At 40.2% G+C, this 53,997-nt stretch overlaps 2 protein-coding genes across 4 annotated transcripts; both read left to right on the top strand.

The window, feature by feature from the left end:
• The first annotated feature begins 289 nt into the window (after nt 1-289).
• Nucleotides 290-23,895, top strand: CASP7 (caspase 7). 3 transcript variants are annotated; one of them, XM_050305437.1, is made up of 7 exons: nt 290-342; nt 1,607-1,707; nt 18,314-18,462; nt 19,306-19,434; nt 19,934-20,109; nt 21,590-21,728; nt 22,263-23,895. In XM_050305437.1, exons 2-7 carry the CDS (start codon nt 1,607-1,609, stop codon nt 22,484-22,486), a joined length of 918 nt encoding a protein of 305 aa, XP_050161394.1. In that variant the 5' UTR covers nt 290-342; the 3' UTR covers nt 22,487-23,895. The 3 variants fall into 3 exon arrangements, with proteins under 3 accessions (XP_050161394.1, XP_050161396.1, XP_050161395.1); XM_050305439.1 differs by having other exon boundaries at nt 296-342; nt 18,314-18,417; XM_050305438.1 differs by lacking the exon at nt 290-342 and adding an exon at nt 699-715.
• A 3,849-nt stretch (nt 23,896-27,744) lies between these two features.
• On the top strand, nt 27,745-42,582 carry PLEKHS1 (pleckstrin homology domain containing S1). The gene is made up of 13 exons (XM_050340885.1): nt 27,745-27,793; nt 28,920-29,011; nt 29,117-29,223; nt 30,528-30,662; nt 31,956-32,031; nt 32,725-32,832; nt 33,498-33,593; nt 37,086-37,199; nt 38,216-38,331; nt 39,627-39,836; nt 40,073-40,174; nt 41,590-41,725; nt 42,514-42,582. The coding sequence occupies exons 1-13, from the start codon at nt 27,763-27,765 to the stop codon at nt 42,580-42,582; spliced, it is 1,392 nt and encodes a 463-aa protein (XP_050196842.1). The 5' UTR covers nt 27,745-27,762.
• Nucleotides 42,583-53,997: the final 11,415 nt, after the last annotated feature.

Genomic DNA, 53,997 nt, shown 5'->3' with positions numbered 1-53,997 from the left:
TCTTTCTCGGGGGTGTGACGGGGCACAGTTATTAAAGAAGTGGTAATTTCGGTTTCGCTGTGATGTGGCCGTCATTACCCGGGAAAAGAGGACGGCCAGGGGGACACGCCCGAGACCCTCTGCCACAGGGACGGGGATAGGGATACTGACAGCGACAGGGAAAGTGACAGGGGAAAGTGAAAGGGACAGAAGCAGGGGCAAGAACAGGGGTAGGGACAGGCCGGCGGAGCTCGCCCCGCCCCGGTGCCGGCCCCGGGGGCACCACCCGCCTCTTTCGCTTTAGGTTTCGCTTTAGGTTTCGCTTTCGCTCCTGCTCCTGCCTCGCCGGACCCCATCGCCAAGGCAAGACCCATCCCCGACCCCCTTCCAGCCGCCGCCCCTTCCGTCTCCCCCCCTGCCCCTCTCCCCTGCGCCTCCGGCCCGGCGCTGTTTCCCACTCGCATTCCCGGTGGTGGATCCGCTTCCCCGGGGCAGCCCCCGCGCTCCTCCTTTCTCGCTGCCCCTCCCGCGGCCTGCGCGCTCCTCGCTTCCCGCTTTTTAACGAGGCGGTTTGGAAGCGTATTTGTTGGTCAAAGCCGAATCTAGACCCCCAGCTTTTGGGAGCTGCTGTTACTCCCAAACCTCAGCCTCCCGGCCGGGGTGGTGCTGGCAGCCCTGGGGTCACTGGTGGCCCCTGAGCTGCTGCTGCTGCAAGGTGTCCGGCGTGGGTTTCAAGGTGGCTTTAAACTTGTGGTCTTCTCAGTAAATGGATGATAAAAGCAAGTTTATTCAGTCTAGATATGGGGAAGGGGTAGGAAGCACTCTCTGGAGCCAAACTTGGACAAGATGGCTCAGCGCATCCTGCTGGGAGCGAAGGTGGGAATCCTGCGCTCCCAGCTGCCCTGAACTACTCTACCTGCACTGAGCTGGTGCAGAGCATTGTACTATCAGAAAAAAATGACTCCTTCTGGTAGTTTTCAGCTGGTTTAGTGATATAGATTGAATTAAAACCATCCCTGGAAGATAACACAGGGTTTTTTCACTTATGCACATTTGACTGTATATGCAAATGAAAACACGAGAGCTCTCTGGGTGATTTAGTCCTGGATAGAATTGCAGATACAAATATTTTAATGTTAGTTGCCCTTGCTTTCATCCCAATTACTTCTTTGCAGACCATGAAAAATTTTCTGGGAATTGTTCATAAGATCTGGGCAATGCTCTGTAGGCTTTGGACATGGCGTGATTGTTGGGACTGTCCTGTGCAGAGCCAGGAGTTGAACTGTGATGATCCTAGTGGGTCCCTTCCAACTCCAAATATTCTATGATTTTATTCTATGATTCTATTCTATGATTCTGTGATCTTTCACCCTAAAATTAATTTTAGTTCTGCTCTAATCTACATTTTCGAGAGTGGTATTTGACAAGTTGTTTTGGTAACTGCCACAAAACAATACTAATGGCTGACCATGAGCAACACCATCTCAATTCAGGGCCAGAAATCTGTAGACAATCTTACTTGATGGAATATTAGAAAGCATATAACTGACTAACAACCTCACATGTGTCTGATTTAATGGAAGTATTTCACTGAGAGACACTTACACTCTTGCACTTTTATTTGTAGATGTCGGAAGATCAGCACAGTGACCACTCTACTCAAGAGGAAGGTGAAGATGTAGTTGATGCAAGGCCAGACAGAAGTAGCAGATTCTCACTTTTTGGAAAGTAAGTTACTACTTTTATTCCTGTTCTTGTTGTTGTGTCAGCTGTCATGGTACTCTTCTAATGATAGAAACATAGAAAGGATTGACTTGGTGTTCAGTTTACCATGTCCCCAATGTCTTAGATGGTCTGGATAAGGAGAGGGTTCATCTTGTATGGATTTAATGTATCTGGTCTGTACCTTAAAGCATTTCCCTATAGTATGTTCCTATAGGGAGACCTATAATATCTCCAGTAAGTTTTATTTGGCAGTCAAGAGACCACTAAGTTCATTTAGCATCAATTATAGTCCTTCATCTTAAACATCGCCCTTTGGTGGAGCTGGGAATTAAATAAGCCATTAATTTTACTGCATTCAGCTCAGCTAATCTCCAGCATCACTAGAATCCCCTACTGACTATTTAAGTTAGTTTAAAGCCTGGATGTGCCATCTAGGTTGTAGCACAAAGAAGCCTCCCCAAGTCTAGAGATGTAACCCCTTACAGAATACATGAAAAGCCTTTCATTTTAAAGCGTAGTGGTCTCACTGAAGCATAAGCTTTAATTAAATCAATAGGAAGCAAGAACTATTTACTGCTTGCTGTAGTCCTGAAAACATGAGATAAATGTGATTGAAAATGCAGAAGATGAGATATGAGCATGCAAAGTTTATAAATCCTATTGAATGTCAGCAAAAGGCTACCTCACACTGGATTTAGTCAGATTTTGTAAGAGGTGTCTAATGCAAAGGCTAATGTATTTAGAGAAAAGTTTTGATTTTTTTTTTTTACTGTTGGACATTTACATTCAAGTGAATGGTGTAATTCAGAGAAAGTGCATGGAAAATATACTTTTATTTTTGCTCTCTGAGTTTAGTAGGGGTAGCAAATCTGTGAGAGAAGTGAAGATGCTTTGGTCTAGGAAGACTTTTGATATGCTGTTAAGAATATTATTGTACTTTTTCTGTCTTATTATCCCTCAAATATGTTTTATGATGTGTATGTGTCTTACTAATTTTTAAAAAATAGACAAATGTAGCATTTGTTTCTAAATCTTGCCAAAGATTTTCCAAAGCTTTCTTTTAAACTTTATAAAGTGTGTGGTTTAATATTTGAATTGGTCTTCTTTATAAGAGGTGGTATGCTAATACTATTATTATTAAATTATTCAACTCAAAGTTAATAATTCCCAAAGGATAGGCAATAGTCAGCATTTCTCTCATATTTTTCTATAAGAAATTTTTCAAATAATTTGTCTGTTCATCAGTTTGAGGCATTCATCTTTTGGGAACTCCTTGAAGATGCAATTTGAAACATTTTTCTTCAGAAGTAAAAAATTGCTCAGATTAAGTATGAGGTAATTGATAAGTTTCAACTTGGATTTTGTAGGAAAAAATAAGTCCAAGAAATCTAACAGAGTTTCTTGAAGAAGGTGATGATTGCCTAAACAGTAATGAGATGCTTGACAATGAAGGTCTTAAAAATCCAAGCACATTGGCAAGGTCTTTGTCTTATAAAAACTAAAACTCTTTGGCCTGAAGAAAGATAAGGAGAACAATGTGGGAGAATAAAGGAAGATGGGATATGATCTAAAATTATGACTGTAATGAAGGGGAAAGGGAAGAGAGAATGATCATTCTTTGTGCCTCACAGGAAATCAAGGGGACATCCAATGAACAGTTCATGCAATAGGGTTTAAACAACTGGTAAGATGTAATTTTCACATAGTGCAGAATGTCATTGTAGAACTTAGAGTCATGGCATATGCAGATGTCAAGATTTTAGATAAGTTCAGAAGAGAGTAGATGTATTTGTGGAAGAAAAGTCCAGTGGGAATATCAATTTTAAAATTTTTGGTGCAAGATGTTCCTAAATCAAGTTTCTGTGAGAGTAGGTTCTGTACCTAATTTCTTTTCTTTCTTCAAACTCTTATTAATCAGTACCAAATACTAGGATAGATGTACTTTTACTTGAACCAGTGTGTCTCTGTGTCTTGATTGACAAAAGTTCATTTGGGCGACATGAACCTGTAAAATAAAATGTCTAGAAAGGCTCAGAGAGACTACAATTTTGTTGTCCCCTTTTTTTTTTTTTTGTTTTAGCAACCCATTGTTTACCAGCTGTTCAGTACTTCCATTGAAATTCTGCATTGCATTACGTTTGTATTGCTTAAAATATATAAGTCCTGTAAGAAAACAAGTTACTCAGTGTTGTTAAATAAGCACGTCAATGTTAATTTGAGAGAACAGAGTGGTGAGAAACTGAATTCAAAGCTATGCAGACAGACCAGCTGTTTCCAGTAGCTTCACAGCTTCAGTTTGCCACTCTCTGGCTGTGAGTGGAGATCTATCTTATAGGAGCAATAAATAGAAATTAATTAAAATCTTACTCACTACAGTACATCTTTCTGAGAAGTCTGTGAACCACCTTTACCACAGAGGCCATAAGGCTCAGAACATGCCAGGGGAGGCAGGTTCTTCTGGCTGCTCAACAGTTTAGGGGAATTATCTTCTGTGTATTCCCTTCTCTTTGAAAAAGTGCTAATACTTAGTTAATGTCGGAGAGGAAAAACTGTTTGGTGGGAAAAAGAGGTGGAAAAAGTTTTGGATTAACATCTGCCAGCGGTGTTTGGTGCAGGGTTTCTTTGGCCACTAGATGGCAGGAAGGTATCAATTTTCTTTACTGCAAAAAGGGAACAAAAATTAGGATGCATTGCGGTTGAGCAAAAAAATTATGTTTCAGAAAGCAAAAATAGCAGGTTAAAAGTTTAAAAAACTGTTAAACAAAGATTAAACTGAGGATTTAAAAACTGTATTTTATTTTTTTTATGCATTAGTTAGGGACTAATGGAATTGTTCCCATAGAAATTTTTGTTTTCTGTGCTGTGTGTGGTCCTGTCAGACTTTCAAGGCTTCACAAATAGTCTCACTTCTTCACAGGGTGATTTAATATCTTCCACTTAGTATCTTTTGAGTTTTATTGGGCAACCCTGTTAGGGAGATTGATAGCAGCAAACCTACTTTAGCATCCAGGAAACATAATGTAACGTGAAATGGAATAAAATTGCAGTTCCACTGTGCTAAGTAGAGCTAAGGTTTCTTTTAATCCTAATCGAAGTTGGTTTTTTTTTTTAAAAAGCTGCATATGAGAATTCCCGAGGCTTGTTAGACTTGAACTTGCACTGTCAATAATCCCAACTCTTCATGAGCTTCATTGACAAAACATAGTGCAGAAGAGTATGGGTGTGAGTAGTATCAAGGTACCAGTTTTTTTCTAATTTAATTGCATAGAACCATTTGTCCTCTGGTTACTTTTACCTACTCCAGCCCTACTGTCTTTTGCTACAGTCAATATTCCCCTTCTCCGCTGGAAACAGAAAACATAATTTAAACATATATTTTAGAAGTCTTAATTGTAACTTATTTAGTTACGACTGAAGCTGTGAGGTTTTGTAATGCCCTTAAAGGAGGCACGTGAAATACTACAAGAAAATCCCACTGAGGATTTGGAGAGGCTTGTTACACGGCCCTGTAGTCACCAAGAGCACTTCAGCTGTTCAACAATGCAGGCTTTTCGTTTTGCCTAATTTGAAATTCTCCTGGAAACGTCAGTGTGCATCTTTCCTTCTGTAGCTCAGCGGCTGTGATTGTTATATTGTTATGTTATCTAACAGGTTTGTAGACTAGTATTTAGATGAAAAAGATATATGGATATATGGATATGTAGGTTTTCTTTTCATGTGTCCAGTGTTTATTTGGGTCACAGGGCACCAAAGTGGGGAAGCACAGATGTTACTGAAGCTGTTTTAACTTCATGGCACTTGTCTCAGTATAGCCATATTTCTTAAAACAAGTAGCCTCATCCTTCAAAGAATAAATATTCATTTTTGAGATTCAACCTCAGCTGAACCTCAGCTTTGGAGTTGTAACAGGTGTGGAAAGTTGTCTTTGTTTCAGCTCTGCTCTGCTGTTGTTCCTCGCTCTTATGGGGAGCTATTTTCCATCTACTTTGATTACTATCAGCCTATTTTTATATGATTTATAAAAGAAACTGCTTTGCAGGTAGAACTTTACAAAGCACAGTTTCAGAGTGCTGCAGATCCATGTTTTCCAGAGTTGCCCATTTTTGATTTTTTGGACCATTTGAAAACCGTGGGCCTGATCTGTGGTGGGTTTATCCTGACTGGACACCAGGTACCCACCAAAGCCACTTCATCACTCCCCACCTCAGTTGAACAGGGGGGAGAAAATACAGTAAAAGAAAGACTCGTGGGTCAAAATAAGGACAGGGGGAGACCACTCAGCAATTACCATCTGGGGCAAAACAGACTTGACTTGGGAAATTGGTTTAATTTATTACCAGTCAGATCAGAGTAGGGTAATAAGAAATAAACCCAACACACCGATTTTACAAATTAGTTCCTTGTTTTATAGAAAAAGTGCTACTGCTAGCACTGTCTGAGTATGAAGAAACTGTATTGGCCTCCACTACATGAATATCAGCTGTTCCTGCCTTAAAATTAGTGTGTTCAAATATAGATCATTCCTTGAATCATAGCTCATATTTTTTATTGTAACTTTCACAGTTTTAAAATTAAAAATGCAGTTCTGTTATGGGTTTTTTTGGTGTCAGAATATTACAGATCTCTCAAAGTAAATATTGCTTAGAAAAGTATCTCTTTTATCCTCAGATAGACTCAAAATAGCAAGTTACTTTAAAACAAATAACATCTAATAAATCATTATCTGAAGTTATGCTCTGGGCTGCAACTCATATGTCTGAACTGACCTCCTATTTCAGCCTCATGATTCCTTTATGGCTCTAAGAAAATCACTCTGTGCCTTAGCCTGTCCTGTAAAAGGGATCTTTCCTTTTATTATCATAACTCCAAAATCTATCATAATATAATTTTAATTTTGTTTGGAGTTTGTTGGTTCTGTCTAGCAAAAGCTAAATATCTGTATTTTATGCTCACCCCAAAGCACTGAACATAAAATTTCAGAAGCAATCTATAGCCTGTTCCTGCAAAGACAGTAAAGAGATTGTAACATGGAATAAGGGATGTTTCATTTTCCTTACTCTCTTTTAAGTCAAAAGGTGGGGTTTTTTTGGTTTTGTTAATGCAATGTTAGGTTTGGAATTCAACTTCTGGGAACACTGTGGGAGTATTTAACAATGAGTGGAAATTGTGGTCAGTACTTGTACTTTCCCTTGGACACTTACTGGATGTACCATGTAGAAAATGCCCAAGTACCTTGAAATAGTATCTAGAATAAATTATAAGAAACCATTAATCCACAGTCAACATTTGTTTCTAGTCTCCTTAGAGATTTTATATTGTGAAGAACAGCAAACACTGGGTTATCCAGGGACAGTATCTGCAGCATTCACAGTCAAGTATCCAAATTACTTTTTAATGTAGTAATTTGTTTCCTTCAGTACAACAAACTCTGGGCTGTATCACACAACGTTTGGAGGACAGCTATTATGTAGTGTCACGTTTAAGCTTTCAAAACAATCCAAACAAATTTAAGCCAAATTTATAATAAGCCAAGACTGTTTAAGGGTAAATATTTAGGAAGTAGTTCTATGAATTAAACTACATAGAGGTTTTGTAAACTATGCAGGTTAATTTGCATTATTTTCTTAGAAATATTCATTGAGTAAATATTGCAGTAAGGGTGGATCAGAAGGAAGAAGGACGTATCACAAAGGGAAGTCTGCTGTCCCATCTCCATCTCGAAATCTGCTCTATTTTCCTCTACTCTTATTTAGGAGCAGGGACAGAATCAGGGCGATGGGAGCATGTTTTCCGCTTGTCAGCAAAGGTAGCTCAGGCCTGCATGACCTCAGCCTGCAGGGTGATGGCTACAGGGGTTTGAATAGCCCCACAGAACAGTCCAGCGTGACCCACTGCTGACACAGGCGAATCTTTGGGCCTGAGCACACAGAGCACCCTGTTTCACTCTGCAATGTAACCCTGAGCATGGTGGGCTCCTAGCAGTAGCAAAGAACATTAGACTTGCTCTGGAGGACAAGCTGAAGCTGTTTTCAGATGCAGTGTGGAGTACCATTTGATGATGAGCCAAGGTACTGTAGAATGTTATTCCTCTTCTTCCTTCTCTGCCACCTGTTTGGAAATCTTCTGAATTGATACCCTAAAAGAGTTTAGTTTCAGTGCTTATAGCAAGCTAATATTAACTCCAGTGGCATTTTGCAACTGATAATCCTTTCCAGAGTGTTCTCTGAGAAAGAATGTTTGAAGAGCTTGGTTCATTTTGAGTCATTTTCCGAGCAATCCATGTATACCTGTTAACTGCTCTTAGTACCTATGATAGGTAAGAGAAGCTGCTTGTTTGTGTTTTTTTTTGCATGTTGTTGTCAGTTGCCTATGTACATTATACTGCCTAAGGTATGATCATGCAAGATTTTAGTTTCTAGAACACCCATGTACATGCAGGTTTTCTAGAAATGAGCAGAAAGCCTTTCAGTAAGCAAAATTCTTTATTTGTAAAAAATTATCTTTTGAATGTTATTTGACTGTTGTGTTGGATACAACATTGTGAGGCCTACACAGCAGATATCATGCAGCTAATTGGGAAGCTGAATCTGGATTACAAGGTGATGTTTAGAACTTAATCTGTTTTACAGGCATTACACCACAAAATTGTCATGTAGGTTCTGAGTGATCCTTAAAATATGAAGTACACAAAGAGTAGGGCACTGCTACCTTTTCCTTTTTTTTTTTTTATTTTTAAACTTTTGTCTCTTTTTGACTGTTGTGAATTGTGGACAATATTAGGCATAAGTCTGTGTTGAAATGTTTTGTACAAACTGCAGCTGGCTTAGTCCCAGTGAACATAGTCTGCTTCATTTGTATATAATTAATAAAATTGCAGCCATGGTTTTGATTTGAATTATATTAAGGCCATCACTAGCACATAATTACAAGGAGAGGAAGACATATTTAGGTGCAACTATCAGAACTCCAAAAGATATTTACAAAGTATGCCAGAAGTCATGGTTTGAGCCTTGTTCTTTCAAACAGCTCGATTCATGTTTTCATTACACGATGAATTTTCAGTTGTCCTGGACTGAGTTTCTCTGAGTTTTCCAGTTTCTTAGAGAAGATTCCCCCTCCTAAATGGAGATGGGCCTGAAACTAAAATGGGACAAAAAAGCTACAAGAGAGTCTGAAAAATACCTTCTAATGAGGGATTTAAAATGTATTTAGTTTCTCTAACTAAACTTGAAAGATAATTTGCTTGTACTGTACAAATATATAGTGTGCTATATGAAGACATAAGTGATGGAAGAGCAGAAGACAGGAGGCCCTTTTTCTAAGCAAAGAATTCATAAATGAATCCATAAATAGATCTTTCAAAAAAAAGATTGGGTATAAATGTAAAAGATATTCTGCACATTAAACAGAAGCTGCAGGTTTGTAGAAACTACTGAATTTTTGTTTGTGGCTTGCTTTGGAAGGGATCAAATGAGAAGTGTGCTCACACTCAGGTGAGTCAGTTACTGCAATTAGCACTAGTACTGCAGCTCTCTAGTGGGTTTTGTTCACAGCTGAGACTGTTGCAGATGTATGTCTTTGTGGTAGGGGAGGCCTTGTTGGGATTCAAGCTAATACACTTCAGGTTTTGGTTTCAAAGGAATGTACAAATAGCTATTGCTGTAGTTCAGCTGAGTAGCTGCAATGTGGTGAGCTATGGTAGCTTACCTGTTAAGCCAAGGTCCCAGAGACCTTTGGGGCTGTAAGATACTTTGGAGAAATGCCATATTCTGTGAACTGCTGCCCTATCACTCTTGCAGTTGATGTTAAATAATCATGTGCAGGCACTAGCAGTTTTCTCTCCTCAGGGAAGTTAATGTGCAGGAAGCAAAGACAGGAATTTGTTTCTGGACTGAGATCCACTGTAAATCTCTACAGTAGACAATAAGAATTTCTTTTTTTCACAGATTTTTTTTCCAGGAGGCATGTGTCAGTAAGCTAACTCAAATACTGGACATAAACCTTGTACAGGTGTACAAAATAGTGTGTACAGAATCACAGAATGGGAAAGGTTGGAAAGGACCACAGTGGGTGATCTGGTCCAACATCTTTGCTCAGACAGAGTTATCCTAGAGCACATTGCACAGGATTGTGTCCAGACAGTTCTTGAATATCTCCAGTGAGGGAGACTCCACAACCTCTCTGGGAAACTGTTCTTGTTTACAGTCACCCACACAGTACAGCAGTTCTTCCTCATACTCAAGTGGAACTTCCTGTGCATCAATTTCTGCCCATTGCCTCTTGTCCTATTGCTGGGCACCACTGACCAGAGCCTGGTCCATCCTCTGACCCCTCCCTGCTGATACTGACAGACATTGTTGAGGTCCCCTCTAAGTCATCTCTTCTTGAAACTGAACAAGCCCACCTTTCCCAGCCTTTCCTCATAAGAGAGATGCTCCAGTCCCTTAGTCATCTTTGCCACACTCTGCTAGACCCACTTCAGTAGCTCCATGTCTCTCCTGTACTGAGGAACCAGAACTGGACACACCACTCCAGATGTGGCCTCACTAGGGCAGAGTAGAGGGGCAGGATCACCTCCCTGAGCTGCTGGCAATGTTCTTCCTATTGCACCCCAGGACACCATTGGCCTTCTTGGCCACAAGGACACACTGCTGGCTTAGGGACAGCTTGTTGTCCACCTGGAACCCCACATCCTTTCAGGTCACCCCCAGCCTGTGCTGGTCCATGAGGTTATTCTGACCCAGGTGCTGGACTCTTTTTTTTTGAGTTTCATACAGTTCTTCTCTGCCCATCTCTCCAACCTGTCAGGGTCCTTCTTAAAGGCTGCACAGCTCTCTGGAGTACCAGCCACTCCTCCCAGGAAAGTATTGGCCCCTATTTTCCCACTGGAAAGAAGCCATACTATCTTTATTTGCTTTGTAAAATAAGGTATTTTAGGCTCCATTTTGTAATGGGAAAACTAAGACCCAGAGACATGGAGTTACTTTCCCAATGGTACTCAAGAACAGAAGCACAATTTACACTCAGTTCTCCATCCAGAGCACGATCAGTTGGGTCATAGTGGATAACAGAACATATCCCCCCTATTTTGAGCATTTTGGTTTGTTTAATGCTTTTCACAAATTTAACTGGGCAAAGCATAGCTAGCATATAGCCTTAATAAATATATTTTATTTTGTGTTCTACTGTTGAAGGTGATATAGCATGTTACAGGAAACTTAGGGAAATGCCAGGATTTTTTAAAATAAATTAAAATGTTTTATTTTGCAGATATTCTGTGAAGTCTGTAACTGGTACTACTGCATATGTCATAACAAGAACAAAAGTAGGTTTTTAATATGATGCAGTTTTATTGGACAAATGAACTCAGTGCAGTCTTGGGCAAAGGATTTATTAATGATAGCTTAGGTCCATCCCATCTCTATTATTATCTTTGTAAGTTCAAGGAAATAATCTCATGGTTTAATTAACTCCTTTCTTTCAAGACTGCTACATCAATATTTTCTGTTCAAAATTACTGTGTTTACAGTTATTAGAAGAGCCTAGGACATGGGTTTCCAAAGGAACAAGAGGTGCTGCCCTAGTAGCTTCCTAGCTTCAGGTTCATTCAAGCAAAAGGCTTTCTTTCAAAAAGAAACTAAAGGGTGAATACTTCTTAGGGCCCTGTTTTTGAGGACATGTACAGACAGTCATTGTTTTATTGCCTGACTAGTCCTGTTGCTTTTAGTAGGTCTGCTCCCAGGAGGAAAGTGGAGTGTGTTCATCAGGTGTTGTGGTGTTCCAGCACACTGGCTGTTTCCCTTTATTCTGCCCTTTCCCAAAACTAACTTTCAAAGTTTAGGAATTTCACCAGAAAAGCATATAAATATGCAAGGGCTGCACAGACTTTATATGTCATTGATAAATATGAGCTTCAGACTCCAGTATTACCAGTTTAGCATGTTTCACTGTAATTTTAAATTTCTTTAGCAGGCAAAACAAGGCTAAGAGAGGGAACAGAAATCTAGGACCACTTGGTTGGTTTTTGTGTTTTAATGTTCTGTGTGTGTGTGTATTGTACTGTTTATGTTTATGTGCTATTCTAAATCACAGCTGTCAGTTTTCATGCCTTTTGTGTGAGACATCTGCTTGCCATAGTAAGCAAAAATAGGTGAAGTCGTATTTAGATTTTACTGAGGAATTTTTATGTTCAGTTTTGTACAACCACCTCTCTCTTCTAAATGGAGACTTTCTGTTGCATTGAAATAGTCACATTGATTTAATATTAAAATTTTTTTAAACTTTCTTTTGACATCTATCTGAAATATATTTTAGAAAAAGCCTTCTAAGGACTGGTTATTTTGTTGGTACTCATCTATCAAATTCAATAGTCACTTGCTAATAGTTTTCAGTAGGGAAATTGAAAGTATGCAATACTCACTTGAACTACCTCCTACATAATTAGTGTAGTCTCTTTTTCCTGGGGAGACTTTTGTTTCAGCTATTGAGCTGTTTTTCAGAGGAGTCTGTGTTAAAGTGTTATCTGTCTGAAAAGAGATGGAAATTGCACCTGTCATATGAGTCTATTCAGGAGAAAAGGTTTGTGAGGCCACAGCATGTGACAGATTGGAAACAGAACTGAGGTCTCTGAAATGCCAGTGTCTTTTGCAGTGGCTCCTCAGTGTTTACCATAACCTTCCTTTGGTGTTCCAGCATGTTGCCTTCTCAGTGTGTGACCCAGGATCACACCTTCAAATGCACTGTAACACAGTTTTGGTATTTGGTCTAGACCTTGTGGTTTAGTCTTTATGCCATATAATTTATGCCTTCTGGTTTTTAATAGTAAAGGAATATTCATTTTTATAAAAGACAGTTCAAGTAGTGACACATTCTTCTTGTCCAGAAATGTTGCTGCTGCCACCCTGATGCAATATTAATAAGAAAAGGCACCAGGATAATCTATTATTTGCTTGCAGCTCTAAATCTGCATGACACTACCAAAACAGATCTGACAAAGAACAAAGAGTCTGCCTTAAAGAACTTAAGATCTAAAAAGCTCTAGTCAGGTTTAACAAGTGTCTTCTGTTTGTTATTGCCAATAGGTTTCAAGATTAAAAAAAAAAAATCAAGGAGGGAGACTGTAGAGTAATTAGGGGTATACTAAATACAGTGAAATTAGACTAGATAAAAGTATTAAATCTGGATAAAAGTATTAAAGCTGGTGGTTTGGAGAAAAGGTTATGTAGAAGTAAGACATACTAATGCATGATCATGGGAAGGCATCAGACATACAAATAGACCACTAATTGTTGAGGCTAAGATAGAAACAAAATGTTGAATATATTGAAATATTGAAAATATTTGTCTGATTTATTAATTCTGTTTACTGTTTTGTTTGGGGTTTTTTTTGAAGAATAGCTTTAAATTGGTCTCCAGCACACTAATTTTTACTTCACGTAATTTAGTGGTGCTTTGTGAATTCAAACACATTCCTCTTTACATTTTCATTGGTTTTTGTCTATCTTTTAGCTATCTATTTAAGTAAATAAGTCCAATCCAGGATTTTCCCCCAGCAAACAGCACTTGTGATGAGCAGTAGTCACACACATAATTTATACTCTGTGTGCAACACTGGAAGGAGTGGGCTTTTTTAGACAGAAAGAGCAGCTTAGAGCCACACAAACTGCATAAAAATAAATCAGCAATACAGGATATGTAAGTTTCTTCAGAGATCTTAAAACTAATGTATTGTCCCGTACACTTACTCCACAATATTGTAACTAAATGAGGAATTTGTTTAAATGAAGCCTGTAAAGAGGTCCCCAAATGTAAAAATCACAAGAGAAACATCTCAGTCGTTTGTAACAGAGTAAAGAGCATTGCAGTTTTAAGATACCTTGCATCCCACAGCAAGAAGTGTATGAAAGTGCTGGTGGATGTTGATGGATTACCTGAGAATATTTGTCCTGTGCACTTTATCACTGTACCACCGTGTACAGTGTAATCTTGCCTGGACTCACCAGAAGGGCTGGCAGTGTGACACAAACTGGAATAGAACTATTCTCCAATGCCAAAAAGCATTTGGACTCCAGAAGGGATCCTGAAATTATGAGTTTTGCAAAGACACTATATTTTTAAAGGCAAATTTTCTTTTTAAAAGGAACCTGTTATCAGTCATTCAAAAATTATATATGATGGCACGTTGTATTAAGGACAGAGTAAAAACTATCATGATGTTCTGAGATATTCCTTATCAAATAAAGCCCAAATTTACTGAACTGCATAGAGCAGAGTAAGACAGGGTTCTCTTCTTTTGTGTCTGTGTACTTGAAATAAAAATGAATGGAATCAGCACAGCCTTTTCCACCCATCTCTGAATGTCAACTTCCCTGAAGTGAATAATGTCATAACTATAGAATTTATCTGCTTTTTTTGTTTTATGTTATCTGCTTACATTTTTCAGTACAGCAACAAAAGTCCCTAACTTTCCTGGGAGAGAAGGGTTTCAAAGCCTGGATATCCCTCTGTAGTATCATTTTTAGAGTTCACTTTGATTAACACATTAACTTCCTCTTAGAAAAACCAAACAGAAGAAAACAAAACAAAACAAAACAAAAACAAACAAACAAAAAAAACCCACCACCAAAACAAACAGGAAAGTCCTCCCATTCTGTGATTTGGCAGTACTGATTTTGAAATTTGTCTTTGTTCATCTAATCCTCTACCTGAAAGGCTATTTAGGTGACTGTTCTTTTTCAGGTAGAGCTGTTTCTTCTGTGTGCTAAGTGTCACATTGCTTTTAAGGCCAAGCAGCTCATGTTTTTAGAAGAACTCCGTTGTCTGTCTGTTATTATCATCCTCTTTTTAATCATTGTTAATGTTGAGGTTAATTGAATGAATTGGTGTAGCAGTATCTACCCTGGAGATTGCACTCTTTTCCTAATGTTTCCCTTTTTTCCACTCTTCTCTTGAGAACTTTCCCTACATTATGCTGGTACTCTTCCAAGGGGAGTCCATGCAGTTACAGCAAACCAGAATTGCAGGAAGGTGCCAGTAGAAGGGAAGCCAAGGGAGAGAAAATCTCATCTGCTAAGACACACTGCTTTATTTTATGGGTTTTTTTTCCTAAATAATCTTTAGGTATAGTTAAATGTTATCAGTGGTATTTTTATCCTTAAATCTTGAATCATAATGAAATCAGAATTTACCCAAAGTATATGAAAAAAGAAAATTTGTTGTGATAGATAGAAGTCCTGTAGCCAATCAAGTCCACTGTAGGTGCAAGTGATGTATCTTCATGGACTGTAACAGAATTTCATCCACTCATAGTGATAAGAAATTTGACTGTATTTAAAAGTTCAATAGCAAAATGATAAAATGGTATGGATAACTTTAGTTTCATATTTGAAAAGTGAGAAGTTGATAATAATAATAATTTTCATAGGGTTGACACTGATTGAGTCTAGACTTGATGAAATCACATTCCCAGGCATACTGTTGTCAAGCCTAAGGCATGGATTTAGAGACACTGTAAGCTCTATGAGAGTGCCAGAGTGGAGTTTTGCTTTTGCTGAACTCCTGACTGAAGGGGGAGGATGAGAAATATGTGAGAGCACTGATAGGAAAAATATTTTTGTCTAAGGGAAGGATGAATGACCACTAGCGGAGTGAGGACTTATGGCACAGTTGCCATTAGGAGCTGAAGAATGAGTTAACAGACATGAAATTCAAATTTTTATTTCCCAAAAGAGGGAAATTAAAGACACTGGATGTCAAAGAAGCAGAATGAAATAAAACTGAAGGCACATAGTTTAAGACATTTTATAACAGCACATAACTAAACTATGGAAACCTTTTCAGAAAATACAGTAATTAGAAAGCTTAGTAAGAACAACAGCAGCAAACATTTATATTAACAGGTGTCTAGTTCAGAGTTTAGAAAATAAAGGCTTTAGGCTTTCAGTCATAAGCCAGCCTGTCACTGACAGAGCATTTCCCTCAAGGACTCATTATTTACAAGGTCTGATTTAGCTTATTGAAACCAAAGAGGTGGACATTATACAGTCAGTTTATTCCAGTCAGGCAATTCCCATATTGCATTATGTTGGCACAGGAAACAGAATCTTCAAAAGAGAATTTCTGTCTGGATTGGAGGCCCGGGATAAGTACGCTCCACAACCTTTGCTTCCTTATTCATTCAGTTTGGACTGATACCAAAAGATTTCTGGAACTTTTTGTTGTCTGCCAGTAAAGGAATGATAGGCATAACCCTACAAAGCATGCTGTGGTTTTTTAGTATCTCATTAACCTGTTCAGCTTGGGAGGAATCATTAGAACAAAGCCACGGTAGCCTCTGTAAAGGAATGGGGAAATGATACTTGTGTGCACTCCTGTGCTGCCAAGGCTTGTCTGTGACATTGGAGTCTGACCAGCACAGAGCTTCTGGCGTGCCTTTGAGAATACCTGCAGCAGTGGCTACATCCCTTAAACTCACGAGTGTTTCTGCATGAATGAGCACAAACTATTGAACTCAGAAGTGGAGTGGTTTCAGAGAAGTTGTGTGACTGTTATTACGCCACTTAACCCCAGCTGTTGTTCTCAGTGAGGCTTTTTGTGGGGTAATGTGGCTGCCTGATTTCTGGACTAGAATTAGATTACTTCCAGCATTTTAGGAGAGCAGACAGTGCAAACATGATGCCATACTGCTCATGTGGATCTGTCCCGAGTGTTCACAGCTGTTCACGGGTTGGAGATAAACAGAAATGTGTGTACAATCCCCTTGAAAATATCCTTTTGTGTTTTTACAACCACTTTTAGTCATACAGCTTTTTCAGGAAATCAATGAAGCCGGATAAATCGGTAGAAACTTGAATTTGTGGACTGAGGAAATGCCTCTTCATTGACCTGAGTGCTTGTTTGTTGTTTTGAAATTTCTTTTCCTCTCTTTGCCAGAGTGCTGTCTGATGATGAGGGGCTTGGGGAATTTTAGGTTAAAATAAGAATCCAAGATCTCCTTGAAAGCCAGATGTAATATTAGCATCATACAACTCTGAATAATTCTTTAAAATGGGTAAAATCTTTTCTTAAGGCAAAGCATATTTAATTATTGCTCCCAGAGCCCTCAAGAAGCAGTATCCAAGGAGAATACCAATACTTGCAATTTATGAGAAAAAAAAACATGTTTCCAGAGTATCAGACAAAATCCTCAAGTAGGTATGATTCAATATCTTGTTTCGTAGTCTCTCAGAGAAGTCTAGAAGAGGAGATGATGTTAGGATGGTCACATGTAAAAAGAGTGCCAGGTGCAGCTATTTAATTTGGCCCTGTATAACAGAACATGACAACACTCAAGCATAAGAAGAAGCTGTTTTAAAATTGAATTGCAGTACCATTTATACATGATGAATCATTTAAAGAAGGATTGTTATAGATTCCAATTATTCTTGTTGATTAGTAATAAAAAAATACACTTAAAGCTAAAAGACAGCCATTGTTAAATCAGGCAGGTAAGAAAATAGATTACCTAATCAACATTTAATTGATTCACAGCAATCTCATGTCTGTAGGCTATTACTGAAGCAAAGAGCTTAGTAACTCTTTAGAAAAATGTCAGTTAGAAGAGTGAAAGTACCTAAATTAATTAAAATTATGGAAAAAATCTAATTTTGTTAAAACCAACTGCATTATACTGTTCTTTGAGCTGTGAAAGTAGGTTGTATTTTCCTCTCAGACATCAGCAATAAATACTATTGGAAGCAGTATACTGGACAAAATAAGAGAGATGCCAGTAACTTCTGCTGCCCTTTTCTGAGCATTCTTTCTAACTAGGCTTGCTCCAATTCTTGCTTATAGTTCTGAGTTGAATCAGACCCTTTGCATCCCTTTCTGATCTCTTTCTAATCCAATCTTAAGACTCCCATACACAGCACAAAAGTCAGAACACAGTCATATAACCAGAGAATATTTATTAACATAACCCATTAATATAATCCATTTCGGTTTGGGCTGGTTTTTCATGGGTTTTATTTGAAGTCAATTCCAGGTATTGATGATTACATTAAAATGTGCTTAGGTTTTGCATGAGTTCAGAATGCTATTTGGCAAACTAAATTAACACATTTATAGCCTCACTTGCTCACACTTATAGCCTTTATCAGTAGAAACTACCTACTGCTTGATCTTAATCTTGAGAATTTAGGGATGATGGTGACTGGGTAAACAAATCTCACCATACCTTTGAGTAAATGGCATATCTTTATGTGCTTGGAATAGTTGGTACGGGAAATCTGTTTGTCCCTTCATTAATTACTTACACTAAAAGTAAAATATGTCCAGAAACAGTTTGAAAAAGGTCTGACTTCATGTTCAGGCCATTTGTTTTATCTGTGGGTCACGATCTGCATATCCTGCTCTTGGCTGTAGTCCACTCTAGAGTTTTTTTACCTCATCAGAATCCAACCACACAGAGTAATCACTTCATGGAAATCACAAGATCTTTATGCCTTGAAGGAAGAAAACAAACATTAGAGAAGGGAAAACACTGGGTAGGGCTGCACGAATGGTTTGAATTACGATAAATAGGCCATGCATGTGACTGGTCACTAACAATAATTTCATTTGGTTCACCTAGAAAAAGGAAGAATGGAGAAGAAGAGCAGCCAAAGCTCTCCCTCAGTAATCAATACCGAATTGTTACACCCACATTCCAGTATAATATGGACTACAAGAAAGTTGGTAAATGCATTATTATAAACAACAAAAATTTTGAGGACAAAACAGGTAATGTTCTTTTTTTGAAGATACTCATTAAAAAGCATAATCAATATGCATTTTAGTTTTAGGACATGGAATTTTAATTAATGTATTTATCCTTTCTGATAAATAGTTGATCCTAAAACTTTTCCTGCTCTTTAAAGCTTACATTAGAGCAGCTCTTTTCAACTTCCTTGCAGTATATGTTTCAAAGACCATGTCTCCTTGCTCTACCAACTTCAAACTAAACTTTTTCCCAGAGTTTAAGACTGTATTGTTAAAATTTGAACTTTGGCATCTGCAACCCGTGTTATAAATTCTCTGTCCCTGAGCTACAGCTATGAACTACAAAAGCTAATAGCTGTAGCTGTGCTCTGTTCACCCTCCTGCATTTGACTTTTCAGACCACATGTGGTTTCAAAGTGGACAGATGCTTGTGTCATAATCAACTTTATAGGATTGTTCCCATACACTTGGCAAACACACTGATTTGTTTTCTGCAAAGATTGTGTATCAGTTCTTTTTATTGGGTATCAAAGGGACTCTTTTCAGCAGTTTTTCTGTGGGGTGCTGTATACCTGCATTACCCTGCATAACCAAAAGGAGATGAATCATCCACAGAGGTCTATGTTGCAAGGTGCTGGAGTCATGCCAGCGTTTTTCAGGATAAGATACATGTTTGCACTGAACGTGGCATTATTTTTAAAATCTCGCAATTTGTTCTCGTTGCTGTGAGAGGATTGTTTTAAAAACATGTCACCGTGACATTGTTTAGGTTTACCTATTATAAACCTAAAAATGTACCTTGAACACGTGAATTATTTTAAGTTGTGTAATGTGCAGTCAACCCTATTCTTTGTTTTCCGGCAGGAATGGGTACACGCAATGGCACTGATAAAGATGCTGGAGACCTGGCCAAGAGTTTTAAAAACTTAGGTTTTGAGGTTCATACGTACAATGACCGAAGCCGGGATGATATGGAGAAATTACTGAAGCAAGGTAAAAATTTAGAATCATGGAACAACTTAGAGTGGAAAAGACCTCTGGAAGTCCCTGAATCTACTGCCTGCTCAAAGAAGGTTACAGGAGAACAAACAGGTTGCTTAAGCCCCACACATACAATTTTCTGTATAGGATTTGATTTCTGAAGGGATTAGGCTTCATTCCCTACCTCTTCCTCCAGCATCAATTCAGAAATGCACAGTGTTCTTGTGAAGCACCTGTCCTGGGTGTTAGGTGAAGAGCCTTGTCACATTAGATTATGAATCCAGCCTGTTGATTCCAGTGGGCTAGACTCAGAGTCAAGTGAAGGATTGTATCCTTGTATTCAAAGTACTCATCACATTGTAAAAACTGGGTTGTGTCATCTTTGTCCACTCCTTCCCCCTCCTTCCAGTAGAGGCCCAATGTATATTTAGTCTCAAAAAAATGTGTTTGCTAAATATAATTGTCATTTGAAATGTTGCTGCCTTTTGACTAAGAAGTATTTGATTTGTAGCTGCTGAGGAGAATCACAGTGATGCCGCTTGTTTTGCCTGTATCCTTCTGAGCCATGGGGAAGAAGGACTCATCTATGGCACAGATGGACCCATGGCTATCAAGAGTTTGACTGCGCTGTTCAGAGGAGACAAGTGTAAAAGCCTTATAGGCAAACCCAAATTATTCTTCATTCAGGTAATAGCCCTAAGGTAAATATAGTATCCTACTGCTGCAGTGGGGAAAACATGCTCTGTTGGTTGTCTGCTCTAGAAGAGCCCTGTAGGTTAATTTACTGAATGTTGCTGGAGGTGTTGGGAAAAAAATGTGTTGAGAGAAGTGGCTTGGGTGACTTGTATTGTTTGTTTTTAAAAGGTAGTTTATATACAAGATTCACGGATGTAAAGAACATTATCTCTGTAATTTTGTACAGGGTTTCTCTTGGTAATACACGACCTTCAAAGCAGAAAGATAAACTCCTCTTGTGCAGAGAGGGCTAAGGACAACACATGATTATCAATAGCAATAGTACTGTCCAAGTCTCTTTGAATTACAGTTGCCTGAATTCTACTAAAAGAAATATTTTTCCCTTCCTCAGTAGCCTAAAAATTTATATTGCATTTTTAAATTATCATATAATAATTGCATATTAGTTAAATCTGTACAGACCTCTGTTTCAAACTATTAACTGACATACCACAGGGATGAGGTCTCTTTTTTATCATAGTATAATATATGTGTGGGAATTGCAGCAGATGTGGTTTTCCCTAAGCTGTTCCATCAATTAATCCTCAACCTCAAAGTGAAAACTGCGTCTGTTTTAGATTCTTCATACTACTAAAATGATGTTTCTTTTAATTATAAGTTTGGAATTATTATTTCATAGCCTTTGAAATTATCTTAATAAAGGCAACCAACCCTGTTACATAAGCCAGTCAGACTGTTATTCTTTTGCAAGAGCTGTCAGTCAAAGCTACTGATCAAGAGCTGAAACTTAACAACCTGGACTGCTGTCCCAGTGTGACCTTTAGCTAAACCCATGATTAAGAGAAAATTAAGAATAAAAAAAAAATAAAAAGGAAAAATATTAAAAACGCAATATACTTGAAATGAGTGGTCAAACACTAGATCTAGTTGCCCACACTGTAGAGCCTGTAGAGATACTCCAAACACAACTGTACATGCACTTGGACAGCTGTAGCTGTCCCTGGTTGAGAAGGGGGGATGGCACTAGATGATCTCAGGGTGTGATTTTGTGAAATGCAGTGCTTCATCAGTGCATGTCAGGAACCAATGACAATGTGTAATCCACTGTGAAGAAAATGGCCAAAGACCCACTCCACAAGGCATTATGTAATAATTGAGTTCTGAGAATGACTCCAGACTAGTAAAATTAATCATGGATAAAATAAACTAATGCTGCCTTGGCACTTTGACAAACAACTGAGCCTCAACACCTTTACCTCCCTTTACTGTATGGGATATATATTTTTAAATGGTTAAGCCAGTAACTTTATCACTGAACAATTAGTTATCGCCCAGAATTGCATTTCTGCTTCTGATACATGCAAAGTACTGCTTAAAACTGAATCTATTAAAGATATTGATGAATACTTATTGTTATAAGACCTTTTTTTCTCCTTATTGGACAAATTCTATTTTTCTTCTCTGCTTTCAGGCATGCAGAGGCTCTGAATTCGATGAAGGTATACAAACTGACTCTGGACCTGCAAATGACACTCTGGAAACAGATGCCAACCCAAGATACAAAATCCCAGTAGAAGCTGATTTCCTGTTTGCGTATTCCACTGTGCCAGGTAAAGAAAAGAGGGTCAGGGTGGAGATGGAAGCCACTCATCCATACTGATTGGATTGTAGATGGACCCTCATTGATGACACATTGTACACTGATGGACAAAACACAAAGGTCCAGTGTGTTGTGCCCACCCCTTCTACACTGGCTGCGTAGGAAATGGGAGATTACAGATGGCAAAGGCAATGCTGTTTGCTCGGAATCCTGCCCGTCCATGTCCCAGTTCAGTAACTACATTGAACATGTGATGAAGGCAGGAAGAGGAGCTGTTACAGCACAAAACTTATTGTCAGAGAGGAATGCTGTGAAGTCTTACTTCTCACAGGTTTCCAAATGACAAAACGTAGAAAGGTACTTTAGTAGTGTGAGATTTGGAGAGTTAATCCACATTGTTCTCAACCCTAATGAAGTAGGGTATGTGACACAAGTGATAAGAGTTAAGCTTTCTATGTATGCATTTTTAATCTTTGCCCAGAATCTTTCACACAAAAGAGCAAACATAATCCCATGTACTTTCTCTACTTGTCTTTCCTGTAAGGTTATTACTCCTGGAGAAACCCCGGAAGAGGCTCCTGGTTTGTGCAGTCTTTGTGCTCTGTGCTAAATGAGCATGGAAAACAACTTGAGATCATGCAGATCCTCACTCGGGTCAACTATGTGGTTGCCACCAATTTTGAATCCCAGTCGGATGATCCACGCTTTAGTGAGAAGAAGCAGATTCCCTGCGTGGTCTCCATGCTCACGAAGGAACTTTACTTCTGAAAGTGCATTTTAACGCAGCCAGCGATGGAAGATCGGGATATGGTGTTGGGTGGAGATTTGATTATAAACAGGAGTAAACACATTTTTAATGACAGAAATGTAATAACACTAGATTTTTATATTATATAAGCTCAAGTCTCTGGTGGATGGACAATATGCAATATTTTAAAGAAGTAAATGCTGGGGGACAGCCTGACAGATATTAGAAAGAATATGGTTGACTGCACATTACACAACTCAAAAGTTCTGTATCTTGACTTCCCTTAGTGTGGCTGTCATGATTTATAGCTACTGAACAAGTTGTGAGAATCACCTTCCTGACTCATAAAGGTTTTTCCCAGAAAGCAGATTGTAAATTAAGAATAAAACAAAAATTCATGAGACTCCTTCTTTTTACTGCTAGCTCATGGAACCATAACCTCTTCAGAAATTTCCAAAGATCATCAAATTATGGGTATGTCCAGTGGCAGTTTGTAGCTATTTAAAAAGGTGTTTCTTAGTCTAATATATTCATTTCCTTTTAATGAACATTAGTAATGAAGGCTAATGGTTCCTCTGTGCTTAACCTGGAAGTCAGTTTACTTAGTTGTCACTCTAGCATAAGATGAATATATAAAATAATCAATATTTATAAATTATTTACCTGAACAATATGGAAATGTAACAAATAGAAAAATCAAATTCAAAATGCTTGTAAAAGATTGGCAAACTTCAACTGGATGATGCCTTATTAAAGTGCCATTATAAAGATTTTTGCCTTGCAAATGACAGTTGACTGACTGAATGATCTGAAACAGTGGTATTGCAATTTTTCTGCTCACAGAAAGGAGAATGTCTGCTTTTGGATTCAGAATTTTTGAACCATCAGAAGGTTAATGACAAGGCTTTGTTGTAAAACATTAAAATTTAATGTTGAAATGATAGAATTATATGTTCCAGTAACAAATGTATGTTTAGATTTAACTTCTATTTGTGAGGAGTTTTGCCAAAACTGTGAATGCTTACTTGAATCAGAAACCAGAAGTGCCTTCTTAGTTACTGTATGGTCTTGATTTTGTGTTTCAGAGTTATGTTGGTGATGTTTATATTCCTACTTTTTATATGCTCTTTATAGTTAGTAGCTAGCTCGCAAAAGTGAATTTAATGATTTGGTTAAACTGATAAATGATGAGTTGTTCACTCCTTTCCCAGTTAATGTACTCTATACTCTTTTGCAATCCTCTAAGAAAATAAGTGCCTACTATTAAGCCCAAGTTACCAAATTGTTAAGTTTGTTTTCTTACAGATACTGTGACATAGTGAGACATATATTTTTTTCATAAGTCAAATTTACAGTTGTTTAAATTAAATAAATGGTTGTTTTATGAACATACTGAGCATGACATCAATAAAGGCCTTTTTTAAAAAAATTTCCTGTGAATATCTGCATGTTTGTCACTCAGTCTGGTGAAGTGAAAACCAACCAAACTACATCGCAGTACCTTTCTCATTCAGGAATGCAGGTGGTCTCTGGCATCTTTTCAAGAGGAGGTTTAGGGTCAGTTGAAAGTTAGAAAAGTAACTTGGCACTGGGTGACGTAGCTTGGGCAGGCCAAACCCTCTTTTAGGATAAACCGAAGTTACTGAAAATATTTTAATAGAAATACCCTGCTCTACCAGTGATCTACCATCATGCCCTTTATACAGTAAATTGTACAGTGGTGTAGCAGTGGATATGAAAATATTCCTCCCATCACTATTGGCAGATAGCTCCATCTTAAACTATTTTGTAGCATTAGCAATATTCGTGGTTTGCCATGAGAAATGAGCCCAGTCAACATTTTGGTATTGGTTACTTCTCTGAAAGCTCTTTCATGTCTTCATTAGTGTTTATTTGCTTAAGGTTTAGCCTGGTTTTAAACTTCTGTTAACAATATTCCGCTGTTTCTAAAACTATCCTTTCATTCAGATACATTGTAGCTCTGAAGCCAGAGAGCCTTGGGAACCATAAAGGAGCGAGTAGGGTCTCTGAAACAGGTCAGTTTAACTTTTTTTATAATGTCAATATGTAACAGCATAACAGGTAAGGAACACACGTTTCCTCTTGTGCGGCGCTTTTTCTTAGAGGTTCCTTCAGAATGGTGTTTTATTTTTAAAAAGCTTTAACAAATTTATCTTAGCTTGGAAGCATTGGGGAGATACAAAAATTACTAAAAATAGTCCCTGGTCAAGCCTACAAGGAACTGCTGAGGAAGAATCAGAGTCAACAAAAGTGAGTTTCCTCTATGAGTAAGAAAACTATTTTCCTTACTGGACTTGTCTAAAAGAAAAAGAAGAAGAAAAAAAAAAAAAAAAAGATGGGCAGCACGAGCCTATGTCGTCTTTTGTTATTCATTTACCAGGATGGACTCTAAATGAGGGCAGCTCGGGACTTTCCAACTAATAGGAGAAAAAGTAGCTGTCTGTATAAGAAAACAGTCAAAGTAGGAATGTTATTTGAAGCTCTTCAGTGCTCTAACGTGGCAGGCCAACAAGGCACTCTCAGTGTTTGCAAGAGCTCTCCTGGCAGACCAAAGGTTTCCTGGAAAAAGCTGATGGTGTGGCACAGAGGAGCACAGCAATTCTACCTGCTGGCTGACAACAAAAGGAAGAAATGGAGGCTGTATCTTAACCTTCGGGCTAGTTCTATGATATGAGGTATACAAACATCAGCATAAAATACACAAAGAGGCTGCTGGAGAGGAAAGCAGTTTGGAAAGAACTTAGAGTAGTAGTGAAAGAAAAATGCATTCCCTTGTGTCAGGACTAGTGTCTCTGCTAGATGGAACATTACTTTAGATCAAGAAAACATTAATATTATTTAAGAAGAAAATTTCCTACTGACAGACATCACCTCTGACTGGAGATGTTTACATGCTGAGGGCTGTGCCAGCCCAAGAACCTGAAGGAACCCATCCAGAATGGCTCTTTCACTCCAGGAGGCCAGGAAGCTGAATACTAACTTAAAAGCTGTAGGGCATTTTAGCTTTTTTTCCTGATCAAATTTAGGACTATTTTCTATCTAAGAACAATTCCCTTTACATCTGCAGGATTAGCCAAATGTTTTACTCTATAAAACCACTGTCATTAATGATATGCTGAGTGTTTCTGGAGAGATTCCGCAAAAATTGGTTTATTATAACCAAAACTTACACTGACACTACAATGAAATAGATTGCCATGATACAGGCAGCATAGGAAATCTTGCTTCACTATTGTATGATTGAGAAAATGCCATTCTTTAAATCGAAGTTGGCTACACTTGATGGTGCTTTTATGATTTTTCAGAGTTCTTAATTGTTACTTTATCTTCCAGTCATAGGTGGATATTATACTTTAGACACAGCTGAGGGGAAACGAAGGGACTGTTCAGAAAGCTGTACCAACAGAAACAAGCTGTCTGCAGGGTTTTTTCTCTATAGGAGACATTTATCACTGCCTCAAATGTTTGTATTTTTCATTGCTTCTAAGTGAATAATAATCTTCTGGTTTTCCCCTCTCCAGAACAGTCTAATTTGCTTCCCAGGCAGAAATAGGCATTTCCTTGTGGGTCATATTTCAGGATGTTTGTATTTCTACATGGACTATAAGAAGGCAGTCACAATGCAGGGCAAGGACAAACCATGTTTTGCTGCAGGAGGTGATACAGGGAATCTGGATATACTTAAAGGTGTATTTCCCTAAAACCTTCACCATGAAGTCATTTTGCCTGTAAGTATTAACATTGGTTGTTTACCTGATCTCGGTATCATATTTTTGAAGTTTTATAATAGCTTACATCTTAAAAATGTAAAGTGTTTTATTTGCGTGTTTTGACTGAAGTGTCTCATTGCATTTCAAAAGGTTTGAAGCAATCAAATCTCTTAATGCCAGGCATACAAAAATCTGAGGGTGTATAATCGTGGAATTGGCATTATCTATTTTGAATTAGATATAACCTATTTAAAATGTTCCTTTCTGTTGAAAAGACGATTAAATGTAGCAGTTAAAAACTTTTCCCCCAGAAATGCAGAGGGAGACAGCACAACTGTAACCTCATGGGTGTTTGTCTTCCCACCTGCAAATCTTGACTTCTACTGACATCCAGAGGAGACTTTTATCCTGTCATAGGTTCTTGGAACACTGTTTTGTAATGGTTGCATCATTTTCCAGTCGAGGTGACTCTGTCAGTCACATTGAACAGAATAATACATTGTTTTTCATTGCAACCCCAGGCGTGTGCCTCTACTATTGGTACCAGCAAACTGACTTTGTGTGTAGTCATTTTTAGTTTTGGAAATTGCTTTTTTGAGGTTTTTGTGTGTGTGGTTTGGTTTGGTTTGGGTTGGGTTTTTTTGTTGGTGGTGGTGGTGGTGGTTTTTTGGTTTTTGGGGTGGGGTTTTTTTTGGCATTAGATAAAAACCCCAGAAGTAAATTTTTATAACAGTTTATCAGAGCCTTTGTACAATAAATCTTTCTCCCAGAAATGCAAAAATTGCTTAAGTTTCCCTAAAAAAAAACCTCCAAAAGTACAGGCAGAAATGTTCTGCTGAGACCTCCAATGGACCTAAGTTTTCAGAGGGCCATTCTCATTTGCAGCCAGGAACAGGAGGTGTGGAAGTCTATAGCTTTAGTTATGTGTCAGAGGTAAAATTCTGTGTGTAACCCACCCCATTTCTGAGCACCAGTCCTGACAGTACCATGTTTACTTTTGGCACCATGGGGTAAATCACTGAAGAAACAGAAGCAAAGGAAAGCACTTAAATCTCTCAGTCCAGCCAGGGAGCTCAGCAAGAACTGGAGAACAGCACTTGCAATCCTTCACTGGCAAAGCAGTGTCAGAATCATATGTGGATGCAGTATTCCTAGGTTACAGGTGTTGTGTCTAGTGCAAAAGAAAGGGCAAAAATGAAGTTCAGGTGGCAGGTCTCACCATTTCTAGGCAAATGATCTCTTTGACCTATATAAATGTATATTTATTGTTTGTAATTTTATTATTGCATTATAATAAATATATTTTGGCGTATCATGTATAATTTAATCTATAGCAAAATATTTTGTGTAATAACTGTTATAATTATACATATGGCTTATTAGATATCTTCCTATATTTATTTTATTAGATCATCAGTATGAAAATTAACACTTGCAAGATATTTGCTATTTTCTCAGCAGCAACTCTGTGTGCAGTGAAATACGGCTCAACAGCAAGCAAAGTGAAAGGAATTAGCTTCAGTATTTTTGTTCTTTTTACTATCTGGGTGGAAGAAATCATCAGGATGGCTGCTACAAATAAAAGAAATTCTGCAGGTACAAAATTTCGTTTACTAAGTATTGTCAGTAGTAAAGTTGAATTAGGTTTCAATCCATTCTTATCAGTGTATGATACCATTCTCTTTGCCCTCCAGCTGTCTCAAGGATTTTGTGGCAAACAGTAGGTGAAAAACAGAGGGAAATAGCATACTAAGAAATTTTGAGATCTCATCTAGACTTACACTGTGTGATCATTCTGCCCCTCTACTTCCTTCCTTAAAGGAACTGTCCTACCTACAGTATTTCCCTTTATAGCAGAATTTTTCTTGTCCTTGACAAGAAAAGACATTGAACTTACATTTGTTAAAACTGTTAAAATCCTTAAAAATTAACTAAGAACTGGAAGGTACAGTCAGTATGTCCAAGGCACTGGTGATGAAGCCTTGCTTCCGCTTATGACCACAAAGTTCGTTCATGTTAAATTTCCCAAAAGTTATGTATATTGTCTACTGTTCTTTACTAGAAGATCCAAACTGAGGTTGCCTGTGTTCCTTTCAGGCACTGGTTTCTTAAAAAAGTCTTAACATACCGTACATGGTTTACAAGTTAAAAAACCGAATGAGATTGCCACTGCTTTTGTTGTGTTCAAGTGCATTCTGATCAGAAATCCACCAGTGATTAAAAAATGTGAATCTTAAACTATTGCTGGTCACAAAGTATGAAGGATCACGAACAAATACATTTAAGTATTGTCCCCACAAGGTTTTAGCTGATGATCTATCCTTAGCTGACTGAATACCATCTATGAACTGCATTAGGAGTGTGTTTACTGCCTTTCAGATCGCTAATTATAAAGCTAAATAAGACCAGACTCCAAAAGTTAAATAAGACCACTGAAAGAAGACAGAGGCTCATGATGTTTTCTGAGCCCTCTACATTTTCACTATCATTTGCTTACAGTTTGGGTCAGTTGTAGCCATAAAATTAATAACAGGGAAACAGGTCCTGGCCCTGTATTTTATAGCCTTGATTTGTGTTTCTCTTCTCTAATTGTAATATGGTTTATGACTATTTAAGCACAGAAACCCAGCCCTCATCAACAATTTCCGGTTCAAGCAGGTCTTTGTAAGAGATTAATTGGCAACAAATTAAGTAATGGTGCTGTTCATTTCTTTTTGATTAGGGAGAATTCAAAATACATTTTGCCCTGAAGGTGAAGTCTGCAAGCACGGGTTCCTCATCAAGTCACCACCTCTTCAACTTTTCAGCTCACAGGTATACCAGCACAGATTAGTCATATTTCAGCAATCCTTCAACAAGCAGCTGTTATATCTGCTATCCTGAATTTTAACGAGAGACAAATTACTTTCTCTTTGGCAGAATTCCTGGAAAAGGCGTCTTTTCGTCCTGTCCAAATCCAGCAAGGGGAATTATATACTGAAGTATCTAAAAGGCCAGCATGTGAAAGGCTCCATAGCTGTTGATCAGTATGTAACTCAAATGCGTCACCTTTTTCATTTTAAGTCATGTATCAATGCTCTTCAATGGCCACTGATTGTACAGACACTTTTTCCTGACTTAGGTTCCTGATTCAAATCTTGCTAAAGCCCAGAAAAGAGTCCTGTGGGCTTTTGTAGGCTTTGGGTGCAGCTTACAGTGTGTAGGAGTAAAAATCCTCAATTGCTTTATTAAAATTTAATGCATTTATGTGAAGGATCATGGCAATCTGCAAACCAGACATCTTGGCTCCGTGACCCCAAAGGCTGCATTCCTGTAGCAGAAGATATTTTATTTCCTGTGAGGACAGTGCTATGCATTCATTCACATGTGAATAAGGATTGGCTATGCCCCTCTTACCTGTGTCACACAGCCTTTCCCTACTTACAGCTTCACAAAGGTGCTTTGCAGGTTGTGCAGAGGTCTCCTGACTTTCACTTGGCCCTTTGGGCTGGTGCTGGTGCCCCACTGCCTCTTACTCTACCAAGAAATCGCTCTGCTTGGCTCGTTTGGGTTGGTCATTTCATTCCTCCCAGCACAGTGCCTGCTGCAGCAAGACTGGGTGTCACTGGCTTTGTCCTAGCACCCTTTACCATGTCACAGGTGGTGTGAGATCCTTGGAAGGGAAACAGAAAATGTAAAGATTTTACCCATCAGACCTGGACTTCAATACCCTAGGTTCCTGGAATTGTTTAGCATGGAGGTCACTGAACCACACTGCTGTTGTGCTTCTTCCATTAAATGGATTTACTTTGTGAAGCTTTCAAAAATATTGCAGCTTGCTCGGTGGTATGTGGTTACATTATTACCATCATTATTGCTGTTATTATTTTTATTAACATCTTGGAAGTTAATGGAAGTAATGCTTCAAGTATCCATTAAGAGTACTTCTGTTCCTTTTCCCCTCCATTAAAACACTATTAATATACAATTAGTTTCAAATCAAATGTATTGTTTTATAGTGGTTAAAAAACTTCCTCATGAAATTTTTCTTACTATCATTCTTTTTCAAGGTTTCATGTTAGACCAACAGCCTGTTTTTCCATAAATGAGGATTTTTTTTTTTTTTTTTGCTTGGAAGTTTTCTTCATTGAAAGGGTCATCTGTTTTGAATACTTGTGCTTATTTTCTTGAGATTTTTTTCTGTGGAAAGATGTTTATCTTTTCTCATGCAGATATCATACTGTGCTGTGCTCACAGTAAAATATGCATGTACACACATAGATGTGTGTGTGTGTATTTGTACATATGTATGTATATCTATATAGGATTCTTCATATGCTTATCTTAACAGAATCATAAGTATTGAAGTTGGCATAAGAAATTTTGAAATTATGGAAACAGTGAGGAAGATGTTTAAATGCCTTCCTGAGCAGGTGATGTCCATCAGTACTGGGAACAGATGTTACTACCTCATTGGGAACAGCAGGTAGGCATTGCAAGATGTGCAGATGCAATATGACATTACAGTTAAGCCAATGGAACAGTAAGCTGCTACCCCGAGGCACAGCCACTCCCTTCCCTTCCTGTATCTCAGCTGTGGATGGCACAGCTCTGGGATGAAATGATTCAGCTGTTTGATCCAATAGAAAACAGCTCTTTTCTGTGTAATTTCCCCCCTCCCACTGTGGCTGACTTCATTCTTTGCTGGTTCAGACAGGTGAGCTAAACCTTCCCCGCAGCCGCACTGTTACATCCAGCATGTGACAGTAGTGGGAACACAGGGCTGGGAGTGGGGATGGCAGTGGGGGTACATCAGTGTGGCAGTGCCATTTCAAACTGTACCAGTTAAAGGTAAGAAAGAGCATAGAGACCTTTGTCTTCTCACCCAGCATCTCCTGGGACTTGGAAAAGCTTCTGCTCCTTATAGATAAATCACAGGAAATAATATTGCCTGAAAAGTAGGTTATTAATCAAGGCAAGCAGATTGAAGGCAAAAGTTCTCCCGAGGGAAAACACATCCCAGAAGTACTTTTTGCAGCAGGGTGGCATGTTCCCTGCTTTCCCAGGCTGCAGTTCAGTTCTCAGCAGGGGCAGAAACTGCTTCTGTCGAGGTGATGAGCCAAAGCTCAGTTAGGCGAGGGAGGATGTTTGTCACACTGCTCCCGTGCTGCTGGTTCTCAGCTTCTCCTCTTCAGTTTCCCAGTCACGAGTGTGTCAGGGGTTGTTTTTTTTGCCTTTATGCAGAAGAGCAGCTGATGTGTGAAATTCTGATAAGCACAGAAGAAAAACACATACCTGAGTGCTACTTGAGCGTGCCACCCAACGCCTTCCCCCAAGGCTCTGCTCTCACACCCCATGCTCAGTGGGAAGCATTCCAGAATTAATCCAACTAAATACACTGCAAGCATGAAACAGGGCTCCAGGGGTCCTTCCATGGCATGTTTCTCATCCTCCTTGCCCAAAAGCATTCCCAAGCCTTGTTAGCCCTCTTTGTGGCAAGACACAGCAGAGCAGCCTCACACACAGTAAAGAAAGCAGGAGGCACCATCCCACCTCTCCATGTCTCTTGACAGCCCTCTTGCAAAACTTTTAGTTCCCAGCCTTGGGCTGCACCTCTCTGAGGTCAAACTTTGCCATCTGGCTATGACCACCTGAGCAGTCTCTCTTAAAAGAAAGGTGCAGTTATTTTTAGCCCCACAGGAAGAAGTGTGGAGACAAATGGATTTTCCTTGTGTGTTGCCTGTCAGTAAGTTTTCATTTCTTATGTTCCAACCTACAGGCAGGAAACGGAGGACTGGGTGACTCTGATATCTTCAGTCTGCAGGGCGGACAAACAAGGTGGATGCTGCCCTCAGGTGACATTTTACTGTACTTGATTTTAGAAAAAAAAAAAAAAAAGGATATTTCTATTTTCATTAGAAAACTGCGAAGGAATTTTCCTGATCTTTGCCCTGCAACTTGGCTCTGGCCTTCATTATTCAGAAATTCATTTTTCATATAAATCCTGTACCCTGGCTTTTGTGCATTAAGTAGGCATTGCACAGTCTGTCTGCACTGGGATTGATTTTACGTTGAAGGAATCCCTCTGAAGAGTAAGCCCTATGGAAATTAGGAGATGATTGATATTACACTTCAATGAACCACACCTTTAATGCATCAGAATGAAAACTTGTGTGTTATCATTACCATGTGTATTTTTGTTATATTTACATGTTTTACATGTTTTTACAAACCAAACCACATCTAGTCAGCCAGTGTTATGAACGTGCTGGAACCCTTGTTGGTTCAAGCTCAGGCCCAAGTTTCTGAACCTTTTCAGCCAGCCAGGCCTATCAGTTCAGACTCGGTACAAAGCTACTTACAGCCCTGCAGCTTCCAGTCAGCTCAAAGTGCTGGAAGGGCAAATTTCTGTCTCCCTGAAAAATACAATGTAGACAACCTCTCCGAGCCCTTAGAAGTAAAATGCCTGCTAGTGGAATGTATTGGTGCGTTGTAGACCACACCCATCAGGTGCCTGTTTTCTTAGGCTGCTGTTGCCTTATTTCTAGAACAAGGATCTTCCAAATCCAGAAGTCAGAAGCCGGCCCTCCTCTTTGCCACTGTTCTTAAATTCCGTAGATATGACCAGTTTCACGGAAAGGCAAAGCTGCCAGAAGGTAAACAGATTAGCCATCCTTAATAATAAGTCTGTGCCTAGGGATGATTGTGAAATTTCATTTGTATAGTTGCTTTTTAACATCAAAAGTTCTTCAGATCTTCTGCAATGAATACCTGGGTGGTCTGTTCTGCTCTCTGGTGGGGGTTCCTGAGTAGGACCTGGGTGATAACATCAGAGGGTCCCCATAAAGGAAATATTTTTGAGTAATATCTGTATGCAAGTAAAGGCAATAAGAAATTATACTCATTCGTTGTCTAAACTGACTGGCAAAGATTCCTGGGTGTGAAGTAAGCCTCTAAAGATTTGCTTTGACATACCTTGTCATGGCATGTGATGATTGTCTTGGCAGCTTCTAGCCACACGCCTCCTGTTTTGTAATTGTGCTTTTCTTTGTCTCTCTCATTCCAGGCTTAGAGGGGAGTTCAGGTCCAGTTCCTCTGTGCCTTACAGATTTTCCCCTCAGTATTAAAATAGAAAGGAAGGAAAGTACTGCTGCTGTCCCCCAGCAATTGCAGTCCCCATCCCCTGGTAACAGCCAAGGAATTTTTGGGTTTCTGTAGTCACAAAGCTGTGTGTAAATGGCCTGGTTAGAGGAAGATGAATGTGGGTGAAGCACCTCCACTGTGTCTTTATGAGGAATCAACTTTTTTCTTTGCTATTCAGGAGAATGGTTGCTCAGAAGACAAGAACAGGCCTTATTCAGATCCTGGCCCTCATCAGGCTCAGTGTGACTCACCAAGAGGAGTGTTTCCATGCCTGGTGAGCAGAAAAAAAACCAAACAGTTCTTGCCTTGTTCAGTCTGCAGAAGTGACTATTGGCTTTTATCTCTCCTGGGTGTCTGTGGCTTTAGATTATCCATCTGCTTTCCCAGCACATTAAGTTGGTTTTCACTATGAAAGTTGCCCAGATATTTAGTCTCTTTTCTTGTTTAGCACTGAAAACAATCTTCTAAGAACTTGCTTGAAATACCCTGTTTGTTTTTGGAGGCAGATCCTCAGAGTTTCTGTGCAGCAACTGCAACTTATGGCAGCTCTCACAAACTTGATGAAGAAAACTCAGAAGTTGCACTGATGGAGGATTTGACTCTCCCATCACATTTCTCAGCTGTGCCACAGTTGTTCCTAAATGGTTTATTTCTTCAGCCTTTGCCAGTAGCAACTGAGTCAATGTCACTGAACTAGAAAACAAGGGCTTGCTAAATTGAGGCACACCTCAGAACTGACCTTCTGTCAGCATAAATATGACTTCAAGTAATTTCACTTCCATATTTGGCGGGAATGATTTGGAAAGATAAAATATGAATGTTATCATGCATTATTGGCTAAATGTTCTGACCTGTGTTCCCTGAACAAGCGCCTGCAGCAGTTTTCCTCTGCTGTGTTATTACTGCCTTTGCAGCAGAGTCAAGAGGACAGAAGGCACAACCAAGACTTATCACACCAGTTTGCAGTTTAAACCCATCTTTATTGACAGTTTATGCACTGGACTATGATCTGGAGTAGCTGAGATACAGGGCAAAGACTCTGTTCTGTTACCATAGCTAACAGGGTGGTAAATCACGCTGCAATCACCATCCTTGTATATAGGCTGACAGCAATATGTATGAGATAATACAGCTAAATATAGTGCAAAGAAGTGAAAATAGCTGAAACTACATTGGCATGCCATGGCAGTCAGCATAGCTTAGATGATGCACAGTACTTTATAAAGCTGCAGGAAGTCAATTGTGATTCTGAGCTCTGAAATGCATTGAGTTAACCCTTGGTCTGATTTTAACTAGTTCTGCTCCAGGAGCATACCAAGGGTCTCTTGTGTCTCTTTCTTATGCATGCCTTTTCTGTCTTATTCATTAATTCTTCTCATACTTACGATGCCTCAGAGAGCATGTATTACTTGCAGCTGTTCTGAGTAAGACAGACTGACCATGAGGGTTAAAAGAAGGAATTTGGATTTTACCTTTCTAGCCCACACAGAGGGAATAGCAGGAAGCTCATATTTCTGTTTTGGCATGTGTGAAAATAAATAACCTTGTTGTATAGAGAACAAGAAACAAAAATGTTTGCTCATTTGATAAAAATATTTCACTTGCCTCATAAGTTTAGCATCTGCTAACATCTCCAGACCTATTCTCTGCTCAGTGACATCTAGACAACTGACTTCCTGATTAATCCCTTGTATTTACTTCCTTTTAGAAGAATGACTTCCCATTCCAAACATCTGATGAGTTTTGCTTTTTATCAGTGGTTCCCTCATGCAGGCCCAGATCTTGAGAACTTTGTTCAGTAGTTGTTACTCATGCAAATGGGCCTCTCCACATCAGTGAGTCTAGTCATGCTGGCAGGGACCCTGGAGAGGTCTGGGGACCTGGCTGCTTTCCAACCCACACTTTGAAGCTAACAAACCACATCTGACTCAGCAATTCGTCATCAGCTATTTTGATACGCAGCTTTCAATATCTAAAATACATCAAAATAAAGAGCCCTGACTTACATCACCCTGTACCTAGGCACCCTTGTGGGGATCTGTTACACACACCTGATTTTTTGAAAGAGAGGTTCCTCTGTCTAAGGGCAATACATAACTTTCCCTAAGGAGCTTGTAACAATTACTCAGTTGTTCTCCAGGTATCATTTCCAACCTGTGCTACAGCCAATTTTCTCCACAGTCTACTGTCTCTCTAACATAAATCCATACTATGGTTCAATAGACATTTAAAGGATTTGTCTAGCTGTTCAGTTGAGAAAAACTGTACACTGAGGCTGACTGCACTTCCCTGCTGGTAAGACACCTGGAGGAACAGAGATGTTGACAAGCTGCTTTAGGGAAGCACAGGACTGCTGCAGTGTATCCTTCTCCTTCCCATTGTCCCTATAATCTGTGATGGTGCCAAGGAGAAACACTACGCAGTTGGCAAAAGATAGCCATTGTCAGTGGCTGAAAGCTCGGTTTGGAAAGGTGATGAGTGCTGTCTGCTCCTTGAGATTTCTTAGGAACTGGAGAATCTCAAGACTTAATAACATCATTTTCTCTTCTCCTTCTCCCCAAATGTTTACTTGTTTGATTGATCCAAAGCCCCTAAAAAGACACTAGGAAACTCATTCACGACTTCAGATCATGACCACAGAGCCAGTCTTGTTTCTGCTGTGGTTTTGTTCTGCACTTCTTGAAGGACCATCTGCAGGTTTGTTCTGACTCCTACTGCCTGAGTTGCTTTTAATGTCATTCCTACCAACAAGGAAAAAATACATTAATCATCCTTAATTTATATTCAATGCCAGTTTCTTCTCTTTACATGTAAGAAAGTAATTAGTTTAATTTACTTTTCCTTGAAAACAGTAATATATTCATGGCATATTTAGCAATTATTAAAATGATCACCATGGAAACCACAGATGTAAGTGTAGAGATAAAAAACAGTTGCATCACAAACATGGCATAGAGAATTGCATTGGGAGGCAGCTAAATACTAATTACCATACTCTTCACTGTAGTGAAGTCAACAAGGAGACATAAAAATAAAAAATTTATCTTTGTGACTTAGAATGGTAAACTTGATGGAGGGACTAACTTCACCTTGACTTACCAAATTGCCTCAAACTTAATGTTTCAGCTATTTATGAAGACAGAATATCACTCAGGATACAAAGGGTTCAGTGTCAGATCTCCAGTCTTTTGGGTATCTTCTTGTTCTTAGAGAAGTATGAGATAATAGATTTCTCATTAGTCAGAGAAATCCCAGATTCATTCTTTACTTGATAGCAGTTGAAAGCTGCTTACAAAGGACAAGTATGTCCCAATCCACTCCTAGATTTCCTACAGATTTTTTTTCCTAGTGTAAGGACTTGAGAACTGAATTGCAAATAGAAAATCTTTTCCATACAAGTGACCCTAAATTCATCCAGATTTATACGTGAAGTGTTTAACCCACTTCATTTTTAAACAAAATTACAGGCTGTGATCTTGCAATCAGTTGCAACTGCCTGGTTACCACAAATCCATCTCTGAGAAGTACTGATATCAGTGACCAGTTTTGCCTGTGTGCATTGAATTTCAAAAATACAGGAAGGAGCACAAATATAGAAACCTTGTTTCTAAAACAGGCTGTCTCTGAGCATATCTTACTTCAAGGAGAAACATTCTTCCCATGTTTTCTGTGAATATGTGCTGATTCTAGTACTTCTCCATGTAAATGGAAAAATACATGTTATTCTGTACGACTGATCCTGTTAAATACAAAACCATTCTTTTAGCAGGATAAAATTCTGGGAAGAAGTGAGGAAAATCTGCTGCCATCAGATACAGATGAAAACATCAACAAGGATGAAGAAGATTATTACCAAACTCCCAGCAATATTTTAGCACAGGTAGTTTATCAGTTGTGAGTTCTGCTGGTTTGTTAACAGCTCTGAGGACACAGGAGACATTTAATGAGCCAAAGAGGAACTGATAGGAGGAATCCCTTGTACCTTGCAAAAGGAATACATAGATAAAGCAGTAGGTAATAGAGCTTTCATTTATACAAGAAAAAATACACTAGACTCATTCAAAGGATCTTTCTGGTAGAAAGTGGCATTTTGACAAAAACATTGCTGATTTTGTTGAAAGTCCCCAAATTGATTGTTTCGTTGTAAATAGCTTTTGACTATTGTATAACAGGGTGGAGTTTTTTTCTGAAAGTGAAAACTTCATTTAGAGAATGTAACAGTACATTAGTTTTATGTATTTTAAAATGTAATTCTGTCGAAGCATCAGTAAGCTGCATAAAATGAAGCGGTACTTTAAAAAAACACTGTGGTACATTTTGGTATCTACATTTCACTGTGAAACAAGGCAGCAGGAGAAATCGTTCTGGTAATTTTAAACAAATTTTGACACCTAATTTGGGAGGCTAATTCCTCTAGGTTTCCCATTAACTTAATGGTCAGGAGATGCTAAGTGATCAGTTTTCTGCAGAAGTCACAGAGTCTCTCCCAAGACTGTACATCTGACTGAAAAACATTACTAATATGATTTTGTTGTGTAACCTAAGTGCTCTAAGTTAAGCACCCCCAAAGTAAAAGTATCTTTTTTCAGCCTGTTTAGATTAAAATGCCACTTTTTTTTTTTTTTTTTTTTTTGTGGGGTGTGTGTGTAGTACTTTAGAATATAGCTGGTTATATTCCAGTTTGACAGTGTTAATAATAACAGCATTAACTTGTAACTTTCAAATACCTTTCTAGCTCCCAGTTTCTGGTAACTGACTTATTTGGGGAAAGCCAATCTATATTAACCAATGTGTTTAAACAGCATGAGCACTAAACAAAATACGGAAATTAAGATTTTTTTTTCCGTAGGCAGAGCAATGATATTAACATCTTATACTGTTACATGTTTCTGACAGTGCGCTGCTGAAGTATCAAAGCCTGACCTTACAGCTGGAACTGATGTCCCTGTGCAAGAGAAACCAGTGCAAAACAACCCAGTAAAGGAGAACATTTATATGTCAATGAAATCACTGTAAGTAACAACTTCATTAAGGTTTGCAAATTAAGTGACACTGTAGGACAGATAGAGCTGACATCTGTGGCATTTAGATAACAAGGTCTAGAGGCTGCATCTTGTTTGAATGAGTCCTTGTTTGGTCTTGGTTCAGATAGTTCAGAACTCAGAGGAGTACTGGAGTCAGATTCAAACTCATCAACGTGAAATTTAAGCTCCCATTACAGACTCATGCAGTTAGACAGGCTCTCACTGTAGGATGCAGCACTCTTTGTTGACTCATACTTTTTCTAAGTTTTCCTGACACAACAGTCCACCACTTTACTGAGACACTGCAGCCAAGTTCCAACATCCTTTCAAGACAGGTACTCTCCAAGCAGGCAGCATTATCTAGTGGTTAAAAGAGAAAGGTAGATGGGGCATTAGCTCCTTACTTTTCCATTAAGAAGTTATGTGAGTTCGTTCATCTCCTTCCTCACATTAGCCCATTGAAAGAAGGGATTTGATGCTGTGTATTTTGAAACTACAGTGTTTGGCACATCACTAAAGAAGACCTGAATTTTGTGTCACAGTTTTAGTGTCACAAGGAAACTTTACAACCTCCACAAAACAGCACTGAATACCAAAGAGAAGTGTGCCTGCACAGTAAGGCCACACCTCCTGAGCCAGGGACTGGTCAGTAGCTGTTGGCTATGGCCTGCCATCTAAAGACAGTCAGGTCTTATGCCACATACTGGGAGGAAATTGGAAATGCAGACCCACTAACCAGTTTATTCCAATAGATTTATTCAAGTTCATCTGTGTCTTTGGGAGCCCCTGGAGGGAATTACTACAAAATTATGTTATCTGAGTTAAAATATACCAAGAACAGCTTTTGCTACTATCCCCAGTCTTGTTTGGGGAATGGTGTGAAGTCAGCTCCAGGCATTATAAGCCTCATCAAATAAAGCTAAAATGAGTTCAAGCATGTCTGAGTTATTGTATCTCCCAGGGCACGGCTTTACATCCCTGCAGAACCCACTATGGCCAAGGATAACAATCTGTACTCAGTTTCTTTGTCAAGTCATGCTGTTAGCTGGGATGTTTTCGGGCTTAATAAAGAGCTTTTGCATACTGGCAAGGTTTATTTTGAGATTTATGGTCCATTTTTAGAAGGACTGTTTATTTTACTTTGCTTTAATTTTGTCCACTGGATATTCTACAAGAACTTGTTATTCTTTGCTTTACTGATGGCTGTTTGATCCAGCTTCAAACACCACAGGAGTGCCTGGAATGGTCAAACCACTTAATTTTTTACCATCATTTCTCTTCAGTAAGCTGCTGGATGAGAGGTGCCAGCTCATGTGCAGACGTGATGGGCTCCCATCTCCTCCCAAATACCAGGACAGCAGTGCACATCCAAGAGACTTGGAAGCAAACAGAGACATGAAATTCACAGAAAGCAGCACCAGCCTGCAGCCAACCCTGCAGAGAAGGCAGAATTCATTACCACTTTCAGTGGTTCAGTTGTCTATACTGCTCAGGTAAGTGTCTTCTCCATTTTGTTGCGGAGAACACAGACGTGTTCATGGGTTTCAGCTGAGGTGCTGGTAGAGAGTGTGAAGCCTGTCAGCATTCAAGAGGCATCTGGATGATGCTCTTAGTCATATCATTTAATTTTATGTAGTCTGCAAGGAGTAGGGAGTTGAACTCAATAATCCTTATGGGTCCCACTTGAGATATTTTATAATTCTATGGTCTCTGATGTCTTCTCTCACAGTCAAGTTACAGATGAGACCCAACTGCAGAAGCTGGACATCTTTGTACCCCTGGCTGATATTAACAGTTACCTAAAGCTTACTGAAGCAGCAGGACGGATATGGTGAGTCTGAATGTCTTGTGACAGTGCCTGTCAGATCTGAATAAGTGACAGTCAGGTACAGAAGTGTACAAGTATAGACATCCATTTACAGGTCTGGCACTGCAGAACAGGGCAAGGTTAGTGCATGATGGTACTTGAGTGATTCCTTTCTGCTCTCTCTGACTCATCCTGTACCTGAGTTTCTATTTCACCTGCTGTTGAAGAGGGTGCTACGGAATCAAGACCCCTTATCTTGCTGTGTAATAATTAGTGATGAAGTCCCACCACAAAAGCTGTTCTTCTAATGCTGGTGGGAAATCACTTCATTACTGCTAGTTAGTTTTACCTTTGAACCACAATGATGCTGTGTCTCAGAGATAAAGTGAGGGGATATAGTTGAGGTAGGGTAAAGACGGCCTCAAGCTGACTCGAGTTGGATGTGAGCACAGAATTATCTCTGAAATAATCCCAGCAGTGGTTCAGTGCTAGGAAAGAGGGCTAGGCAGAAATGTTATGGGCTAGAGCATGTGCATCCTCTTAGTAGGCTCACTGAAAATTAATGCTCTCCCTAGATTTTCTCTATCAGTGACTAGGATAAAGAGGATGGAGTAGAGAAAATGCTCAGTGCATATTCCTGTCCTTCCTGTTCATCTTTCACTGACACACAGCACTGAGAAGGCTTCTTTTGCTGCTGCTCTCATATTCACACCAGTCAAGTGTACTGTGTGCATAGCAAGTCACTTCATTTCAGTCACTGTCAGCGAAAAGAAAAAAATACCATTGCAAAAGTGTCTGGAAATAACCTCAATAACTGAACTTACATTTAAATCTACAGAGCCTTCTGAGTGGAAATTCATGTTTAAAGAGCTAGGAGCTTGTTCTGGAAGGGAACAGAGCACCATGTCTGACTGTCAGGTCAGCTAATCCTAAATAGCTTGTCATCAAGGACAGCCTGTCAGAAACCAGCAGGCAAGAGATACTGGAGTTTCCATAAGGGTCCCATCTGGACAGCAGTGGATCTCTGATCCTTGCAGTTATACCATAGCTAAAGCAGACAATAATAGTTTTAATTTTATTCTCTTGTGATGACTCCAGAAATCATATCAGTCAAACATCAGGCTGTAACATCTACAGCAAGTCTGGGCCTCTGCTTTTGGACTGGAATCCCCAGCTTTGGTGACCTTGCTAGGACCAGTCTCCCTTGTTAACATGCTGCAATGTCAGTGTCAAGTGCTCTTTCAGGAGGATGCCCTTTGGATGGATGAAGCAGCTCAGTTTCAGCTAGAACCAGATCAAAAAGTTGCAAAGTCATTCCACCTGCATGTTATTTCCAGAGGGCAGTACCATAAATGCAATCCTGTTCAGCTATTGCCATCTGTGAGCAGTGACTGGATATCCTGAATGTTTCCTTTCTTGCTGCCCTCCACATACCACAGCATTTCACACTGGACTGGTCCCCACAGACTGGGATGTTTGTTTAACCACGGAGATCATGTAGTGGCTGTGAATGATCTGCAACCCCAGGGTGTGGAAGAGGCTTACTTCTTCATCAGCAGGTCCACAAGAAAGGAGGTATGTTTGACTAACCTGAAGGTGATGATAGTCAAATGTATCAAGCCAAACGAGACAGCAACTTCATTTTTGTATTTCAAGAGGCTCTGTTCAAACCAGTTTACTTTGGTTTAAGTTTGGCATGAATAACTTCAGTACCAAACAGCTCCTCAGCATCATTCTGATGTGGCATCTCTTATTCTTGGGAATGCAAGTCAGCACACTGGTGTTGGAGGACATGTTCTAGAAGAGTTTGAGCAAACCCAAGAGATTCTACTGGGCAACCATAAATAAGAGTTACACAGTACTTTTTAGCCAAGGCCTAGGAATTGCACACTTTGGGAAATAAACAATTGCCTCCAGTGGATGTATAGTTGCTTATAGTGGTTTTGGGTGTTGAGGGCAGAGCCTTAGACTCCTACCTCCTATTGCTTATCAAGTGCTATGCATCTCCTTGTATGATATCGTGTTTTTTGAATGAAGTGGGAGATTTCCAAGAGGTTCCTTAACTCCACTGTGATCTACCACTACATGTGTTTCTGACAGGTGGACTCCTGTTTCAGTATGCAGGTTCATGACCCAGACCTGAACACGTTCATATTTGAATTTTGCTGAGAAGGTTGAGGTTATCAGATGCTGTTGCCATATAAGGAAAAAAAAAGCCAATCTCAGCAAGGAAAAAAATACTCATCTCTCTTGCTAGGAAATATCTATTCCACTAGTTAAAATACAAGTCAGCTACACAGATGCACAAATGTTGATCTGATTAAACAAGCTACAGAAACATCCCTTATTTTTTCTTTTTTAAGGTGAAACTTACTGTGTGTAGGATTCCACATTCAGATACCTTCCATGCTAAAGGCTGCTCATGTTCCTGAAAAAAAAGACCTCAGTGATTAAGTAAGTACCAAAGGTACTTACTGTCATGCTGGAGGGCAGGCTGGTAAATAGAGTGTTGTGTAGTGATTCAGTGGGGCCTCCTTTCGTGTTATGCCACTCTTATGTTACAATCACACAAATACATTCAAGAGATCACAGGAAAAAGAGCTGGTTAGAGAAAGGAATGTGTCTGGAGCACCTTTGGGTTCCAAACTGGCATCCAAAATAAGCTCTAAGTGAAAAATGAATTAATGTGATTTGGAAGAAAGAAGGGCTGGCCTGCTCATTGAAAGTGTTGCTGGTAAGACAGCTGGGAAAACCAGAGAGAGAAATCATGTATCCAAAGGGATGTGCTCTCAGCCCAGTGCAAACAGAGTTCAATGGAAGTGTTTTGGTGCTACCTAATACTGCCACAGGGATGTCACTGGCACTGCAGATTTCCAGAGCAAGTACTCATTTGTTTCCCAAACCAGGGTATTTCCCATAAATATTCGTATTTGTGGATATGCCTTCCTTCCATTGCTTACCATGGGAACAGAAACAATTTTCAGCATATATCACACCAGAAGGAACTTGATAAGCAACTGCCTGCAGGGGTGTCTTTAGTGGATGCCCAGAAGGAGTTTTGTCCTGTCCTGCAGTGACCTCTGTTGCTTACAGAGCCATGGTGTGACATGGCCTGTGTGCAGAACACATTCCTGTGCTCTGTGTGAACATTTACACACTGGCATATACCTGTTTGTGTGGGGCTGTATTTACACACCCATATATTGCTGTAAAATAGATCATGCTGATACACAGTGGTGTGGCAACAAACAGAATCACTGGGTTTGAGTACAGATCATTTTATCTTGCCAGATACAACCAAAGTAACTCCTTGGTTTAGCAGGCACAGGATTATTGATATTAAGAGATTTATATAAGCTTTGTCTAAGGTGGATTTGGCTCAAAGGAGGTATTTGTCCAGCTTCCAATTGAATTAGGCCAAGTCAGCTACTACAGTAAGAAACTCTACTCACTAGAAATCAGCATTGGTGCCACTTACTGCAGCAGTAAATTTGACAAATGTGCTTTGTCTATCCACTCTGGACTTCTAAAAAATTTTATTTAGCTGCAGATGAAATGTGTCAAGGAACTCAAAATGAGCAAACACAAATATATATTCAATCTGTTTAGACTCAGCTCCTGTTCAAAAGATTAATTTCCAGGCTGAATGTTTTCACAGCCTGTCTCTTCTGCTTTTGAGATAAGAGTGTTTGGGACATGCTTGTTTCTCAGGGTGGGAAAGGATCATGTTTTGATATTTCCATTTCAGTTCAAAGGCCTGTTTGTGCTGAATTTTGAATAAAGACAGAGGGAAACTCCAGTTCTGGAACTACAGAGGCTGAAAATGGAAGAAGAGACATGGAAGAAGAAGGAGCTCTTCTCCAAAGCTGCTATGGGACTCCTTTGAGCACAGCAAATCCATTTCTGCCTAAGGAATCTCTGAGGGACGGGCTGGCTGGCTATGACTATACAGGGCTTCTTCCAGCTCTGTGACTGTGCCAGTTTGCTAGGACAGTCCTCATGGCCTGAACCCTAAAATCACAGATCATCTAGGTCAAGAGTATCCACCAAGGATGTCATCCTTAGTCTTTCCTGGCCAAGATTTGCCTAAAGTCTTCTTCTGAACTTTAAAAAAGGAAATTCCAAACCTTCCTGTGTTTTTCCAAGACTCATCTCTCTCTAAAATTAGGAATTTTTTCTACTGTTTATCCTAGACAGTTTTTTCAGAAAATTAACCTTTTCTTGTCCAGTTTTCAGTGGGCACGGGGAATATTTGGATTTCCACTGTCTCCAGAGGAATCTTCACTGTGGAAGGTGTTCTTTCTGCCTGTTCTCCCTACTCTTTTTCTTAGACCAAGTATCCTGCATTCTTTCATCATTTTTTCAAACAGTTCCTGCAAGTGGTCATATGTCACTGGACTGCGAGACAAATACCTTGTGTTTCCAGTTAAAGATGAACAAAGGAAGTGAGAAATTGAAATTCAAAGAATTTCTTCAAAAAGAAATTCAAAGCCATGGAGCAATTTCCTAGAACTTCATAGAGAAACATTTCCAAAAAGAGGTGAACTAGTGAAGAAGCTCCCATGTGGTGGTGGGAGAAAAGCCCCTCCATGGAGCCCCAAGAGGCATTGCTGCTGAAGCAGTTGAGCACTGCATGCTGCACCTGTCAGCCATGGAAGAATGTTACTTTTGGACAAAAATAGGATTAGGGTAGTTAATTCCAGAATATTTCAGAAAACCTGGGGGGATTACTTCTGTACTTCAGTAAACAGTTACTGATGTGTTACTTCATAATTGATCATTATGTCAGCTTGCACGATGCTAAATGCAGATAATTAATATCACATATTGGCTGATTCCTAATACTTACAGAGATACAATATGGAAATTACATCGGTACAGTAAATTCTGGTAGGGTGTGTGAAGTTGTGTGCCCACATATGATTAATAAAGGTGATAACACTTTGCAACACATTGTAGGCTGCAAAATACCTCGCTTCCTCCTAACACAGCCCCTCTTTGTCCTCCAAAGACTACCTGTAACTTTCCAGTAACCTGAAGCTGAGCCACCAAACAGCCCTTTTTAAAAAAGCTGCCCTTAAGAAAAGATCAACCTCACTCTGGAACACTTTTTCCCAGGGTGAAAATTTTACCTGTCTGCAAATGAGCAAATTCTGCTAAATCTCTTGGTTGCTTCTAGAATCAACAGCAAAGGGAAATGCTTTCACACATACCATTACCCAGTGCTCACTTTTAGTCATGAAAGCACTGAAGGGAATGTCTTTAAACCCATGCCATCTGAGGGGTAACTGATCATTTTTTAGATCACCTATAGGTATTTGAAATGTGTCGTGTAAACACACCCTCCTAAAGAAATAGGTGCTATTGTAGCTTCCTGGTGCAGCAAGAAGCTTCTTGTTCCATGGTGTCAAAATTTCTTAGCCCATCTCCAGGTAAGTTTTGGGCTATGGAGGGTTCCTGAACACTGATGTTAAAATTGGCATGAGATGAAATTCAGTGAGCCCACATATTAACAAATCTATGTAAAACAGCAGTACCTGCATCTGCAAATTGGGTGTACCAGAGACAAAACCCAACCAACTGCAAGGAAGATCATGTGATTAGTTAGCAATTAGCATGCTCCTCATTAACTACGTTATTTCCTCTCACTGAATACATCTAGCGCCTTTAGGTTGTTTCCCTGCTTGTTAATTTGTGGCACATTCCCATGCTGCACTCACTGTAAAGAGTCTGCTAATATTGCCCCCTGAATTCCCAAGTACAAGTTACACACTTTCTGTCACTCCAGCAGGAAGATGGCAATTGCCCAGGAAAAAAGCATGTCCTGGAACAGATAGAGGGTAATGGCAAGAGCGGGCTCCATATTGGTGTGAAGTCATTGCAGTTAAGAAAAATAAAAAGCCCATTGAACAGCAAGCACCAACCTGCCCACACAATCCCCACACTTCCTCTCAAGGGCAACACTATTGAGAGCACAAGGCTTGCAGGAGAATGAGTCCAGCCAAGGTAGGTTATCTCTGCTGTCTGTGTCCACCCTGAACTGAGCCAGAGACAAGCTCTGTGTGATGCAGTGCCTGGCTTATTTAGAGTCCCCCCAGCCTGGGGGATTGAAGGGATATCTAAATAGCCTAATAGGGATATCTAAATAAATATCTATGTATTTAACAGGGATAACTAATATAACAGCCAGACACGCTTCAGTATGGCTGGAATTTCTGCAAATGGAGTCAAAGAGGAGCAGCTGCAATAAAAGAGAGTGATGTCACCCTGCACACTGGGGAGAGAGTGGATCAGTGGTGAGCTGGGGACACCAGGTGCTTAATCTATGTTTTGCCCCAAATTTTATGGTGACCTCAGGAGAGCCATTTCCTTGCACACACTCTGTAAAATTCAGGAAGTAATTTCAGACACATATGCATCATGATGTCTCTTACCATGAACGTGATCTCAAGCATCACATTCAATACTATGAATTGCTTTAGCTCTGAGAACATTGTTGGAAAAGCCTTCATCAGAACTGTACATTACAGGCATAAGGGCTGGTTCAGGAATGCTCCATGCTATGGGGAGATGCTGATGTGCCCATTCCATGCTAAGGGAGTAGCCATCCTTAATATCCTGCAGAAACTGGCTTGCCCTGAGTCACCTTTCGGACAGCTCCGTCATGAGGGAACATTGGGTGATGTTCCCACCTCCCTGCAAGGAACTGACTCACCCCATCTGTGTGCTGCTTGTGGAGAGCAGCACCCAGTAGGGTCTATGGAAATCTCAGTCAAATGGATTCATCCAGTATTTCAGGCCCATTAGGGGACATACTAAGGGTGCTTCCTCGCTCGTGCTCCCTTTGTCATGGCAGGGGCTAGAGAGTGTACTGAATCCTCAGCAGAAAGCCTTAACCACAGCACTGTCTACCTTTGGGTCTATGCAGCTGACAAGGTAATCTGAGATGCTTTGAGAGCTTTTTTGGTTTGTTTCCCAGGGATGAACAGTAGTTCCATATAAGTGCCTTGCTGTAGCCAGCACTTCCCTTCTGCAGGCTGGCCAGCAAGTCACTGCAAGGAACGTGGAGTGTGACAGGCAGTTCCTAGAAATGCCACTGGAATTTTAAATGTTCCCTTTGGCCCTTTATCACTTTATAATTTATTGCATCCTTTAAAGAAGCAGAGAGGCCAGCCAAGGTTGATACAAATCTTTCATTCAGCAAGAGAAGCCGCTTCTCTGCACCGCTACAGCGGAGGATTCTCAGCAACCACGAAGGAGCCTTTTTCTTGCTGCTGAGCTGCTTGGTGACACAACCATCCCACCTCCAGCTTACAGCAGGACCAGCTCTTCAGAGGGCACCAAACCGCTGTGGTGGCAGCAGGACTGGACTTGCCACAGCAAGTGTCTGGCCATGTTCAGTTTTCCATCCTGGAGTGCCTGGGTCAATCTGTGCCTGAGAATTTGTTTCTCTTACAACCCAGCAGTGGAGAGTCAAGTTAAGCAGTTGGTGGGAGCATTAAGACTGTGGCTATCAGTGGTGCTAATCCTCTGTTTTAAAATGCTGAATGTTTGTGATGTTCATAATTATGGACATCCCTGAGCCACATCATTTTTTTTCTGCCTCTGTAAGTTTTCCCAAGAAATCTGTTTCTGATTTTGTCTATGAAACACAGAGCCATGGTTTATGCTTCAAGGGCTATTGGAAGGATACTACCTCCATCAGTACTGGTGGAGGTTGCACAATCCAGGAATAGCCAGTGGTTTTGAGTATTTGCTCCTCAGCAGCTCCTACTGATCAGTCACATATTCCACACTAGGACTCATTTTGCAAAAATAACCTCATTTAAATGTTAAATGTCCTAAAACTGATTAAATACCCAACAGAAATTCTGGCCTTTTCCCTCCAATTTGCCCTTTTTCTGTTTTATTCAATGTCCAAAGTCATTCTTCACAGATATCACTTTGCTTCCAAGCAAATGTCCTTGTGCTCCAATTTCTAAGAATAAAAGTTTCTGACAAATCCCCAGTATTGGAAAGTAAGCTGGGGAACAGAATAGAGAGGAAGAAAAACTCAGTCATGAGGAACAACTATAAACAACAAGAGGGACTATAGGTAGGAAAAAGTAAGTAAAAGATGATAAAACAGGAGTTATCTACTCTAAAGATATTTTTGTTATATTTGGTGATTAAAAAAAGAATCTGCTTAAGGTTATTTCCTATCATCAGACAAATGGCAGTTAGTAGCACCTGTTCTTCAAGATCAGCTAAAACACTGAAATAACTCAGAATAAATATGTGTCCAGTCTCTCTGGCACCTGGATGAAACATGCACTGTTGTCTGGGCTTCCTGGGACTTTCCATCTGTTTGTCTCGTCTCAAGTTCTGCCAGTGGCACAAATCCTGAGGAGCAGTGCAGGGATGTTTTGGTGTTGCAGCCAGGAGAATGTCTGTGCCTGAAGAAGGAGGTGGTCATTGCTGTCATCCCCACAGCAGACCCACATCTGCTGTGTCCCCAGGGGCTGTGGCAACGTCCAAGAAGGTGTACCTGGAGGTGTGATCTGAGCCACAGTTCTTCACCTCAGCAAGCAGCTGTCCTGTGTGATAGGCTCCTGCTCAGCTTGTCCTTGTCATGTTTGTTCCTGGTTCTTCATGATGAACAGCCCAGGGTCACAGCCAGATCTGTAGCAGTCAAAGGTAAGATAGATGTCTGCTGGCCCCAGGCATCATCGAGAATCAAGCTGCTTGCTTGAATGAACATCTCAGGAGCAAGCTGGAAGGCACCAAACTGGGACATGACAGCCCAAATGCCTGCTGGCTTTGACTGAAGCCACTGATCATTCGCTTCTGTTGCTGTGTAATTCCCTAATTGATTAAGCATCACATTTCATGGCTGGTGCAGTCTGCAACCCTCTCAGATCTTCCTCTGCTCCAGCATGCTCTGCTGATATCATATTTATTACAGATACACTCAGAGTCCTTCCCACCTTTTCTTTCTGCCTGTGGCTTAGACTCTGATTTGCATGCGAGGATCTCCAGTTGAAATTAGTAGTCCTCCATGGATTAATATGGAAAGAGAAAAAAAGGAAGAAAGAAGTGGGTTGTCAACAAAAGGAAACAACTTATTTGAATCAATTGGTGGATGAGGTACTTTATGAGCCTCATGGTGTCCCCCAGTCCTTTTGGTTTCATTCACAGGTGGGAGCAGATGACTGGCAGCTCCTCCCAATCTGTATTTGATTGAAGTGGTAGGAATCAGGCTGAGTGGATGGCAGCTGTTCCTTTGGCTGTGTTTGGTGTGAAAAACAGGTGAATGAGGGCCGAGGGCCATTAGATTTTCCTGCACTGCCCCACCCAGAGCCCTTGAAGAGCCCACGGACCTGAGAGCTGCTGTCACACCTCGAACTGCAGTCTCTCTGGAGCAGGGAATGTTCATGTCAGGTTCCTGCCCTGATCCTCCCTGTGGGATGAAGCCAGGACACTGTCACCAAACGGTGCTCAGAAGGGAGGTTTAGAAATGTTTAGAATGACAAAATGCCCCTGAATAACCTCAGCTGAAGTAGTGGAGGGGTCTGCAGGTGGTGCTGGTGTGGGCACTGCTGCAGGAAGGATGTGGACATCCAGCTGCTGCTGACAGCAGCTCCACAGAGCCCTGCCTTGCTTGCCTCCCAGCCTGCTGTCCTCAGCCTGGCTTTTCCAGGGTTGTGAGTCATGCCAAATGAGCGCAGGGGACAACATCTCTGTTCCTCCCACCCCATCAATGTCTTCAGGCAGTGGGGTAGTTAGTCATTTCCTAATGAGCTGTCACTAAGTGTACCACTGTCTGCCGCATTTGTTCCTCCCCTGCCACTCCTTTGTCAAATACAGAATACTCTGGATTTTATATGGCAGAAAATCACCCACTAACTGGAAGTGTTTGCTATGGCCCTGAGGGCACCCATAGTCCATCACAGCTCTGCTCAATCCAGGTGTTCCTCGTGGCCCAGGACCCCATTTCTGCCCACCAGGGCTGTCAGTCCCTGCCCCAGCAATCCTGGGGCACGTTGCTCTCCCCTGCCTGGCTGTGGGCCCCACAGACACTCTCCCTGCAGAAGAGCTGGGAGGAATGAGCTGGGCTGTGACCATGAAGGTGTTAGAGAAAAACCAGGCTCCTGCTGTGCTGCAGAGCTCAATTCCTCAGATGGTCACTGGGTAGCAGCACAAAGAGCCGAATTTCAGCTTTACCACCCTTATTCAGGCAAGAGATGTGACCAAGAGCAGGGCAGAGAGCCAAGCAAATAACATAGCCTCAGTAACAAGTGAAATCCAACCTGCCTTTCTCTGATTGAGGAAGCCCTGCTGAGATAAATGCTCTGATCCATCTCTTCTCTGAAACAGGAGCTGAAAAGTGGGTCAGATCCTGCTGCTGGCAGCGCCACATTTGGGGAGGTCTCTGCTAGGAGCTGACAAAGGACAGGAGTGGTCAGTAAAAATCTACTTCTCACAACACAGTTCACTGAAATCACCGTCTCTGCGGGAGGAAGGTGATGTGCTGCCAGGAAGGGTGGGAAGCAGCGGGAGTCAGCACATGTAGAACCTCACAGCCGGCCCTGGTCTTGATGAACTCGGCTTCAAAGTCACCCTTGTTCACATTTGTGTCCTCATGTCACCTTTTGCTCAGGTGCACCACTGGTATCTTCTTCCCTGAGATGATGAACTTTTTTCCTCTTCTGCCCTCAACAACCAAAACAATATATAGAAGTAAAGGTAAATGAAGTTAAATTCAAATGCAAAATGGGAAAGCTTAGAGGTTTTTAAAACTGTTTTATGTAAGAACATACTGGAAACTGGCACAAACAAGTCCCTATCTGCTCTGAGATACCAGAGCAGATGTGACAGAGTGGAAAAAGCCCTTTCCGTGCCAAAGTATTTGCTGGAGATTCGATAACAAGGTGCCATTGTACAGCACTGGGTAAAGGTCCAGACCAGAAAGGAGAAAGAGAAGAGGCCTCCAGGCTGTGCAGGACTCTGCCTTTGCTCCTGCACTGAAGCTCCTGCCCACAGACAGCAGGTAGAGCTGGGTAGTTTCAGCAAAAAGGTAGCAGTCAGCTCACCTGTGTTGTTTTTCTTATCTGCAAACAGTGACAGACTGCCTTGTCCCCTCATTTCTGTTAGAGGGCTGTATGCTCCTTCTAGCTTTTCTCTGCACTGCTTCTGAGAGCATTAAATTCAGCACTCCAAATGCACATTTATAATCTGAACCAAGATGTGAAACTTCAGTATAGGAGGTCCAATTTCTAAAATTGGCTCTGAAAAATTTTCAATGATTACTGTGAATTTCATTCATCCCTGTCATATTTCCCCCTAGTACTAATACCATGTGTTTTACAAATATTAACACTGAATATGTTGCAAACAGAGTAGATTTGGAAAGGTGGTTATTGAATAAAATTTCAAATTGCATCGTTTGGCTACAAAGCCTAAACATATAAAGCACCACCCTCAAAAGTGATGCTTTTATCTGTTTTGGTTCTGAAATGAGCAGCAGCTGGTTTTCTGTACCTAAGGGAGAATGGGAAAATTTGGGCTGCATTCTCTTGTTCTCAAAATTCATCTTTTTTGTCCCCTACCAAAGAAAACTCACCAAAAATTATTCAGATATAGAAAACACATCAAGGCAATAACTGCATCTATGCCTTGACATGGTAACAAGTCTCCCACATAATCCCCTAAAGGAGTCTTCAAATTCAAAACACAGTCTCAGTCAAAATCAATCCCTAATTGCATGATGTATCTGAAATCACACCATCTTAAAAAGCAAAGAAAAAACTTAGATGGCAATATATTTTAATAGCCTCAAATGAGCAGACAGATTTCATCAAATAAGAGAAATGCTTTAACAATTGATAGCAAGTTAGGTGGTTATTTCACATCAAGGTGTAAAGAGACACCAGCACCTTGAAGTTCCCTTTAACTGCCCACATGCTTTTATTCTGTGATACTTTGCACTTGCCCCCCAGCAGCCTCCTCAGTAGTAGCCACGGGCCGTGGGTGCTCTTATTTATCACAGTCAGCCTGAAACCCACTGCCTGAGTCAGCACAGCCAGGGAGCTGCTCTCCTCATCTCCCCTCTCCCCTCCTGCTACCCTTTTCAAACAGAGTTGCTTTTAGCTCATTTATCTGCCTATTGGGGCGATATGTAATCAGAGCAGGAGTCCTGATGGGAAATACAAAGTGATTCTTTAGAGTGGTTGGCTTTGAAAACTGTTCTGGGCACTGATCAAGCAAGTGTTACAGCTGCCCCTTTCATTTGCTTTGCCTTTTGCCCTGAGTCTGCCAGCACTAGACAAACTGGGAGAGCATCTGAGATTTTCACAGGCCCATCTTGCTTTAGTAAAATCCGGTATTATTCGTGTTAGTATGTGAGTCATTTGATGTGAGGTTAAGGACACAGACTGACTCATCCACCCCACTGTCCAGGGTACCCAGTGTGGTCTTTCTATAACACCACAGAGATCAAAAGTCCCCATCTACTGACTGTGAAAAGGTGGTCCCTTTGCTGTAGTCAGAACCTCCTCTCTAAACCAAAATAACAAATGCTTTCACTCCTGTATCTTTAATGCCAGCACTGCTCAAAGACTAAAAGAAACACTCACTCCATTAGGAAAAGTGGAGCTGTGCCCCAAGTCCTAATTAATGACACCTGCACAATAACACTCACATTGAGTTTATCCCAGGTCTGCACTCCCCAAGGGACTTCACATGCTGAGGTCAGAAATGTCCCTTGGAATCACCAAGACAAAGGAAAAGGTCCTGTTACACAAAATCTTCCCACAAAATTCTTGTTAGTTCTATTTAGTTTTCCACATCTGCTTATATGTCCTCCTAGGCAATCTAAGCAATCTAATCCTGTTATTAATCTTCTTCCTTTACAATAAAGAGAACAAAAATTTATTCCTGAGTTTGGATTCTGAAAAGACTTTTTTCCATACAAAAGAGGCCAAGTAACTGGGTAATATGGAGATGTCCCAACACGAAGGTGGATAAAATGCTGTAGAATTCATCTACCCACAAAAAACAGCCAGTGGAAGTGCAAATACAAACCAGAAAGAGGGAGGAATGAAAGCAGAAATACCTACAGCAAAGCAGGCAACTGGAAACAGACCCCAGCACTAAAGCACTAAAGCCATTTCTGCTCTGCTGACTGAAGTGAGGCCCATCACCATCTGTTCCACATCAGGGCAGGATTGTCTGTGTCAATCCAGCAGATGCCAATGGTATGTCTTCCAAGATACACAGTTTTGTGGTTAGTTTCAGAAATGAGTTTGCTTTTAAAAGAAAAAAAGACACAACCCTTCTTTCTGGGTAACAGGGTACAAACTGGTAGCAGGAGGTAAAGAGCAACAGAAGGCAAGAGGTACCTCACACTGAAAGCCAGATTCTTTTAGTTCAGTGCTACCAACTGGCACAAACTAATGGAACTGCAAATCAGCCTTTGTGAGCCCATATACTTACCTGTTTTATCCTTGGAAGTGTTCAAGACCAGGTTGGATAAGCAACCTGGTCTAGTGAAAGGTGTCCCTGTCCACAGTAGGGGGGTGGGAACAAGATGACCTTTAGGGCCCCTTCCAACTGAAACCATTCTATGATTATATACTCCTTCTCTGTAGGAACAGTCATTCTTGAAAATGCAACCATGAAAGCAAGAAGATGTCAGAGTTGTGACTAAGATTTGACTTTGGGGTGCCTATTCCAGCCCCTCATAATTGGTGCAAAAATTAATCAGGAAAAAGACCTCGAAGGCCCAAAAAAACCATGCATAATTCCTTAAAGATTCAACTTTGAAAATCAATTGCCTGCAAACAGAATCCCCAAATTTGCTCTGATTT

This window comes from Myiozetetes cayanensis, unplaced genomic scaffold (genome assembly GCF_022539395.1).
Source record: "Myiozetetes cayanensis isolate MyiCay16 unplaced genomic scaffold, myiCay2020 scf10, whole genome shotgun sequence".
NCBI classification, from domain to species: domain Eukaryota; kingdom Metazoa; phylum Chordata; class Aves; order Passeriformes; family Tyrannidae; genus Myiozetetes; species Myiozetetes cayanensis.
This window is presented reverse-complemented; position numbering and strand designations above follow the sequence as displayed.

Coding starts and splice junctions, on each gene's coding strand:
- CASP7 (XM_050305437.1), top strand. CDS start 1,607: ATGTCGGAAGATCAGCACAGTGACCACTCTACTCAAGAGGAAGGTGAA. Junction 20,110..21,589: donor CCAAATTATTCTTCATTCAG/GTAATAGCCCTA, acceptor CTCTGCTTTCAG/GCATGCAGAGGCTCTGAATT. Junction 21,729..22,262: donor TGCGTATTCCACTGTGCCAG/GTAAAGAAAAGA, acceptor CTTTCCTGTAAG/GTTATTACTCCTGGAGAAAC.
- PLEKHS1 (XM_050340885.1), top strand. CDS start 27,763: ATGGCTGCTACAAATAAAAGAAATTCTGCAG. Junction 29,012..29,116: donor TTCAACTTTTCAGCTCACAG/GTATACCAGCAC, acceptor TCTCTTTGGCAG/AATTCCTGGAAAAGGCGTCT. Junction 32,833..33,497: donor AAAGGCAAAGCTGCCAGAAG/GTAAACAGATTA, acceptor TTTGCTATTCAG/GAGAATGGTTGCTCAGAAGA.